The 50,813-nt window shown below is 55.6% G+C and overlaps 1 protein-coding gene across 2 annotated transcripts; it reads right to left on the minus strand.

Annotated features, from left to right (window-relative positions):
* Nucleotides 1–270: 270 nt before the first annotated feature.
* Nucleotides 271–45,308, minus strand: TBC1D9B (TBC1 domain family member 9B). Of its 2 annotated transcripts, XM_069468596.1 has the most exons (22): nucleotides 45,135–45,308; nucleotides 42,023–42,133; nucleotides 37,372–37,490; nucleotides 33,725–33,953; nucleotides 32,578–32,836; nucleotides 30,897–31,104; nucleotides 22,425–22,637; nucleotides 16,289–16,450; nucleotides 15,749–15,899; nucleotides 15,054–15,268; nucleotides 13,446–13,563; nucleotides 12,188–12,473; nucleotides 10,552–10,681; nucleotides 10,328–10,426; nucleotides 9,464–9,532; nucleotides 8,259–8,499; nucleotides 7,785–7,850; nucleotides 6,283–6,354; nucleotides 5,993–6,043; nucleotides 4,487–4,549; nucleotides 3,839–3,945; nucleotides 271–2,758 (listed from the first exon to the last, which is right to left on the minus strand). In XM_069468596.1, exons 1-22 carry the CDS (start codon nucleotides 45,250–45,252, stop codon nucleotides 2,066–2,068), a joined length of 3,780 nt encoding a protein of 1,259 aa, XP_069324697.1. In that variant the 5' UTR covers nucleotides 45,253–45,308; the 3' UTR covers nucleotides 271–2,065. The 2 variants fall into 2 exon arrangements, with proteins under 2 accessions (XP_069324697.1, XP_069324698.1); XM_069468597.1 differs by lacking the exon at nucleotides 5,993–6,043.
* Nucleotides 45,309–50,813: the final 5,505 nt, after the last annotated feature.

The raw sequence follows: 50,813 nt of genomic DNA on the forward strand, positions 1-50,813 counted from the left end.
TGGTGTTCACAAGTTTATTCTTCTACATGGTATATAAAACATTTATCCAAATTCCAAATTATTTAAATCTAATTGAATACAATTAAGTTAAGACTTTACACTGCCAAATGTTTGGGATTCTTACATATTTAAGAATCACATTACAGGCCAAGAACAGTCTTTTTGGTATGAATCCTTTGAAATTACTTTACAGAAGTTTGTGTAAACATTTAATACCAGACAGGAAATTATATTGCCTGATTTGTGACTTTTTTTTTTTTTAAAGAAAAAAACCCTAGCTCCATTTCCTGGATGTTGTTTTGCTGCATTTATTGAGAATATAACAGTTCTGTTCTACGTAACTAACAGCACTTGTGAACAAGGTAAAATCATGGAAAGCATCATTTTTAAGATCAGCTGTAAAATCCATACAGACACACAGTAGACTAGCAGTTGCCTGGGACTAGGGGTGGGAGTGGGGATTGGCTACAAATGGGCCTGAGGGGTCTTTCTGGGGTGATGGAAATGTTCAAAAATTGCATTTGTGGAGACGGTTGTCCAACTCTATAAATTTACTAGAAATCACTGAATTGTAATTTAAAACAAGCAAATTTTATGGTATGTAAATTATACCTTAATAAAGCCACTAAATTAAAAAAAACAAAGCTAGCAGCCACAGACGCAGTAGCCCCCATCTGAGGTTTCACTCAGTACTGTTTTTCTGTGGCTTCAGTCACCTGTAGCAACCACCCTCAGGTAAATAAGCGAGTACAGTACAGTGAGATGCTGAGAGACCACATTCACATAGCTTTTATCACAGTATATTCTCATAATTCTTCTATTTTTATTGTTGTTACTCTCTTACTGTGCCTAATTCACACATTAAACTTTATCCTAGGTATTAATGTATAGGAAAACATAGTATATATAGGGCTCGGTACTATCCAAGGTCTCAGGCCCCCCCAAGGGGACTTGGAACATACCCCTGCAGAAAGGGGGGCTGCAGCATCTTTTAGTAGAAGCAAGAGCAGCCCTGGGTGTGGGCACTGTACACAGTGGCCAGCTTCAGCTCTTGCTGCAAAGTGAGGGGTCCTTGTGATTCAGCCCTATGCTGGCTCAGCCCACCGGTTGCCTGTGCTCCACAGTCTGCTTCCTGAACCCCGGGCCAGATGGCTTTCTGCAGCCCAGGCCCAAGGCCTCACTTCCTGTACCAGGACCCACAGCCTCCCACCCATGGAGATGGGCAGGGACCAAGGTACCCCCGACCGCAGCCCTGCCCAGCCTGCACCAGCACCTTCTGAGTCCCCATCCAACTCGACAGGCCTCACACTCCAGGGAGACTGAGTGCCCTGAACTTCCAGAGCACAGCCAGGGCCCTGCACGTGGCCCCAGGAGAAGCCGGGAAGCCTAAGCAATGGGCGAGGGCCACAGTAAGGCACCGTACACGGTGTGGGTTTCATTTCTTTCAGGGATTTATTAAGGCATTTGAGCACAGTGTCATTTTTAGCCAACTGAAATGAATCCAAGGAAATATATCAGGACCTGAGGGATGTGCTTTAAAGTTAATGGTAAGGATGATGAGCTGAGAGCACGTAATGTCATGCCTGTGCGCGGCACCCGCCCCGTGATGCTGTCTGCCTGTCCCTTAGTCGGGAGGCTCAGGCTGGAGGGCTCCCGGAGAGCACCCTGAAGCTTCCATCACTTTGGTGCCCAACAAGCACATGACCCTGGACCACGCAGCTGCAGGGGAGCGGCCCGTGGGTGGGGGACCAGCATGGGGCAGAGCAGCAGGAGGCAAGTCGGGCAGATCCGAGAGCCTCTAACACTGTGCAGGGGTGGCTGGGTGCCAGGTGGGCTCCCACTGGGTGGAGGGGGGTGGGGACACCAGCCTCTTCCTGGACCTCGGGAGCAGCAGGAGACGCAGGCCTGGGGAATCCATCTAAGGCACCTGTGCCTGCATCAGCCTTCTTTCCACTCATAACTCACTGCTCTGGGGAGAAGAGGACGGGCGTCTTGACAGAGAACAGAAAGGGAGGAAGGGCAGGAGGAGACGAGGCCTCGGGCTGGGGCTGTGCAGCTACAGAGGTCAGCCCGAAACTCCAGGCTGCTCGTGGTCACTGGAGGTGCTGAACTGTCGCTCCACCTTCTTTTGGTCCTTGATCTTGAGTCCAACATCCACCCTCTTCTCAAAGAAGTTCACCAGCACGGACTCTGTCAGGACAGAGGCCAGGATCTGCTCGAAGGAGATGCACCAGTCGGTGTCGACGGTGCCCCCGATGCGTGCTGTGGGGCTGCGGGCCTCCCCGCCCACCAGCACCGTGTCATCTGCGAGGTCCTCACACTGCAGGGAGCCCGTGCTGACCACCGAGTAGGAGGACATGGACATGTCGTCTTTGGTGTCATCGTCGGACAGCAGCTGGGAGGGCGAGCCCTGCCCCTCACCGCTGCCCCCCTCGACCACCACCTGGCTCTCCTGCGGCGCCTTCCCGAGGTGGGTGTCTCCACCAGCTTTGGCCCGGGGGTCCCCCACAGCTGGTGGCTGGGGCTCTTGGGCTGGGTCCTGATGGGACTCGGGTGCTGGTAGCTCATCCTCCATGACAGCATCATGGTCCCCACTGTGGGCACCGTCCCTGGGCTTCCTGACTGAGAATTTCTTCCCCACCTCACCAATGCGGAGGAGGAGGCTGGCCACTGTGGCGATGGCGTGGTACAAGTCCTGCTCCATGGGGTCTTCACTGAACATGTTGTAAAGGGTCTTGCACAGCTCGATAAATTGCTCCTTTTAAGGAAAAAAACAAAAAGAACAGGACATGTAAGAGTTGGGTCAGACTGCCCCGTATTGGCCAGATTGGCCATTCCAGGAGTACTGGGTGTGGTCTTGTGAGTCATCTCCACAAACCCGTCCCCATCATTTCCTCTTCACAGATTAGGACATAGGCTCAGAGAGGGAGAGTGACTTGGCTAACGCCACACAGCTCTTCACAAGGCCTTCTTTTCCAGCGCCTTTCTTTTAGCACGGGGAGGATATGGTTCTGACCTGGAGTCTCTCCCCTTAGTGGAGACAGACATATTTCTATCACGACTTTCTAAACCGTCACTACAAGGACTTCTTTGTCATGTCTTGGAATCACTTTTGGCTTTTTATATTTTTAATTAGAAGCAACTTCAACTCTGCCCTTTCAGGAGGCTCTTAGAGGGCGACTGCAAGGTGAGTACAGGCTGGGTCAGCTGAGGGCGGCTGGGCAGGGCAGGTTCTAGGTCCTTAAACCACGTACCCAGGCCCCTGTGGCTGACAGTCGGGTGAAGCCTGTCCCGCGGGGCTTGCGGGTGGGAGCGTGCTCAGACTGCAGGACCTCCCTCTGGGCACAGCCAGGGCAAGGTCTGGCCTCAAGAACTGCCTCGGTTGGATGTCTGCAGTCTGAACTGTGGGGCGCCATTTCCGGGCTGTGAGACCCTTGCCAAGACGCCAGGCTCCCGGCAGAGCCCAGGGTGAGCAGTGGGCCTGCGCGTGCTGGGCAGGGCCGGGGAGGGGCAGGGCGTGTGAACGCTTTCTTACCAGAGGTGGCATCTGAGTCCCTGGCTACTGGGGGCTAACTTCCCCCAGTGCCTCTCTGGTTCAGGGACACCGACCGAATCTGAGTGAGCTGTCACCATGGAAACACCACCTGTTCAATGCCTGGTGACCGCTTGTCTTTCTGGAATCACCACTGACTGCTGCCCAAGACTAATGGGCTGTGGAGGCAGGGAGGGAATTCCCACCCCCAGGAGATGGCAGGAGCGAGGGTGGTGTGATGCTGCACTGTCAGGTCTCGGTAAGAATTCTCCAGAAATGTCTGTCTTGAGGTCCAGCTGAGCCTACCTGGTTCATCTTGGGAAGATCCTTGATCGTCTCCTTCTGAGCCTCCTTCTCCTTGGCCCACATGCGAAGGTAGTGCCGGTAGTCCGGAGGGCTGGTTGCCTTCTCCTCTGTGAGTTAGGGGAAGAAGAGATTAATCTTCATCTATCAAATGAGAGGGAGAGGGCTGGGGGCTGGCGACAGGGAGCAGTGAGGTTGGATATTCTCTGGCATGGAGTTACCTGGGTCCTGTTACGAAACACCCTGGGGCGTGTGGGGAGGCAGTGAGGGAGAAAGCACTCCAGAACACCCACACGTCTCCTCTAAACCTGCCAAAGTAGCTGGACCTCAGCTGATGAAATGGCCCTAGACCTGTGTTTCCCACGACGGTGACAGAACCACGTGCAGGCTGGAGAGAGGCTGGCACGAGAGGGAGGTGCTGGCCGGGCAGCCAGAGGGGACAGGCCTGGAGCTGGTGGAGGGGGCGCCCGTGGCAGCTGGTGGGCTGCCCATCCACCTCGAGGGTCAATTCCTTTGTCAGGGCACTTGTTTGCCAGTTCCCTGGGAAGGGGGTCTCTCTGGCAGTGACTGGGGGGCAGACGCAACAAGCAAGGGCACCCGAACCCACGGACCCTGGGATCGCTCACACCACCAGCGGAGCATGGCCTGTACCTCCTCTTTTTTCTCGGACATCCTCATTTCCACTCCCTTCTCGCTCTTCCGGCAGCAGTGCTTCTGGACAACCAGAAAGATAAAGGAACAAGAACATTTTTCTGTTAGGACCGCAAACCATGGGGACCTTGAGAGGCCGGATCTGTGGTTCTGCAGAACCAGCCAGGGCCCAGGCTGGCCTCCTGCCTGGCCTGTCCCCCCTGCCCTCCAGCACCACAGCGAGAGAGGGCCTGCTCATTTCTTCACTTGGGGATATTAAAACAAAAAGCCACCAAACCCCCACTTCCTCTTTTTCAAAGGAACGTAAGTCTCACCATGCTGTTTTTTAAGAGAACAACGATGCATGTTACAGACAAGTTTGAGAATTCATACATTAGGTCCTAATTTCCAGTTCTACTGTGCCTGCCATGCAGCAGACGAGAGGTTCTGTGGACACAGATTGTGCGCTCTGTGCTGTTATTTCGTGGAAGAGCACACTCGCTGGGGCTGGCATGCACCACACTCCTGTGTGTAAACACGCAGCTGGGGAGTGGCCCACCAGCTCTCCCAGGACTGTTCCCTGAGACAGTGTGGCCGGCAAGGGACCTCGGGTGGAGATGGCAGCACCCGGCTCCGAGGGGGCCACACCCACGGCATGTGGGAGGCCACGAGGGGCCCACCTCCTTGGGCTCAGGCGGCTCCTGCTGGAACGGAGACCTGCTGCCTGGGGGCCGAGTGGGGTCTGAGGACAGGGGTCTGAGGACAGGGCTCTGCAGCACCAGGCGTCCCCAGGGCATGCGGGACAAGCCTAAAGCATCCTGGACTTGCCCAGGTGCCAAGTACAGCACAAGGTGCACCTGCTTCTGTATACTTGTATACTTGAAATCAGGGTCCTCAAGCTTCACGTTCAAATTCAAGGAAGCCTTTGGCACTGTCAACAGGGCTGCCACGGGCATCTTGACACACACTATTTTTTATTTTCCCTTCTGGGCTGGCTCCTTAGTGTGTGTTGTCCCCCACGTGAAGTTACAGGGTGAAGTTATGGCCAGTTGCCAAATCCCAGGGCTCAGAATGCCCATCACTGTGGACTGGATGCTCCCAACGGGCATGAAACACAGCACAGGGCTGAGTTCTAACGGGAGCTTAACCGACGCGGAACAGGATGCTTTCCTAGGAAGGCAATCCCTCCGCCTCCACTGGAGTGCCGTTTCTCACGGCTGCAAGGACAGCCTTTATATTTCTTTCCTATGAACGTGACAAAACACCTTTTGCGTGTGGCTGCAAAGGTGACAGCCTGCCTGCTCGATGCCCAGTGTGAACACCCAGAGCAAACACAGAAGGCTGCCCTCTGCCATCAGTGCAGGAGGGGTGGCTGGGTTCCGGGTCCTTCTCAGGACTTATCCCCACAGCATGAGGTCCTGGAGGGGTCCCTTGGACAAAGAGCTTCCAGGATCCCTGATCATGCAGGACAGTGACAGGGAGACAAAGCCCAGAGGCAAAGGTGGCCCCTGCCTTCCAGGGACTGACCTTGAGCCTCCCAGGGCAGGAAAAGATCCAGATCTGAGGCCAGAGGAGATGCTGGAGGGGACAGCAGAGGGCAGAGGGAGGAGGAGCCAAGGTCCAGGGAGACAGACACACAAGAGAAACAGGAGTGAGAACATCCATGGGGGACGGCTCGGCCCCCAGAACATGGCAGGGCCCAGGCCGCGTGGCCCCCCGGGGAGCACCCCGATGCAGCACGTCGGAGCCCAGGCCCCAAGGAGGCTGCAGTGGCTGCGGAGTCACAGCCAGGCCCTCAGGCGGCCCAGCCTGCTCACCTTCTGAGGAGCTGTCCTCCGTGAAATAGTGGGCCGCTTCCAGGGCCGACTCGGCTTCCTCCGGGCTCAGAGCTTTGCTCAGAGGAGAGAGGAGTGAGAGCAGGAGGAAACGAGGACTCTCCCTCCAAGCGGAGCCCCCCAGTCCGGGCTCAGGCCTGGCTCTCCCCACCAGGTACCCTACCGGTCCTAGCACCCCTGATTATAACTCTTGGTAGCAGTTTTGATGAAAATGATTAGTTCTGATTATTTGTTGCTTTCCTGACTTTTACAAATGTTTGAAAACGAAAAACACATCTTGGGCAAAAATTCCATCAGTGTAATCAGGAGCCCAGGGCATGGTGGCCACCCTCTCCCCTCCCATCCCAGTGACCCTCTGTCCGGTGGATGCTTTCAGGGTGCTCTGTGCGCGTCCTGGCGGCGGGGAGCCCCGCTGCGCATAAGCAACGTGCTGCTCTCACTCCCGACAGTGTGGCGGTCACTCTGCATGGGCACCCACTGGCCTGTCCGACTGTGGTGGTGACTACGCGGCGCCCAGGGCTGCAGGCCCACACGGGCCTGTGTGCGCAGCAACAGGGACCCCACAGTGAACGTGAGGGACGGCAGGGTGTGGGCCGCGCGTCCCGTGCCTGGACAGGGCAGGGCGGGCCAGGGCGGCCGAGAGTGCTGGGGCAGCCCTCACCTGTGGGACCCAGGCTCGGCAGGGTCTGTCCCGCCAAGGCCTCTCCGGTGGCAGTGCCAACTTCCCAGAGGTGTTTAAAGGGGAAGCCAGGCACAGGTGAAAACACCTGTGCCAAGAGCCTTTCCAACTCTGGGGGCGCAGAGGGATGCCTGGGAGCTTCACACACACAAGTCTGGGCCCCTGCACAGGCAATGAAGTGAGAATCTCTGGGGGTGAAGCCCGGCCTAGTATTCTAAAAACCACTCGGGCCAATGTGAGGGGAGCAGAGTGCCCTGAGCCCTGTGTCCTCTGGGATGCTCAGAGAACTCTCCCTGCAGCCGTCCTTGCTGTGCCAGGTGAGCGCTCCCACCCCGGCGGAAGCCCCTCGCCCCTGTGGGCTCTGGCCCGGCTTCTGTGAGCCCTCCCCTTGCCCACCCAGCCCCGCAGCAGATGTGCCCCCCACTGTGCCCCATCAGGCTTGGCGGGCTTGGAGGCCAGAGAGGAGTGGGCCTTCCTCATGGCCATGGGCCGGGGTTCCCCCAGGATGACCCCCTGAGAAACCTGACAGTCTGTTTCAAACTTGAGTCCTGTGCACGAACCCCTCATGGTTTATCTGCCCATTCGACGCGTGGAGTTCTGCTTCTAGAGACACCCGGGCACCCGTGGGACTCTCCTCCTCATCCCTTCCCAGGCCGTGGCCCAGCTCCCTCTTCCCCCCTCCTCCTCTGCCATGCTGAGCCCCCAATGCCACCTCGGGGCCCCACAGTCCCACGGAGGCCTGTGCCTGCGCCTTGGGGTGCCGCATCCTGAACCCTGGCCAGGCACAGGGCAGGGCGGTTCTCACCTGGGGGAAGGTGCAGCTTGTACAGCACCTTGAGCTTCTCTGTCAGGTCTCCGTGGTACATCCCACCTGTGGGAAAGGCCAGGGAGGGGGTGCGCTGGCAAGATGGCTCCAAAGCCCCTTCCAGGGGGTCCTAGTGGGGACCCTCTTCACAGCTCCAGCTGCCTGACTCCCTGCTGGAGAGGTGACTGGAGCCAACCCCAGGCCTCTGTTCTCCCTGGAGCCCAGCCACGGATGCCCAGCCCTTCCCCAGGGCTGGCCCACCCAGCCTCTCGCCGCCCTGTGCTGTGTGAGGGAGGGAGCAAGGGCCGGGCTCCCACTGGACCCCACCATGTCTCCAGCAGGTAAGGGCCAAGGGCTCAAGGCTGCCTCTGTTTGCTGCAGCAGGGACAGATGGGCTGGGGCTGGCATTTGGAAAGCTTCTTGGGAAAGGGTGAGGGCTGGGTTAGGCCCCTGGTAGGCCCCAGGGGCACTCACTCATTCCTGTCACGAATTCCTTGAAGTTGATCAGCAAGTCCTTGTTTTTGTCCAGAAGCCGGAACATGCGTCCCGCCAGCACAGGTGTATGGGAGCCGCACGCCCAGGGCGTCAGGCTGGCAAAGAGATCCTGGAACTGGCTCGCGTCGATCCGGTACTGCTCCAGGTAGGGCAGGCTGGGGTCCCGGCGGACGGCAGCCATGCCGCTGCTCCCCCAGTACTGGCTCGCCAGGTGTTTGGCCTGCAGGGACACAGTCTGGTGAGATGGCCTTGCTGCTAAGCCCTGGGGCTGCTGGGATCACTGGACTGGCCAGGACGTCCACCCTCCCCCTCCGTCCAAGCCTGCAGAGCCCTGGCGAGGCGAATAACTCACAGAACCTCTCATGCTGGCACCATCCGCCCCTTGGCAACAGGTGGGGGTGTTGCTGAGAGACAGTGCCCTCGGCAGCCCACAAGGGGCAGAGCTGGCTCAACTGTTGTGACCCTAAGACCATGGCGTGTGGCTGCCTTGGAAACTGGACCTGAGGCAGCTGGAGGAGGGTGGGGACTGGCAACGAGAACAGAAAGGCAGTGTGGGCTCCCCTGCTTCTGCCTCCTCTTCAGCACGTTTCCCTTCCCTTTGTTGACAGCACCCAAAATCTTCTTGGAGAACCCCTCCTGTCTCACCCTCAGGTGACCAGCCCCATCTCCAGGGGTGACTCCAACATGGGTCATGCACCCACCCCATCCTGTAGCCACAGCACCTAACTGGAGTCATTCCAGTGATCAACTCTAGCTAGGCCTTTTGCTAAAACCACTTGGAAAGGAAAATCCTTTCTAAGAATTCAGAAGACAAGACAGCCCTGGAGCTGCTGACAATAGTCCTGCCACTCTGCAGGAAGAGCAGTCCAGAGGACATCAGAGGTGGGGAAGCTTGACAGCCCATCTGAGCACCTGGATCCAGCCATGCCTGAAGCTGCTCACTCTAACACTTTTCAGTTACATGCCTTCCCTCTTCTGTGTAGGCTGACTTGAGTGGATTTTCTGACATTTAAAAGTGTCCCGCCTAAATTCCAAGAAGGATTCAATTCTACATGAGGTTTATGGTAACTATATCTGAGGATGCTTTTACATCTATTTCTCTTCTGGCAGGAAGGTGCTGTGCTGAGGATATCCTTAGGGGACTAGGATGGGGTACTGGTCCTGCCCTGGCTCTTGGCTGTCACCTTAAACACCATGTAGAGGTCCTCCAGCTCTTCAATTGAGAAGCCAATGTCCACTGGAATAGCTCGGACCTAGAAGGAAAGAAACAGGATGCACTAGTGTATTCTCAAGCTCCTGCTGTGGTGGAAATAAAATCTCTTGGAGAGGATCCTCTTGTATATGAGGGCAAAGGCAGGAACTGTCCTCTGGGTGTCACCAGCGGGCCCAGCACTCGAGGCCAGTCCATTCAGGAAAAAGGGCACTGCCTACACGCCCAGCCCTCGCCCCATCCGCTCACACTCCCCGAGCTCCTCCCGGGGTGGGCACTGGGGCAGCCTTTCTCCCCTGAACACCCAGTTGCAGGTCACAGGGTAGAGACAGTCACTGAGCTCCCGTCGTCTGGATCCCTGTCCAGGCCCTGGTACTGGCTCTTTGTAAGGGGTCCCAGGACTCGTGGGCCAATTCTCCTTTTACTTTAATTAGCTGGAATCAGTCAGATTCTGTTGCTTGTGACCCAGGTACCCTCACAGTGTCCTGCAGGCCTGAAGAAGGAAGCTGGGAATATGAAGACAAAGTAAGAAGTCCCTCCCTGCCTTTGGCGGCAGAGAGCACGAGCAGGTCTTGCAGCTTGGGGTGGCAGGGACGGCCTAGCTTTTCCAGACACGAAGAGGACAAAGGCTTGCAGCAGGGACACGGGGCGTGTGGAGGAGCAGGGGCAGAGAAACTTCCCCCTGACTCACCCATGAACACAAGAAAATGACCAGGATTTCTCCCCACATGCCCAAATTTGCACCCCACCCCTGGCCTCCAGTCCCGCACAGCATCCTCCCACGACACGCGCACCAAGGCAGGAGAGGGCCCCCGCCCTGCCCCTGCTGCCCACCTACCACGCTCCTCTTGGCTGTGTCCTCCAGGGACTGGATCACTTTCAGCCTCTGTTTAAACCGCATCTGTTCGATGTCGTCAGCCCTCAAGCTGCTGAATTTCTACAAGCCAGAGGTGGCTCCGTGAGATCAAGCTGAGCGCGAACAGAGGGCTGCCACCCGCCGCGGCCATCTGCACCCGCACGGCTGCACGGGAGGCCTGGCCAAACCAGCCTGGTGAGCGCTACCTCATAGGACACTTTCAGGAGCTCAAAGATGTCCACCTCTGCAGGAGGGTCATCCCTACTGGTCAGCAAGGCGTGGAGGTGTGGGATGGGCGGGGAGACACTCTGCTTGTTGACCACGTTATCCAGGTACCTGCAAAGATTAGAGGACAAAGCCTAGGTCTTGCCCCCTGAGGCCAGAGCTCTAAGGATACCAGGCTGTCTCCTGGAGGCCCCGTGGGCAGGAACCCCTCATAAGCCTGGACCTACCCAGTTGGAGGGACAAAATGCTCCCTCTTTCTGGCTTTCTGGTGGGTCATTAGGCACGTGGGGACTCCCTGCCATGGTGAGGAAAATCAGGGACCAAAGGGCTGAGTCCCAGGAGAGAGCTGGGAGGAGGCCGGCTATGGTGGTGTTGGCAGTGGCCCAAGGAACTGGCCTCTCCAGGGACACATCCCTGAGGACAGGGCTCTCCTCTGGCCAGCCAACCTAGCCTAGCCAGGGCTCCAGGCCTGACACTCAGATGGTAGGGCATGGCTGGCACCCCCATAGCCCCTGGCCCTGGGCAGACCCCAGCTCCTGAGGAGAGGCCCTACCTGTCTGCTGTAGGAGGTGGGCAAGCAGGCCAGCCACACACTGGCTGCTGGCTCGTGTCTTGACAGAAGTGTGGACCCAAAGTACCACAGCCCAGAGCAGGGAGGTAACAATCCTGCCAGGTCTGCAAGGTCCCAGTCGGCACCTGGGCTGGCTCAGCAGGCAAGGGCTCTGGGAGCTCTCTAGGCCAGGCCACTATGCTCTGTGGCAGGCAGGACCGCACAGAGCTCAGGGCATGGGCCAGAGTGATACTCGGAGGGGGCCTGGGTTTGAAGGCCAGGCTGGGGAACTCAGACAGCAACTTTGGCCAGAGGACCAGCTGTGCTGTAGGGAGTTCCCACGTCCCAGGGGAGGGACAGGGTCAGTTCTGATCAGAAAGAGTCCTGTGGGATGCTGGCTGGCAAGAGACTGACAAGGCCATGATGAACCAAGCACGGCCCAAGGAAGGGGTATTGTGGGCCTGGGCTGAGGCTGTGGGCTGGAGGGAAGGGGCTGGATCCCAGAAAGAATCTGTGAGGGGTGGGATGGGGGATGGGGAAGGAGGGGGAGGAGGCCTGCATGACCCTGGGCCTCAGGCATGACGGGCTGGGCATCAGCTCGTTCAGCTGTCACAGCGAGCCCAGGGCAGGCCTGCTCCCGCCAGGGCACGGGGGCGGCGGGGGGGGGGGGGGGACAGCGATGCCACTGAGCTTGGGAAGGCAAGGGGCGCCTAGCCTCTGCTCGAGGCCGGGCCCCACCGTGCCAGCCATTTGCTGACCACTGACAGGAATCCTGGTCACTGGACCTTGGTTCTGGGCATCCCCGTGGGAAGCGTCCTGACCCGCATCTGAGCAGCAGCCCAGCCGGGGCGCCCCGCCTACCTCCCCGGCTCCGTCTCTGCAGTGCCCATCACTGCCCGGGCGCTGCTTTGTCTCCCACTAGAAAGGACGCTCGCTCCTGACCCCGGACAGCCCCAGGCCTGGCATGTGGTGGGCGTGGCGCCTGAATGCTGGCCGGGCAGCACCCAGGGCTGGTGGGGGTGGGCTCTGTGGTCGGCCCCTGGGAGGGGAGGTGCCTGGCACGTCACCTGCCCAGCACGGTCATAGCCTCGCCCTCGTCGCTGCAGCCCAGCAGCTGCTCCATGTTGGCATCCAGGATAGCCAGGGCCACCTGCAGGATCACCTTGATGCCCTCATAGAAGAAGCAGTCGACAATGACCACGGCGCTCTCGAAGGGCATGACGCTGAGGAAGAGGGTCAGGAACCACGACAGCGAGATGCTGGAGATCACCCCCAGGTCCTGCATCTTCTCTGAGAGCTGGGGCAGGAAGTCCCTCGTGAGCTCTTCGAAGATGCCCTGGTCCACCAGGGCTCCTGCAGAGGGGAGGGAGCATGGGGTGGGCCCACACTGTGGCCTCAGGCACTCCTCAAGGCGGGGCCAGGTCTGGGGCACTGGGAGCCCAGTGGTCCCTGCCACCGGGCCCTGCCAGCTCCGTACGGTGAGGGCTGAAGGGAGCACGGGTGCGGGGAGACTGCCAGGAAGGAGAGAGCCTGCACGTGCTCCCTCTACAGCGCCCAAACCATAGTGTGAAAGGGCTGTTCCTTCCACTCTACTTAAATTTTCTTTTGGGGAAATACTAATCTCTCCCTGAAGGTGTCAGAAGTAAGCAGTGGCCTCGGCGGCTTCTGTGTCTTGTTTTGATGCCTGTGAACAGGTGCAACTCTGAAGGACCCCAGGGGTGGTAACTCCAAGCACCAAACAGTAGGGAAAGGGAATCTTAGAATAACAGACTTAAATATATGTGTAATTAAATACATTTGTAACCCCACTTCCATTTCATTTCCATTTCCACGTAACACAGCCTTTACTGGATGTCAGTTTGTGACAGTTGAAGTTGGGCAAAAGGTACGTGGGGGATATACATTATGCTTTAGTTGTGATGTTTGAAATTTTTTATAATAAAAAAGTTCAGGAAAAGTGAGAAGGATGGGGATTTAGGCTCCAGGAGGACTTTTGAAAACCATCAGATGTGTAATAGCCTCTAACTCTCATGGCCAGTAACCCTAGGGAACCCACATGAAGTCTGGGCAGGAGTCTCAGCTGTGCAGGCAGATGGCTGGGGCGTCTGTGTCAGCTTGTCACTCTCTGGCTGTGCGACTGTTTCTCAGATTCCCACTCTGTAAGGCAGGGGCCATGCCTGTGTGCAGCCTCAGGACGGCCGTGAGGCCTGTAGGAGCTCACCTGTGGGAGGGCTCGGCACAGAGCCCGGCCCAGGAAGGGCTGCTACCCCATGGCAGCCACTGGGCAACTGGAGACCGGGCAAGGGAGCACCCCGGGACACTTACCCACCACCCTGGTGTTGTAGTAGTCAGGCAGCATGCGCTCACAGAGGGCCACCAGGAGCCAGAAGGCCTCCTCCTCGCTGCCATAGAGCAGGAGCACCGAGGTCACGATGTTCATGGCCTGCGGGCACAGAGACAGCCGGGGGAGGCTCACCCTGCTGGCCCCCAGATAAAACTGTCCCCTCCCCCACAAGTGTCCTGCACCAGCATCCTTCTCCAATCAAGTCTGCCCCTCAGGACAGCCTGGCATTTGGCAATGTGAAGCTGTCCCAGCCCAACTCTTGGATATTTGCCAGAAGGCAATTTGTAGGAAATCAATTTGACAGAGACGGTCATCCAACTCCTTTGAACTGGGTCAGAAGGCTCCAGGCAAACGGAGAAGACAGACAGGCGAACATCACACTTCCATGGAGTGGTGTCTGGCACTGGAGGCGCGACGCGGGGCCGAGTGGGCACGGGAGTGAGTGCACGGCCAGCGCCCGCAGAAGGAGACAGTGGGTGTCCGCCGGCTGCGGGGAGGCTGCGGCGGAACTGGGACCGCACAAGCCTTCGCTGTTAGTAAGACTTGCAGGGCAAACAGAAAGCCATTTGGCCTGGCCAGGGAAATGCCCACTAGATTTAAAATCAAAAGCTGCCAGAAATGCAATCGAAAGCACAGTGGATACCTCCTCACACCCATTACTTTAAAAACAAGAAACCAATATCAGAATGTAGTAAGTGTTGAAGAGGATATGGAGAAGCCAGAATGCTTGTGAATTGCTGGTGGGGATATAAAATAGTGTAGCTGCTGTGGAGAGTCCTCAAAAAATTAAAAATAGAACTATTATACAATCTAGCAATTCTACTTCTGGATATACAGCCCCCAAAATTGGACTCGGGTATCAAACAGATCCTTGTGCGCCCACTTCGTGGCAGCATCACTCACAGTAGCCACGGGGTGGAACAGCCCAAGTTCATCAGTGGATGAGTGGATAAACCAAATGTGGTCTGTTCATACCAGGGGATATTATTCATCCTATAAAGGAAGGAAATGCTGACACATGCTACAACAGGGATGAACCCTGAGGACATTGTGCTAAGTAAGATAAGCCAGACACAAAAGGACAAATATCGTGTGATTTCACCCCTAGGAGGTACTGAGAGTAGTCAAATTCACAGAGACAGAGAGTGAAACAGTGGTTGGGGGTGGGGGAATGTTTAACGGGTACAGAGTGTCAATTTTGCAACATGGTAAGAGCTCTGGAGATGGATGCTGACGCCGTTACACAACAATGTGAATGTATTAACGCCAGCTCAACTGTACACTTAAAAATGGTTTCGATGATAAATTTTACATTATGTGTATTTTACCACACACACAAAACAATCAAATGCTGCTAGGACCCAGACCAGAAGCACGCAGAAGACAACTTAATATACGGCATAGAGATGAGATGAACAATTAACACTGTTTTTAAATTACATCTTCTTCTGCAGTTGGGCTCCTTCCTGGGGGCATGGGCAGGGTCTCGGGTGTGTGAGGCCCCCACATGGGCCCAGGGCCTCAGGGGCCTGCTCCTGCGAGCCTCGGTGGGCAGATGCTGTCTCTGGGACCCTGCTAAGCCCCTTTACCTGGCAGTACCCGATGGTGGGGTTCCGGAAAGCATAGGCAGTCAGCACCCGCCGGAGCGCGGCGATCCCCAGCTCATTCTGGAAGGCGGGGTGCTCAGGCATGGAGCGGTGGAGGTCTCGCTCGATCTCCTCCGTGGCCAGGCTGTACTTGCCGGTGGACTTCTCCACCAGCTCGGCGTAGTAGCCGGGGTGAGTCACCATCTCATTCCAAGCCCCTGGGGAGACACAGGAAGTAGCTGTCTCTCTCTTCCCCTCAGTACTTTGGGGTAACAGCAGGGCAGGATGGAGACATCAGTGCCCCACAGAGGAGTGAGGGACTCTGGGGTCGACCGGGAGGTGTGACACAAGGTTTCCCCAGAGACTGCTCCTGGGGAGGGGCGCCCCACCCAAGAAGTCAGAGCGGCTGACCTGCCCTCCTTCTGAGATGCTCCGGAGGGGCAGGGGTGGTGGCGGTGGTGGTCAGGGCTGTCTGAGCCCGTCCCAAGGAAAGCAGGCCTCACGGGGGCCTGTCTGCCTCCCACTGCGGGTGGGAAGGTGCCACCCGGCCAGCAAAGCACCAGGCCCTGGCCTCGCCCCTCAGGATGCTGCCCGGCTTGGGCCCTGCACACAGCCCTGTGAAAGGGCTGCGGCCTCCTGCAGCCGTGGGGAGAGCCGTGGGGCCTGAGCCAAGGTGAGGGGCAGCGGACCCCACTCACCAGAGAAGAGGAGCCACAGCTCTCCCCGGAGGCTCTCGGGGATGCCCTTCAGGACCAGCTCCCGCGTCCTGGCCGTGCGGTACATGCACACGCCACGCCCATACTCAAAGAAGTGGATGTTCCACGACTCTTCTTTCATCTTCTCCTTGGCCTGAGGGAAAAGCAAACCAGGGAACTTCAGAGCTGAAGTGTGTCTCAGAGCTTGGGGGCCCAGGTGACAAAGCCCTCCTCCCCTTTCTTCTCTGAGCCACAGAGAGCCTGCTATGTAAAAAATCTAGAAGGTGGCAGCCAGCAAGCCCAGGCCTGCAAGATGCAGGCACAGCCAGGCGGGGCTGGACCACACCACCATGCTAGCGCCAGGGTCGGCCTCTTCCCTTCAGACCCCAGAGCCCACGGTGACCAGCACCAGCCGGCAGGGCAGGGGGCTCTCCCCAGGGCCCACCCGGTCCCTCTCTCACTGCTGAGTGCAGCCCCCGCAGGACACTGCCCGCCAGTGAGCCCCAGGAGCCCTGCGGCTGCAGCGCTGTGCACAAAGCTCACCCCTTTGGCCCCGAGGTCCTCCACGGGCGAGCTTCCCTGGAAGAGCTGGAGCAGGCCCTGGGAAGCAGTCGGCGCCGCCTGTGCACAGGAGCTCTGGTGGCTGCTGAGGGGAGAGGCCAGGCCGGTGGGCTGCTCTGACACCTCCTGAGGAGCTGAGGAAGACTAGAAAATAAAACAGGGAAGGGGAAGCCCTAACAATGGAGCTTCCTGGGGGCCTCTGCTGTGCACGTCCTCCCACAGCCGGACGGCGACGCCTGTGAAGAAGGGTTGCAGAGCTGGAAGGTGCCGGCTGGGCACGAGGCCGTGGCTGCAGCCCCGACCTCAGCCCCCTCTGGCGGGCTGGACACCTACCCACGTCCTCTTGTAAGCAAACCCACCACGCTGGTGAGTCGAGGGTCTCAGGGGAAAGTGGGTTCTGGGCTCATCCTGTCGGGCCCTTATCTCAGTGAGGTTGGTGCAAAGGCGAGGAAGAAACCCCATTTTTATCTGTGGGCACACCCCTCTCCACTCTCGGGTCCCACGCTTGGTGAGCTCCACTGAGGCCCGGGTGACAGCCCTATGACATCGGTCTGGGCTCAGGGACGGGTTCAGGTGACTGTGTCAGCCAGCTGCCACCAAGGAAATGCAGCGGGGCCTCTGCAAGGAGTGTTGGGGTGACGCAGGCAGGATGCAGGTGTGTGGCCACCATCCTAGTGCCCCATGGGCCCGAGGAGGACCCTGTCGTGGCTGCAAGCAAAGCCCAGTGGGGAGGCCCCAGCTGGACGACAGGCTCTGTGGCCAGTCGGCTCCCGCGCTGGGCTCTGGCCTGGGTGGGGCCCTCTGCTCCCCACACCCTCCTGTCGGGTCTGGGCCACCCAGGGCCAGAGGTCCTAGAACACTTCGCCTTCTCTGTGATCCCTAAGAGAACCCTGACCTTGACTGTGGTGATAGTTTCATAGGGGTAGACCTATTAAAACTTAGCAAACTGTACTCTTTAAACATGCACAGTATATTATACATCAATTTTATCTCAAGCTGTTTTTAGTGAAAGAGGAAAAAAGAGAAAAAGAACTCTGTTAGGTTCCTACCCACAGTCTACCCCTCTGCCCTTAGCTGGTGCTGTAGAAATGCACTGTGGGTCCACCTAAATTTCTGTAACAGACCTCCTGAGCCCAGCAGGAAGGCCCCAGAACAGGCCGGCCATGCCCTGGCCGCGGACGCTCTGCCTCCGCCTGAGCTTCCCCACAGGGATCAGGACACAGATGGGCTCGCAGGCCACAGAGCACCTCACAGAATCAAAAATCTCAGTGCCAGGAAAGGAGACAGACTCCAGGATGTGTCCTGCACGACAGACACATGCTCCCGGAGAGATGGCCAGCACAGCCCCGGCCAGCCGAGGCCAGGCCAGGTCACACCTTACGGTTCACACCTACACTCTCCCAGTTCAGTCCTGGTCCCTTCCCCCGGGTAACCATCTCACACGTTTGTCTAGCACAAATCTCCAAAACCACCTGTTGAGCCTAAGAATACTGAATTATAGAAATGCCCCCTGTATTTCTGGAGACAAGATTTGATTTCAGAAGTCAAATAAGGCTTTGCCTTAAGGAAAAGATGAATGTGTTAGTTCAAGAGCTGCCTCGTCTCAGGAGGGCGTCTTGCTGGTCAGTAGAAGCTGCATCTCAAGGAGACAGCTATAAACTGGGCCTTTGGTTCTCACCTGTTTTGAAAGACAAGGCAGGCCTCCCTTAGGACCAAAGGTTGCTGGTGCTGCTGACAGGTGGACCCCCGGAGATGAGAGCTAATCAGATAGATATGCTAATGCCCAAGCCGGGCCCAGATGGAACCATGCGGTTAAAGTAATTAACACAAAGCACAGCCCATGTTGACTTCTGGGATCATCTCTGTCTCCAAGAACACAATCACCAGAGCCAAGATGTCTCTGTTTGTTGCTAAAGTAATAGCCTTATCATAAAACTTAGAAGTTTACCCCAAGACGATTTTATAACTCATTGTTCCCCTAGTTAGAGTTAGTTAAAGGATCTGTAGTAGCCTTTTAGGAGACTTTGACCCTAAAGCAAACTGCCTGTTAGTATGCAAATCAACGGGAAGCCTGTATGTACCCTATATAATACTTGTGTGGAGTTTCAGTCGGGGAGATATTTTATGCGGGTAAAATACTTCCATCCGGATACCCTCCTTTATCTATTTTCATAAACTTTCACTTTATAAACTATATCTTTGGCTCTGTGTATTATTATTGCCATTACTTTATATTTTTATTTCTGTTTCCTACTATATTTTTCATCCTTTGCGATGACCTCTGCCTGAGAGACCTGATAGGAAGAAAAACCTCTTTGCAGGGAGCGTAGCTAACTCCCTGCAAACTGGCGTAGTCAACTTAGAGACCTGATCAGAACAAAGAGGAAAGGACCTCTTTGTGGGGAGCGTAGCTAACTCCCCGCACCACCGGCCACCCTCGCCTCCTACTGAGCCACACTTCCCATTTCCGTTTACGTGACTAGGCACAAGCATTGGCAACCTGAGCCCCCTGCCCCGCGGCCCTGCATGCCAGGCCATTAGCTGGCGAGGCTCCAACCCCAGCGTCACCTCCTTCCCTCTCCAGGATCCGCCCCCACGGGACAGTCTGCTGCTGCAGACCCTCCCCGCGCCGCAGGGACTGCTCACACGTGCTGCCTTTGACAAGACTCATCAAGGCATACGCCGTGGCGCGCGCACTTAGTGGGTCTATGTCATGCTTCAATTAAAAGCTAGCTCCCAAAAGTAACCCCCGCTGTTCTGACCTTTGTACGCAGTTTCTTCAGAGTTGCCTAACCTCACTGTATCCTCTCCCCTTGCAAGTGTTTTGTCCTGTCTGTCAGAAAGTTTATGCTGCGATAGTTACCTCTATGCTACCGTATCTTTATACAGTTCCCTTCGTGCCCTCTCTTTTTAAGATACTATGGGCAATATTGAAATTACTTGGTAATCCTCTTTTTTTCACCTCTCTTCCCTCTCCCTGCCGACATGTGACTTAAAGGATATACTTTCATTCTGAATTAGCAAAGCAACCAATGAGCTCAGTCTATATTCCACATTGCTTATCGCACGCTTTCACTGTACTATCCCCAGTGCCACACTGTGCCCTCCGTCCCCACTGTCTGGCCTTATTTCTACAGTAAATACATTCAATGCTCCCACCAGTCCTTATGCCAAAGCTTATTCACTCATTTCTAGGGCGCCTGCAGTTTGTTCTCCAGCAGGTTCTCCAGAAGCTGGTGCAGTCGCTGAATTCCTCTGCACATCTTTGCAGGCCATGGGCTCTACGGACGAAGGGCAGTTTGTCTGGGTATAAAAGCCTTGGGTCGCAGCTTCTTGTACTGCATATCTTAAAAATGTTACTGTATTTTTATAAAATGTTACTACTGTCTCAAAAAGTCTGATGCTTCTCTGATATTTCCTTCATATATAACTTGGTCTTTTGGTTGCCCCAAAGAACTTTTAATTGGATGGATGGATGGGTGGGTGGGTGGATCGATTGATTTACACACACACACACACACACACACACTTATGTACACACAAAGTCTCTGTCTGCTGCCCAGGCTGGAGTGCAGTGGTGTCATCATAGCTCACTGCAACCTCCAACTCCTGGGCTCAAGTGATCCTCCAGCCTCAGCCTCTCAAAGTGCTAGGATTCCAGGCATGAACCACCGCGCTCGGCTTATTCATTTATTTATTTTTGAGACATGGTCTTGCTCTGTTGCTCCAGCTAGAGTACAGTGGCATCATCATGGTTCACTGAAACCTCCAACTCCTGGCCTCAAGTGATCCTCCTGTCTCAATCTTCTGAAGTGCTAGGATTACAGGTGTGAGCCACCATGTCCCTTGCTTCTCTCAAGTTTCTGTTCCAATGCCACCTGATCAGAGAGGCTGCCCATGAACACAAGACAAAAAGGAGCCCTCCTTTCCCCTGGCACTCCTGAGCCCCTCATCGTGCTTTGTTTTTATCTACAGCCCTTGTCACCACCTGACATATACATTTATTTACTACTATCTCACTAGAATACAAGCTCTAAGGGGGTATGTGTTATGTCTGCTTTGTTCATTGCTTTATTCTTAGTGGGTAGATTAGCAGCTAACACCTAAGGGGAATGCGATAAAGACGTGTGGGATGAGCAAGTGGCCAGCGCCCAGGAAGGGTGCCAGATTGGTACTCGCCGTCAGGCCTGTTGTTCAAGTGTGGGGCCTCGTGAAGGCGGAGGTGTCTCGACCGCCCAGCTCATGGCCTCTTCACCCAGTCCAACTTCATCATTTCTTGAAATCCTAGATAACGCCCAGTCTCCTCTACACCCTGCTTCATGTAGCCGATCCACTCTGATTCTGCCCCCCATTTCCCGCCCCGTCTGTCTATGTAGTCGCCTATTCAGCTTCCAGGGCTGGACAACTTAAAGGCCTGCGGGGCCAGATCCTTGGGGCTCTAGGGCACTGAGGCCCTCGCAGTGCCAGCGCCGGTGGCCCTGGGGATGGGGCCCTGCAGGGCCAGGCTGCTGATCTTTCCAGAGAAGCCAGATCTGTGGACTTTTACAGGGATTCTTCTAATGGTTAAGTGTTTTACAAATTCAGATTGAACAACAGCAGCAGCAGCACACCCTTCTTATCATACCAGGAAGCAAGGAAACCACCAGATGACCAGGAATGTGTCCAGGGACTTCCCAGGAGCCAGCCCAGATGAGCCCCCTGCTCACACATGAAAAGAGAACGTGACTGTCATGGAGGGACACATGTCAAGTTGTTTAAATTGTATATTCATAGTTACACGAAAAGGTAAACACAAAGAACTCCTTGGTTATATTTGCAGGATACTAGAAAACCAACTCATCATTATTTTCACAACTGGTGAATAAAAGAAAGGAGAAAAAGATTTACTCTGCCTTTCCTATACATAAATCGTGCCTCTGGGTAACTGAATAGTCAACGAGGGTGGTTTCTCTTTGTGGGAGCATTCCAGCTACCAGACAGAAGGGTGACAGTGTGAGACTGCTGCCACCTTGCGATCCCCAGTGCATGGCTGGGTCTGGCAACGCTCTCAGTGACTGACAGTCGCACACAGAGAGGTGACGGGCTGCCATGGACCTCCTGCTGGAAGCACACAGCGCCTCAACACTGCCTACAGGTAGAACTGCCCAAATTCGATTGCGGTTCTGGATCTCACTGCTCAACCAAATGACAGGAAATAAGGGACAAAGGAACTGTTCTATGACTACAGGGGATGCAATCAGCAAAAGCCAGACTGTGAAAGACTGTACCACAAATGACCCAATTCCTTCAACAAAATACTTCAAGAGAAAAAATAAAGACGGGTAGAGCAGACACCTATAGATTAAAAGGGATTTAAGAGACATAGAAAACAACAGTAATGTATTTTTTGTGTACCTCCACTCAAATAATCAAACTATAAAAAGTACATCTGCACTCAAGGAAATGTGAATACAAATATCTGATGCTATTAAAGAATTACTGTTAAGTTTGTTGTTATAATAATTATATTACTGTTGTCTTTTTTTTTTTCCCCCGGAGACAGGGTCTTGCTCTGTTGCCCAGTCTGGAGTGCAGTGGTATGATTATGGCTCACTGCCAGCCTCCAACTCCTGAGCTTAAGCAACCCTCCTGCCTCAGCCTCCTGAGTTGCTGAGATTACAGGCATGAGCCACTGCACCCAGCCAGGTGAAGTCTTTAAAAGGGGTCTCTACCTGCAAGAACTTCAGACGGAAAGACTGCCAGGCGAAGGCCACGTGAACAAGCCCGAGGCAGACAGGCCTCCCCAGCGTCCCCGTTGCTCTCAGTGCAGCTGAAGTTCAGGGAGGATGGAGAAGGCTCCTCAGGGGAACTGGCCTGGGGGTAGGCTGGGCAAGAGAAGGACGCTGGGGTGCGGGTGGGGCTGCAGTGGTCACTGGGCAGTGGGGGATGTGGCTGGGACATCTGAGACCCCGGTGCGGGGTCAGGCTGTCCATCCGTAACACAGTGTGGTCCCTTTCCAGCTCCCACAAGTTGCCCTCCCAGACTGAGCCCCAGCGCTCACCATGGGGGCCAAGTGGTGGCCACCTCAGCTCTTCCCTGGCCCTGACCCCACGCTGCTGCTCCACGGGTCCTCTCTTACCTCTGGGCCTGGGTCCACAATGCTGACTTTCCTCCCCCCGAAGCTGCCGCCGGGCTGCTTGGACGGCGTTTTCTGGAGGAAGTCAGAGATCCTCTGAACCAAGAAATCGCGGTCTTTCAGGTTGGCAAAGAGGAAGGTCATTTTACTTTTGGTGCTAATGGACAGAGGGCTGGGCAGGACGCTGGAGCTGTCAGCTTTTTCAACAATGGTCACCTGGGAAGACAAAAGCACTCTCTTGGGCATTTGCATCTTAGGACCTGAAGCCGGGTGTGCTCTGTGGATGTGTGACGGCCATAGCAGGCCGGGGTGTCCCTCCTGGGCGCAGGGCAGTGGGCGGCCTGACTGGACTCACACTGACTCTGCCACTTACTGGGTGTGGCCTTGGGCAAGGTGCTTGCACGCCTAAGTCCTGTTTTTCCCGTGTTGAGGGGGGCGGGCAGGACCTTTCTGAGGGCGATGATAAAAATGGAAAGTGCCAGGCCCAGCTGCTGGTCCTGGCTGGCTGCTCAAGGGACGCCGGTCGCTTCTCTGCAGCGGCACGAGCACCCCTCACCTGCGTGGCTGTCCCAAGCACCTGTTCCCAGCAAACTCTTCCTGACAGTGTGGGTCCTGGAGCTCCGCTCCAATGCCCTCTGGGTGTGGCTCTTGGGCTTGCAGTGGGCGCAGAGCCTGAGGCCCGCAGGGAGACGGACAAGGGAGCTGAAGGCCAGGAGCGGGCAGCAGCGTGAGTGCTGGCAAGGGGTGAGCGGGGAGCTCGTGCTGAGGACACCTCTGGGGAGCCGGTGACTGAGCTGGTCCCTGGTCCAGCGGGCGAGGCACTGGGGAACCCATGGGGCAGCGGGCCTGGAAACCACCTCGAGATGTGAGGGAGACTGGCTTGAGAGAGGCAGAGAAGGCCAGAGAACTGGGTCCGAGTGAGCAGGGTTGGGGTGTGGCGTATGTGTGTGGGGGGCACCAGAGAGGGGACAGAGGCTCACCCGAGGCCTCACAGGTCACAGGAGGCAGGCGGGGCTTCTTCTGACCATCAGAAGATGCTGGAAGAATCTAAGCAGGGCACCAACATGCTCTGAGTGACATTTTAAATTTCACTGGCTGCAGTGGAAGGATGTGTCATAAAGGGGTTAGGTGTAGTCAGCACTCCTGGGGTACCCCCAAAAAACAACAGCGTCTTGGGTGGTGGTTGTGGAGAAGAAGCCCCAGGGGGAGTGGCGGGACGTGCTGTGGTTAGGAGGTGGGGATCAGGAGGCGGTGGGGGGCACTGTGGTTAGGATGTGGGGATCAAGAGGAGGCGGGGGGTGCTGTGGTTAGGAGGTGGGGATCAGGAGGAGGTGGGGGTGCTGTCGTTAGGATGTGGGGATCAGGAGGTGGGGGGTGCTGTGGTTAGGAGGTGCGGATGAGGAGGAGGCGGGGGTGCTGTCGTTAGGATGTGGGGATCAGGAGGAGGTGGGGGGTGCTGTGGTTAGGATGTGGGGATCAGGAGGTGGGGGTGCTGTGGTTAGGAGGTGCGGATCAGGAGGAGGTGGGGGGTGCTGTGGTTAGGAGGTGTGGATCAGGAGGTGGGGGGTGCTGTGGTTAGGAGGTGTGGATCAGGAGGAGGTGGGGGTGCTGTGGTTAGGATGTGGGGATCAGGAGGTGGGGGGTGCTGTGGTTAGGATGTGGGGATCAGGAGGAGGTGGGGGGTGCTGTGGTTAGGAGGTGTGGATCAGGAGGAGGCGGGGGTGCAGTGGTTGGGATGTGGGGATCAGGAGGAGGTGGGGGTGCTGTGGTTAGGAGGTGTGGAGCAGGAGGAGGTGGGGGGTGCTGTGGTTAGGAGGTGGGGATCAGGAGGTGGGGGGTGCTGTGGTTAGGAGGTGTGGATCAGGAGGTGGGGGGTGCTGTGGTTAGGAGGTGTGGATCAGGAGGAGGTGGGGGTGCTGTGGTTAGGAGGTGTGGATCAGGAGGAGGTGGGGGTGCTGTGGTTAGGATGTGGGGATCAGGAGGAGGCGGGGGTGCAGTGGTTGGGATGTGGGGATCAGGAGGAGGCGGGGGGTGCTGTGGTTGGGATGTGGGGATCAGGAGGAGGTGGGGGTGCTGTGGTTAGGAGGTGTGGATCAGGAGGAGGCGGGGGTGCTGTGGTTGGGATGTGGGGATCAGGAGGAGGTGGGGGGTGCTGTGGTTAGGAGGTGTGGATCAGGAGGAGGCGGGGGTGCTGTGGTTAGGAGGTGGGGATCAGGAGGTGGGGGGTGCTGTGGTTAGGAGGTGCGGATCAGGAGGAGGTGGGGGGTGCTGCGGTTAGGAGGTGTGGATCAGGAGGAGGCGGGGGTGCTGTGGTTGGGATGTGGGGATCAGGAGGAGGTGGGGGGTGCTGTGGTTAGGAGGTGTGGATCAGGAGGAGGCGGGGGTGCTGTGGTTAGGAGGTGGGGATCAGGAGGTGGGGGGTGCTGTGGTTAGGAGGTGTGGATCAGGAGGAGGTGGGGGTGCTGTGGTTAGGATGTGGGGATCAGGAGGAGGCAGGGGTGCTGTGGTTAGGAGGTGTGGATCAGGAGGTGGGGGGTGCTGTGGTTAGGATGTGGGGATCAGGAGGAGGCGGGAGGTGCTGTGGTTAGGAGGTGTGGATCAGGAGGCAGGGGTGCTGTGGTTAGGAGGTGGGGATCAGGAGGAGGCGGGGGTGCAGTGGTTGGGATGTGGGGATCAGGAGGAGGTGGGGGGTGCTGTGGTTAGGAGGTGTGGATCAGGAGGTGGGGGGTGCTGTGGTTAGGAGGTGTGGATCAGGAGGTGGGGGGTGCTGTGGTTAGGATGTGGGGATCATGAGGAGGTGGGAGGTGCTGTGGTTAGGAGGTGAGGATCAGGAGGAGGCAGGGGTGCTGTGGTTAGGAGGTGGGGATCAGGAGGAGGCGGGAGGTGCTGTGGTTAGGATGTGGGGATCAGGAGGTGGGGGGTGCAGTGGTTGGGATGTGGGGATCAGGAGGAGGTGGGGGTGCTGTGGTTAGGAGGTGTGGATCAGGAGGTGGGGGGTGCAGTGGTTGGGATGTGGGGATCAGGAGGAGGTGGGGGTGCTGTGGTTAGGAGGTGTGGATCAGGAGGTGGGGGGTGCAGTGGTTGGGATGTGGGGATCAGGAGGAGGTGGGGGTGCTGTGGTTAGGAGGTGTGGATCAGGAGGAGGTGGGGGTGCTGTGGTTAGGATGTGGGGATCAGGAGGACGCAGGGGTGCTGTGGTTAGGAGGTGTGGATCAGGAGGTGGGGGGTGCTGTGGTTAGGATGTGGGGATCAGGAGGCGGCGGGAGGTGCTGTGGTTAGGAGGTGTGGATCAGGAGGAGGCAGGGGTGCTGTGGTTAGGAGGTGTGGATCAGGAGGAGGTGGGGGGTGCTGTGGTTAGGAGGTGGGGATCAGGAGGAGGCGGGAGGTGCTGTGGTTAGGAGGTGTGGATCAGGAGGCGGTGGGGGGCACTGTGGTTAGGATGTGGGGATCAAGAGGAGGCGGGGGGTGCTGTGGTTAGGAGGTGGGGATCAGGAGGAGGTGGGGGTGCTGTCGTTAGGATGTGGGGATCAGGAGGTGGGGGGTGCTGTGGTTAGGAGGTGCGGATGAGGAGGAGGCGGGGGTGCTGTCGTTAGGATGTGGGGATCAGGAGGAGGTGGGGGGTGCTGTGGTTAGGATGTGGGGATCAGGAGGTGGGGGTGCTGTGGTTAGGAGGTGCGGATCAGGAGGAGGTGGGGGGTGCTGTGGTTAGGAGGTGTGGATCAGGAGGTGGGGGGTGCTGTGGTTAGGAGGTGCGGATCAGGAGGAGGTGGGGGGTGCTGTGGTTAGGATGTGGGGATCAGGAGGTGGGGGGTGCTGTGGTTAGGAGGTGTGGATCAGGAGGTGGGGGGTGCTGTGGTTAGGATGTGGGGATCAGGAGGAGGTGGGGGGTGCTGTGGTTGGGATGTGGGGATCAGGAGGAGGTGGGGGTGCTGTGGTTAGGAGGTGTGGATCAGGAGGAGGCGGGGGTGCAGTGGTTGGGATGTGGGGATCAGGAGGAGGTGGGGGGTGCTGTGGTTAGGAGGTGTGGATCAGGAGGAGGTGGGGGTGCTGTGGTTAGGAGGTGTGGATCAGGAGGAGGCAGGGGTGCTGTGGTTAGGATGTGGGGATCAGGAGGAGGCGGGGGTGCAGTGGTTGGGATGTGGGGATCAGGAGGAGGCGGGGGGTGCTGTGGTTGGGATGTGGGGATCAGGAGGAGGTGGGGGTGCTGTGGTTAGGAGGTGTGGATCAGGAGGAGGCGGGGGTGCTGTGGTTGGGATGTGGGGATCAGGAGGAGGTGGGGGGTGCTGTGGTTAGGAGGTGTGGATCAGGAGGAGGCGGGGGTGCAGTGGTTGGGATGTGGGGATCAGGAGGAGGTGGGGGGTGCTGTGGTTAGGAGGTGGGGATCAGGAGGAGGCGGGGGTGCAGTGGTTGGGATGTGGGGATCAGGAGGAGGTGGGGGTGCTGTGGTTAGGAGGTGTGGATCAGGAGGTGGGGGGTGCAGTGGTTGGGATGTGGGGATCAGGAGGAGGTGGGGGTGCTGTGGTTAGGAGGTGTGGATCAGGAGGAGGTGGGGGGTGCTGTGGTTGGGATGTGGGGATCAGGAGGAGGTGGGGGGTGCTGTGGTTAGGAGGTGTGGAGCAGGAGGAGGTGGGGGTGCTGTGGTTAGGAGGTGTGGATCAGGAGGTGGGGGGTGCTGTGGTTAGGAGGTGTGGATCAGGAGGAGGCAGGGGTGCTGTGGTTAGGATGTGGGGATCAGGAGGAGGCGGGGGTGCAGTGGTTGGGATGTGGGGATCAGGAGGAGGCGGGGGGTGCTGTGGTTGGGATGTGGGGATCAGGAGGAGGTGGGGGTGCTGTGGTTAGGAGGTGTGGATCAGGAGGAGGCGGGGGTGCTGTGGTTAGGAGGTGTGGATCAGGAGGAGGCGGGGGTGCTGTGGTTGGGATGTGGGGATCAGGAGGAGGTGGGGGGTGCTGTGGTTAGGAGGTGTGGATCAGGAGGAGGCGGGGGTGCTGTGGTTGGGATGTGGGGATCAGGAGGAGGTGGGGGGTACTGTGGTTAGGAGGTGTGGATCAGGAGGAGGCGGGGGTGCTGTGGTTAGGAGGTGGGGATCAGGAGGTGGGGGGTGCTGTGGTTAGGAGGTGTGGATCAGGAGGTGGGGGGTGCTGTGGTTAGGAGGTGTGGATCAGGAGGAGGCGGGGGTGCAGTGGTTGGGATGTGGGGATCAGGAGGAGGCGGGGGGTGCTGTGGTTGGGATGTGGGGATCAGGAGGAGGCGGGGGTGCTGTGGTTAGGAGGTGTGGACCAGGAGGTGGGGGGTGCTGTGGTTAGGAGGTGCGGATCAGGAGGAGGTGGGGGGTGCTGTGGTTAGGAGGTGTGGATCAGGAGGAGGTGGGGGTGCTGTGGTTAGGAGGTGCGGATCAGGAGGAGGTGGGGGGTGCTGTGGTTAGGAGGTGTGGATCAGGAGGAGGTGGGGGTGCTGTGGTTAGGAGGTGTGGATCAGGAGGTGGGGGGTGCTGTGGTTAGGATGTGGGGATCAGGAGGAGGCGGGAGGTGCTGTGGTTAGGAGGTGTGGATCAGGAGGAGGCAGGGGTGCTGTGGTTAGGAGGTGTGGATCAGGAGGTGGGGGGTGCTGTGGTTAGGATGTGGGGATCAGGAGGAGGCGGGAGGTGCTGTGGTTAGGAGGTGTGGATCAGGAGGCAGGGGTGCTGTGGTTAGGAGGTGGGGATCAGGAGGAGGCGGGGGGTGCAGTGGTTGGGATGTGGGGATCAGGAGGAGGTGGGGGGTGCAGTGGTTGGGATGTGGGGATCAGGAGGAGGTGGGGGTGCTGTGGTTAGGAGGTGTGGATCAGGAGGTGGGGGGTGCTGTGGTTAGGAGGTGTGGATCAGGAGGTGGGGGGTGCTGTGGTTAGGATGTGGGGATCAGGAGGAGGCGGGAGGTGCTGTGGTTAGGAGGTGTGGATCAGGAGGAGGCAGGGGTGCTGTGGTTAGGAGGTGGGGATCAGGAGGAGGCGGGGGTGCAGTGGTTGGGATGTGGGGATCAGGAGGAGGTGGGGGGTGCTGTGGTTAGGAGGTGTGGATCAGGAAGTGGGGGGTGCTGTGGTTAGGAGGTGTGGATCAGGAGGTGGGGGGTGCTGTGGTTAGGATGTGGGGATCATGAGGAGGTGGGAGGTGCTGTGGTTAGGAGGTGAGGATCAGGAGGAGGCAGGGGTGCTGTGGTTAGGAGGTGGGGATCAGGAGGAGGCGGGAGGTGCTGTGGTTGGGATGTGGGGATCAGGAGGTGGGGGGTGCAGTGGTTGGGATGTGGGGATCAGGAGGAGGTGGGGGTGCTGTGGTTAGGAGGTGTGGATCAGGAGGAGGTGGGGGTGCTGTGGTTAGGATGTGGGGATCAGGAGGTGGGGGGTGCTGTGGTTAGGAGGTGTGGATCAGGAGGTGGGGGGTGCAGTGGTTGGGATGTGGGGATCAGGAGGAGGTGGGGGTGCTGTGGTTAGGAGGTGTGGATCAGGAGGTGGGGGGTGCAGTGGTTGGGATGTGGGGATCAGGAGGAGGTGGGGGTGCTGTGGTTAGGAGGTGTGGATCAGGAGGTGGGGGGTGCAGTGGTTGGGATGTGGGGATCAGGAGGAGGTGGGGGTGCTGTGGTTAGGAGGTGTGGATCAGGAGGAGGTGGGGGTGCTGTGGTTAGGATGTGGGGATCAGGAGGAGGCAGGGGTGCTGTGGTTAGGAGGTGTGGATCAGGAGGTGGGGGGTGCTGTGGTTAGGATGTGGGGATCAGGAGGCGGCGGGAGGTGCTGTGGTTAGGAGGTGTGGATCAGGAGGCGGTGGGGGTGCTGTGGTTAGGAGGTGGGGATCAGGAGGAGGCGGGGGTGCAGTGGTTGGGATGTGGGGATCAGGAGGAGGTGGGGGTGCTGTGGTTAGGAGGTGCGGATCAGGAGGAGGCGGGGGGTGCTGTGGTTAGGATGTGGGGATCAGGAGGAGGCGGGGGTGCTGTGGTTAGGAGGTGTGGATCAGGAGGCGGTGGGGGTGCTGTGGTTAGGAGGTGGGGATCAGGAGGAGGCGGGGGTGCAGTGGTTGGGATGTGGGGATCAGGAGGAGGTGGGGGTGCTGTGGTTAGGAGGTGCGGATCAGGAGGCTGACCACCTCAGCAAAGGATGGGAGGTGTCCCTTCCTGGGGGCAGCATGGGAAGGGCACGGTTGGGATGGAAACTGCAGCATCCACTAGTCACACAATGGAGCTGGGAACGGGTGCAGGAGCCCGTGAGACCCGCTGGCCAGGACCCCGAGAGCAGGCGTGCTCAGGACAGTCAGTGCTGGCTGACGCACCGTCTTCCACGCTGGCCAGCTGCTGAGCTCTGTCACAAGAGCAGGGCTTGGCCCTCCAGTGTGAGCTGGTCCTGCTTCCCAGCTGGGCCAGAGCTCTCTGCCATCAGACGTGTCAAGGGCCTAGCAGGAAAAACGCATCTGGGGCCTCAGGTGTCAGGACGACCCCTCAGCGCAGCCCGAGGCCTGGGGGCTGAGTCAGTACAGCATCCAGGACGGACTTATGGGGCCCTGGTGCCAAGAGAATGCGAGTCAGGGCCACATCTGAGCCTCTCAACCTGGAGATTTTGGAGCTATGGCTCTTTTCAATCTTTTGTCTCTAACTTCCCTTGGGGAAACTGAGGCAGCATATTCTGCCACATCTATTTATAGCTACACCCGCAACTTGGGGGCTTTGTGCAAATGCCAGGGAGGTTTCACTGCACTAGGTTTTCAATATAATCAAAATACTGTGGTTTAAGTTTTAACTTAAGAACCTCACTGTGCTTCATGCAATTAAAAACAGCCATTCAGTATGATGTTGGTTGAGTAAATAAAATAAAAAAAAAAAAAAAACAGCCAGTGCTCTGCTGGGCCACGAGGAAAAGGAAGCCCTGGGACCTGTCAGTGCCTTCTGTCTGGGAGCACCCCTGGCTGTCCACACCCCTTCACGGCAGCTCAGGACAGAGGGCCTTGTTTCCACCAGGATCACTGTGGAGGCCCAGGAAACCCAAGAAGGAGCATCCCCAACAGGTAAGAGCTGACCCCCACAGCTCTGCTGGAGCCTGAGCCACAGCCAGGGCAGCCACATGGGAGGACTTGGTGAGGTGGCCTCTAAGTGACGTGGTGGGACTGGCTCAGGGACAGGGTCCTCTAAGCCCAGTCAAGGAGCAGGAATTTGCCAGAATTCAACTGCAAGGCCTGGAAGGCAGGACAAATGGACGTTCAGCCACAGGAGGCCCTGGGCTCTGACCAGAGGAGCATGAATCCTTCCTGAAGTTCCTCCCGTCCCAGCAGGAGCTCTCCCGGAACACCACTGCTGTCTTTGCGCTAGGTGAGGGACCCCTGAGGGGGCAAGCAGGGCACCCCCACCCCCGTTATGGCTCCAGCCTCCAGCACAGGGTAGGTGCTTGGGGAGGGGCTCATTCGACCACAGACCTTCCCCGTGTCCCGTCACTGAGTGCCACGGGGCCGCCCAGGCTCTCACCTCCCTCAGGGGTATGATGAGGTGGCACGCGTCCTCCACCTTGCTGGCAAAGCAGATGTAGTTGTTGGAGATGAACATCTGGCCAGGGATGTGCAGCTTGTTAAACGGCGTCCACAGGGTGCAGCCTGTGTGGCCATCCAGCCGCTCGTCCCTGGGCAGCCGGAATGTGGCCCGGTAGCACTCGTTCTTGGCTCGGGCATCCAGGTCTCTGGGGAAACAGGTGGGGGGATGGAAGGAAAGGGGACAAGAGCCAGGGCCAGCACGCTCTCAAGGGGGACTCAGGGCCTCCCCAGGCCTTGGTTTCCACACTAGATTCAGGAACTTTAGGGCTCTCCCGTGAGCAGGTCATGCCCAGGGATCTTAGGGTTCCATAAAAGACACATGTTCAATGACTAAGCTGGACGTGGGATGTTCCCATGACCAGCAGAGAGGTGACTAGCAAACAGCGTGCCCTGGCGGCGGCCCTAGGCAGCACAGGGCCTTTCCCTGGTGCTGCAGGGCGGCGGGTGCCCAGAACCCCTGGCCCTGCCGGCCCAGACAGAGCACGCTGCAGGCCCCGGGCTGCTTCTCTGCAGTGGGGGGCCCGGCACCACCCCGAAGCCTGGACAAGCCGCGCTCAATAGGTGGTGGTGCGAACACAATAGGAGGTGAGGAGCGAACACGAAAACATGGTGCCTGCCGCTCATGGAAAGGTGCGTGCGGATGTCTGATGGCTGCGAAAGTGGCCTTGCGCCGCCCTTAATCTTTCGGGGCCTCTGTCCCCATAAACCTCTCCCAGCCCACAAGGGAGCATCCCACCCACCTTGGGCTGCCGGCAGTCTGACCACCCACCCTGACCAACAGTGTCGGACACTGTCGATTTCCAGCCCTGCTTGTTCTCCTTCTGAAAGGTGACAAGCCACCCTGTCACTGGCATCAAAAGGGTGATGTCCTTGCACAATGTTCTGGTCCTGAAGGCACACGGCAGAGTCCTGGCCCAGACCACAGCCTGTGGGTGGGCACAAGCCAGGAAATGCCCGGGGAGGGGGCAGTGAGGTCTCTGAACAGTGTGAATTTGGCGGTGCCCCCCCTGGCTGAATGACACAGGAGCCCAGGGAACCTCCGAGACCTCGGCCAGCCTTGCAGGGTCCCCATGAAGCTACAACCTGGGAGCTCAAACAGAAGTGATCTGGAGGCGCTGGGCACCACGATCCATTCCTCTACCAATCCTGAGGGACAGGGCGGTGGTGACCTCAGACCTGCACCTGCCCTGTCTCAGGGCCCAGAGGCCTCTGAGGGCTCCTCGGCCAAGGGGTCTTGCGGAGAGCTGTCAGTCACAGTGGGGTGGAGGCCGTGCACCCCAGCCCAGACTGCCCTGAGCGTGCCTGGTCAGGTGGTTGCATCCCAGCTGCACTGTTCTCCAGCTAAGGGACCTCAGCAAGTTACTTCACCTCTCGTGCCTCAGCTTCCTTCCCAAGCACCTTCTCATCACAGGGCTGTGGGACATAAGGTGTAGAGTGTCCTCCACGTTGGTGGCATGCTTATCACTAATGTCCTTTGCCTCCCCACACAGTGCTGCAGTGATCTGTTAACTGGGCCTCCTTCCCAAGCGGAAAGCCGTGAGGCCTGAGTGTGGACGCCCTCTCTGGGTCTACACGCCGGCCGTGGGCTGGGGCCCTCCCACCTCCAGGGGGCAACACACCGCTTCAGAGCCGAGATGTTCCTGTGCGGTCGGATGGGCCTGGGCAGGGCCTTGTCCTCCAGGAAGCCCTCGCTGTCCAGCAGCTGCCGCATGGCCAGGTTAGCCAGCTGCTCCATGAGCTTGAAGGTCTCGCCGATGTTGAGGAACATGGAGAAGAAGAGCTCCTGGTCACGGGTGTCCACACGGATGCTCTCGGGGAAGAGAAGGGTGGCATTCTTCTCCAGTCGCGTGACATCCACCCACTGCACCACGAGGCTTACTGGGCACCCACAGGGACAGACACGCCACTGATTAGAACCAGGCAAGGTGGGGCTCCCAGCCCCTGTCTGCACCCAGGACCACCCCAAGGGAGCCGCTCTCCAAGGCAGCATTTCCTGCGTGCCCCTGGGGACCTGGCCCGGAGATGCTGGGACACGAGCTCCATGAGAAGGGCACGGGCCATCCGGATGCCCACTGCCTCCCAGACCAACCACACTTGGTGAACACCTGCCCCACACATGGCTGAAAATGAAAGGCATGAATGTGCACAGGGGACCTGGTTGGGACCGAGGCCCGAGGCCCGAGCAGCTCCACCAAGGGGAGCACACCAACGTGTGAACAGTCACAGCATGGGGTGACCAGCACAGAGGATGCCAGCCCCTGCTGCAGGGCAGGGGACTGATCACCAGCCTTGGCAGGTGAACGCCAAGGGCAGGAAGGGGCACGAGGAGGCTGTGTGCTGAGGGAGGCCAGTGGGGAGGCAGGCTTGCTGGGTTTGGGATCATGGTGCTGGCAGGCCGGGGCCCTTTCTGGGGTGAGGCTGTGACGGGAGCCGGCTCACGCTCCGAGGGAGGGACCTACGGCAGGCAATGGAGTGGCCCGTGCCCCAGGCACCACACGACCTAGAATCACTCAGGGCAGATGTGTGCCCTGAACACACCAGCTTAGAAGAGGGCAGGCCTGTAAAGAAGGTCACTGTGGGAAGAATCCCACCAGGGGATGGCGGACACAGTAAGGGCCCGCCAGGAGCAGGTATACGCAGGGCCACGCATAGCTAAGTAGCTTCTGGGTTCCAGGGAGACCCCTCTGGAGGCCATCAGGGGACAGGTGTCTGGGGGCCGAGAGGGACTGGAGGGGCTGAGGGTGACAGCAGCCTGGAGGTGCTCACCTTCCTTCCCCAGCAGGAAGGAGTAGAAGCACAGGTGGTTGACTGTCAGGTAGAGCCAGCCCTGCCGGGGCACTCGGCCCTTCCAGAAGCTGCAGGAGTAGTAGTTGACCAGCTTCTCACCCTCGGGCATCCCAAACTGCTTCCGCATCTTTAGCTCGGCCTCCTTGAACTTCCCGGGGTCCTCGTCTCCCTGGGGCTGCAGGTTCTTGTTCTCTTCCGCAATGATGCCCTGGAGGAAGGCAAGAGACCTGGCTTCCAGCGGGCGGCTGGGCAGGCCAAGGAGCAGGGCAGAGGGTCCCTTGGAGGGCTGACCCATGTCCTTTGTCCTGTCATTTCTCTTTAACGTGACTGTTCCTTTGTTAAAGTGCTGTATCAGCAACCCAAGTTCTAAGCAAACCTTTGAGTGACTCATCCCTGAGTGTCTCCCAGGAATATATGAGACGCATGTGTTAATACATTTCTGTCTTTCTCTTGTCAATCTGTCTTTTGTTAACGGAGCCCCAGCCAGGAACCTAAACAGGGAGAAGGAGAAAAGGTCTCTCTTCCTTACACCAGCACCGGTGGGCTGCAGTGTGAGCACCTCCTCTCTCAAGCCGCCTCTGGGCCCCCTGGAATGCTCCTGCAGGAACTGGCTCTCTGCCTGGGAAAGGGCTCTGGCACCTTCCTCATTGCTAAGCCCTGCCTTGGTTTTCTGCTGCCCCTGGTCCTACCGAGTCGGGAGGGTGGTGGAGAGCACAGGGCAGCCCTGGACAGCCATGGTAGGCCGGCCCTCTCTGCAGAAAGGTCTGAGCCCACAGCCACCACCACTGCCCTGCCTTCAGGCCACCTTCCCGGTCTCAGCACCCTGCTGCCACCTTGCCCCCTCCAGCTGCACCTGGGAGACCCCCACACAGGGAGCAGAGGGGCTGACAGTGGCTGCTCCACTCTCCCCTCTGCATTCTCCACTGGGGACTCCCCCGCCCAAAGCCCTCGGCCACTTTCCAGCCTCTACCCAAGAGTGACATCCCCACCACTAGGGACTGCCCAGCCTGGCTCACAGAGTTGGGATTTGCTATTTGTTGGTGGATAGAACCCACCTGTAAAAATCTCTGGGTAGAATTTTAATTATGGATTCAATTTCTTTAATAGTTTTAGGCATTTTTAGGTTTCCTATTTCTTCCTGAGCCTGAGCCAGTTTAAGTAAGTTATATTATGTGGTAGGCCAAACAACGGCCTGCAAAGATGTCCACATTCCAATTCCCAGAACCTGAGAGAATATGTCACCTTATTTAGCAAAAGGGGTTTTGCAGACGTGATTAGGGACTCTGCAGATGTGATGAAGGATTTCGAGACGGGAACATGATCCTGGATAATCTGGGTGAGCCCAGTGTAATCCCAAGGGTCCTTATGAGGAGGGAAGCGAGAGGGTCTGAGTCACGGAAGGGAGATGACGAGAGGGGAGACAGACAGAGGGAGAGCGGGAGAGGCTGCAGATGCTACTGCTGGTGTGAAGACGAAGGAAGGGGCCAAGAAGCCAGGAGTACAAGCGCCTCTGGAAGCTGGAGAAGGCCAGGCAAGGACTCTGCCCTAGAGCCTCCGGGAGGAGCGCAGCCCTGCCCACACCTTGCTCTGAGCCCAGTGAGACCCACTCCAGACCCCTGCCCTCCAGAACTGTAAGGTAATATTTTGTGTTCTTTTAAACCACTAAGTTTATAACTTATTACAGTAGCAATTGGAAACTAATACCTATTATTCTAGTAAAGTGCCCATTTTGTCTAAATTCTTAAATTTACAGGCATAAAGCTGTTTATGGTGTTCTCTCTCTCTGCGTAAAGCTCTGCTTCTCACGGGCGCTGCTCACGTTTCCCGCGGGCACCCGAGGTTCCCTGCTCTGTCCCGCGGCAGACCCCTTCTGGTCTGGACTCCTCGATCTTCGCTATTGCTCCCTTGTGTCCCATGGAATTAACGTCAGCCCCTGTGTTCTTCTGTCTACTTTCTTGGTTTCTCTGGAGTTATTTTTCTAACTTACTGAGTCTGACACTTGGCTCGTTCATTTTGTTCATTCTTCTTCTATAAGGTTTAAGGCTTTAAATTTCCTCTGTGTATCACTTTCACTGCATCCCACAAATTCTGACATGGAGTGGTACTTCAATTATTATTCTGTCCTAAATGTTTTCTAATTTCCATTTCCTCTTTGACCCATGAGTCACTCAGGACTTTTCTGTTGCTGATTAGTTCATCTGGGTCTGGCCTATATCCAGGAGGCATTCAGTAGTTGCTGTTACTACTACTGGTGCCCGGCTCGTTCGCCAGGAGAGGAAGGCTTGTCCCATCCTCCCTGCCTGTGCTTCTCCAGAGACAGAGGCAGCACAGGTCCTGCCTTGAGCCCCAAAGTGCACACGGCAAAGCTGAGAAACTTGGTACCATCTGCCTAGGTCTGTGAAGTGCCAGTATTATATGATGAATTCACAAGGGCCGACCCAAAGCCAATCTGTATCACGAAACACGGACCTAGTAAGAGCCCTCCCAGGAATCTAACTTAAGGCATTAATCTAACAGAAAGAAACACACAAACCTGTACATTCAGATAAATACTCATATAGTGTTAATTACCCTTCAAAGAGGAACCAACCTCAGTGTCATCATGTTGTAAGCTTTTACACATTGCTATAATTCTCATAATGATTATTTTGATTGCTATAAAAAATGCCATTAAGTATGCTATATACGACTTAACAAGTCCCCTGAATATAAAGCACTTAGCACAGTAAGCATACAGAAAGTACTCAATAAATGTGAGAAAGTATTATTTCTCTCATTTTGCAGGGGAGAGAACAGCTGCCTTTCCCCTTTTATCATGGGACTGGGAGACACTGTTTCCAGCTTTTTTGCTAATACAGTGTTGCTGGAAACATCTTGATACATGCGTCATTCTGCACATCTGAGTACATATGAATACCCTGGAGGGTAAACTCTAAGGAATGGAATTGCTGGGCAAAGGGTATGTGCCTTTTAAAACAATGGTTTTTTTCTTAAACAGGGTCTCGATTCGTTAACCAGACTGAAGTGCAGTGGCTATTCATAGGCACAATCACAGCTCACTGCAGCCTTAAGCTCCTGGGCTCAAGTGATCGCCCTGCCTCAGTCTCTCAAGTAGCTGGGACTACAGGTGCACGCCACCATGCCCAGCTAATTTTTAAATTTTCTGTAGAGATGAGATCTTGCTATGTTGCCCAGCCTGGTCTTGAGCTCTTGGGCTCAAGTGATCCTCCTGCCTTGGCCTCCCAAAGTGCTGCGATTATAGGCATAGGCCATCTCGGCTGGCTTAGCGTTAGTTTTATAATAAAAACATAGCTCAAAATATCCTATCATTTCCAGCTTCTTCCTCTGTTAGTCAAGGGACTGGCAAACAGAGTTGTAGGTCTGCATGTATGTTCCACGGCACTTTACAAGAAAGAGAAACTCTAAGCCAAGCTTCAGTCAGACTCCAGCAGCCAGCCAGGGTAGAAAGGAGCCTTCAGGGCAATGAGTTCAACTGTCCCTTTCAACTCCAAAAGAGTGGAGATAAAATCTACACTGTGCTGGCTGAAGATTAAATAAGGTAACACACGTGAACACTGCTAGCCAGAGAAGGGGGATGAAAACTGCTAGCTGAACGTGAACCTTACGTGTATCTTGCCCTTGATGAAGGTGGTGATATCTTCCTCATTGTCAAAGATGGATAGCGTCTGGAGCAAGTTATTTTCCAGCCATTCCCAGTGTTTTGTGATCTCTTTGCGGGAAGAACCTAGCAGATGTTTGATGAAGAAAAGAAAAGAAAAATCATAAAATCACCAGGCCTTAAACACAAAGAAGAAAGATTAAAATGCATGACCTAATTTGCTATATTCAAGTGACTGGAATCTTCAAGGTGCTTTCTCTTTTCCTTCTTAACCTTTATGTACACGTATATAACAAAAGTAATAAATGGTCCTGATAAAAAACAAAAAGTTGACAAATACAGGCAGAATGGCAGTCATATGGGGGATGAAGCCTCTGTCCCTGACACCAAGAGTGAGAGTCACCACTGGTTTCCTATGTAGGTGTCCTTGTAGAAATAGTCTATGCTTCGGCAAGCTTGAAGACTTCTCTTCTGGTTGAAAGAATTTACTGTGACCTTCGATATCTATGTGACTAGTTAGACACAGTCATACTGCGTGTGAGTGAGTCCAGCTCTTTCCTGAGCACTCAAGTGTCCACAGACGCCTGCTAGAGCTTCCTGCAGGACTCTAGGCCCCTGGCCAGCCGGGCTCACTCACCAGCTGCACAGGTGAGTGTCTGCCCCACCTAGGAGGGGGTCCCTGTCTTCTGCAGATCCAGTGAAAATGGAAAAGAGTACAGAGGGCAGCACAATGCCATTCCCAAAGGGTGGGAGAGCTGTTCACTCCCATCAAGGAATCAGGGAAGGGGTTCCCGGGCAAGAGTAAAGGGATGAGAAGAGGTTTCTGCCTAGCCTGGCTCCCCCTGCCCCTGTCGCCCCACTTTCTGGGGTTCTGCATGTGCTTGGCATGGGGTTTGCACTCAAGAACTGTTTTTTGAATGAATGCACATAGAATAAGAAGAGGAGTGAACACTCTGCGTTGTTCTCAGCTGTCCTGGGGTGGGACAGTCTACGGACCATGAGCCCCCAGGAGGCCTGTGAGTCATGGGACCCACCAGGCATGCAGGAAGCCCCAGCCAGGACACAAGTCTAGTGTGCCTGTGTACTAGACGTCTTTCCTCAGGTGCCAGCGCCCGGCCACCCATCCTTCCCTACCTGACAACACTCTCCTGCAGCTCAAGACTCAGCCCTGACCCTGCCTGGCCAGGCTGTGCTGGGCCACCTGCTCACTGCTCTGCCACGGCCCGGCCGGTCCTGGTTGGGGTTGATTTGTTTCTTTACGTGTCCTCAAGTGGCTCCCTAACCTGACAAGCAACTCCACAGGGAAGATTCTCCTCTGATGGGCCTGGGGAGGATGAAAGTGATTGAACCCAGAATTACACGACTTACAGTAAGTCACAACAGGCTATCAGAAGTACCCCTGGAAGCCCCTAAATCATCCACAAGTGAACTTTCATTTTTTTTTTTCATTTTTCTTTGCACTTCTATTATGGCCTCCCTCCCTGGTGCACAGAAGCCAAAGTCTAGTTAGTAGGAGGAGGGACTTGTTTCTGTCTGTCTTTTTGCCAAGAACACATAGTTGAATTTGGAAGTTAAATTTACAAGTGATGCAATTCTACTGTATCATTTTCTTTTATGTACACATTCCTGGCAAACTAAAACAGAAGAAATCTTCCCCACACTGCCTGTGTAGACCTGTCTGTATTTTAGTTATAAATATTTACATATGTGCATTTAAAAGAATTACAGTTAAAAGTAACTCAATCTTCATTTAATACTGAAGAAACTACGCCATCTCTATGCTAGGTACTGGGGAAAAAAGAACATAATAGCTAATTAGATTAAGTGCTATTTCTGTTTTCAGAATTTTCCATCAATTTCTCATTCTTAGAACGCCTTGGAGACAGGTGCTATCATTTTCATCTTACAGGATGAAGCTGATGCACAGAGAGGTGAAGTTAGTTAGCCAAGGCCACATAGCTGGGAGGTGACCAAACCAGAACCCTGAGCCAGGCTGCCTGGTTGCAGAGCCTGCCCTGGCCCTCGGGAGCTCCTAGTCTAATGGGAAAGACTTCAGCGTAGAGACATGTCGAGTCCAGAGGAGTAAGAAGGAAGGATGGGCACACAGGTCTGGGGAGTCTGGGAAGGTGTTCCTAGGAGGTGATGTCCGAGCAAGTTCTCACCAAATGGGAACCAAGGTTAGGACTTGGAGGGACACTGTGCATGGAGCCAGGAGGGGTATAGTCTAGTTGAGGGCCAGGGTGTGAACTGGGCAGAGGCCAGAAATGGAGGCAGCAGACTTTTGGAGTCCTCAGACACTAGGCTCGAGGGTCAGCATTCACTGGGCAGGTGCTGGCAGGGCCACGTCTGGTTTTGGTGAGCTGCTTCTGGGGCCCAGCTTGGCTGGCAGGAGCAGGGGAGGGCAGGTGTGTGGCCAGGGGCCATGGACTGGTGCTCTGCAGTGTGGTTGTGGTCAGGCCTCCCCCCAGCACCAGGCCTGCTGTGACCAAAGGGATTCCCACTCTATACCACAAGTTCTTCTCTCCCCAGGGAGAGGCAGCTATTGCTGTCATCCTTCCCTGCCCCCTGCCCCAGAACCAGAGAACACTGCCGAGACAGAGATGCTGATCTCCAGACACACACTGACCTCCTCAGCCTGTTCAGGGATGGCCCCACCCCACAGGAAGCCCCTCCTCCTGGGGCAAATCCTCGCTGCCCAGCACCCACTCAGGCTCTGGAACCAGGAGATCAGGGGTCCTACTGGGCTTCCACTTTTGGCCTTGGGCAAACTCCCTTTTCTGACCCCTATTAGGGCTACTGGATCCCACAGTGGGAGGAGGCACGCTGCCTGCCGCTAGGGCGTCAGGGCAGAGGTGGCTTCCTGGGGTCTGCCCGCCTGTGCCTTCACTCCCTTGGCCCCTCCCTTCCTGAGGCTGGGGTCCAGCTATGAGGTCTACAGACTTTTGAGTCTTGTCATCTTTTCCTAAGCCTCCAAGAAAGACATTATCCTGGAGGACAAGGACACTGTGGCTTCTAGTCCAGAGAAGTATTCAGCAAAGCAGCTGGGAGCAGGTGCTCTGGGTCTAAACTGCAACTCTGTGTGACTTCGAGCCAGTTACTGAACCCCTCTGGGCCAGAGTTTCCTCATCTTCAAAATAGAGAAGACCAAAGTACACACGCCTTCAGGAGTTGCCAGGAGGTGCAGATGGGCACCTGGCACATAGAAGTGCTACCCGAGCCTGTCATTTTATCAGAGCAACCTCAGCTCTGGAGCCTCTAAAAAGGGAATCTGGGGAAGAGTGGGTACATTTCCTCCAAGGAGGACAGAGAGGGGATTCTCATTATTCATGGTACTTATATTCTATAAGGTTCCCAGAACACTGAATTAGTGAATACTGAACCATTACCCCAGAGGAAACACAGGGTTAGGTTTCTGTGAGCCTTTGGTCACAACATTTTTGTCAGCTGATCAATACATAACTGTTCTACGTGTGTTTCTGTTTAAACACACCTTATTTTTTTTTTTTGCTGTTAATTCCAGATGGATAAAGACACCTTATTTAATATATATTATTCATTAGCACTGCACTCACACTCAAGAGCACTGTAACTCGTGCCTGACTGCAGCTTATCAAACATGTATTTTCTCTGTAAAGCACAACACAGCCTTCTTGCACTTAGGAACAACAGCGCTTCAGCACTATGTTGGGGGCCCCTTTAAACAGCAAAATCACCAAGAAAAAGCTCACAAATATGAAAACCATGGCACTAAATGGACCATGAGATTCCTTACAGCCTGAGAACTGACACAAGAAGGCAGAATGCAGCTCCTTCCACCTCAGCTGGGGACGCTGGCGTTGAGGGACTTAACTGTTCACCGCTCTGTGCATGCACACGTCCACAAATGTTCCCAAATGACCACAAAAGCACCGGGAGTACTGATTTGGGCGTTACAAATATATTTTAGTGAGTAGGTGAATTTGAAATGTGGAATCCTTTTTTTTTTTTTTTTTTGAGACAGTCTCACTCTGTTGCCCGGGCTAGAGTGCTGTGGCGTCAGCCTAGCTCTCAGCAGCCTCACACTCCTGGGCTCAAGTGATCCTTTTGCCTCAGCTTCCCGAGTAGCTGGGACTACAGGCATGTGCCACCATGCCCGGCTAATTTTTTCTATATATTTTTAGTTGTCCAGCTAATTTCTTCCTATTTTTTTAGTGGAGACGGGGTCTCGCTTGCTCAGGCTGGTCTCGAACTCCTGAGCTCGAGCGATCCTCCTGCTTCGGCCGCCTACAGTGCTAGGATTACAGGCGTGAGCCACCGCGCCCGGCCTGAAATGTGGAATCCTTAAACAATGAGGCCTGACTGTATCTGCCTTGAGAAAAGGAGGGCATGAGAACACGGGCACTGGTGAACCCTGAGCCTGAGCCCTCAGAGGCACATGCGGCTCCATGGGGCTGCCGTCGCCTGCCCTGTCCCTGTGACCAGCAAAGCAGCCGTCCTAAGCCATGGCTCCTCTGCTTCCCTCCTGTTGGCCTGGGCCGTGCTGTCTGAACTGGGGCAGCACCCACCAGGCCCTCAGCAGGCAACACTGCCCAGGAACACAGGCTACACGCCCGTCCTTTTTGGTGGTGGCCTCTCCGGGCAAGCCACGCCCAACCCCCCTCACTACTCAGGGCACCTACCACATGCCACGGTCCAGTAGACCTGTGAGTCCTGGGTCTGGTGCAGGATGCGGTAAGGGGCCACTCGAGCGCTGGAGTCCAGCACCACGTCCAGGGTACCCACGAGAAGACCTGGAGCAGGGCAGAGACAGGTAGAGGGTGAGGGGAGGGCGGTGCTAAGGGGCCCCTGGGGGCTGAGCCTGGCTGGAGGCAACAGGGATGGTGACCAGCCCAGGAAGGAAAACACCTCGAGTCACCCCCATGAGCACAGGCCTTCAGCCAGTGTCTGATGCCTATCATAAAAATCCCCTGCTACTTCTTCCCGAAGGCTGCTTCTACCCCGGGCTCAGAAACACTTGCAGGCAGGGCTGAGGCAGGCCGTACAGAGCCAAAGCTTAAAGGGTTTCTGGGAGGACTTCTTTAAGAACAATTTAAAATTAGTTTCGAAAACAAGTAGTTCTTTAGAATGAGAAAGTACAACAGTTACAAATTAAAACAAAAAAGGAACAGTACCACAAATATCACAAAATCCAGAAAAATAACACAACGTTTATTAACCACCAGACACATCTCCTAAAATATGTCTTCCCCTGATATTTTTGGCCGTGTTCTCTGATTTCTTCTTCACAGGACAATGATTCTGTGGCATCATTTTCCATATCAAGAACAGAAAAAGAATGTAGTCTTTCCTCTGCCAAGGGATCACAATTTTTTATTATTGAAAATTTAAGGTAGTTTCTTCGAGCCTCAAAAGTCATGACTCAAAGGACATAAATTTTCAGAATTGTCAAATTTGGGAAAATATTGATTTTTTTTTTTTTTTATTTCTGAATGGAAACATTTTAGAGCATTTCGAGTTTTTCTTCTCATCACGGATACCCTTTGGATTGACGACAAGTACCCAGTTGTGGTCTGCTATTTTTGTCAATGTCACTACTTCCCCAGAAATGAGCACAAAATATATCTTTTACCATTGTTTGATTCACTTCTCATTAATTGAATTATCAAAACATCTAAAAACCTGTTCATTCTTCTTCTTATTTTTTCTTCCTTTTAATGAAGTGCTGCTTTTGGTATGATCTGAAAATATGTTGTTCCCATTTCCCTGTTGACATCAGAACAATTTCTATTGATTTTATTACTCAATTTTAACACTTGTTTCACAGTCCATTATTTAATCTGATTTTTTCCTCCAGTCTTTAGTAAATAAAATGAATGATTATTAAAGAAGATACTCTTTACATATATCCAATTCAGAAGTTAGTAATATCTCGCTTGTTTTACTGAAATGTTCTAAAATACCTCTCTAAGTTGTAGAAAAAAGGGCATACGTAAGCTCTATCAATGTTTGGAATAAACTGTTTTTCATTATTCATGTTGGAGTTTCTCTTCTGGTCTTGGAAATTTCATCGTCGAGTCTGTGCACTGTTGGCATATCCATGTCACAAGCCCTGAAAGCTTTTTAATGAGCCAAGCATCTCCTCACACTCAGACTCTTAATGAAAAGTCCAGATTGGCATGTTTTTGAAAGCTGGCGTGAATAAAACCACATCACTGACTGTTCCTCTCCTAGGGGGACAGTGCCCAGGAGGCCATTATGTCTATGACGGCACAAGGAAGGCCATGGCAGAGGCCACAGCAGAACACACCTGCTGTGTGGAGGTTGAGGGGGCTGAGGGTTTTCAAGGAATGGTTCCCTGGGGGCACCCTGGGAGCTCAGTCTTGGGGGACAGAGATGAGTGAGGGGAAAGGAGAAGAGCCTGCGGGGGGCCTTCTCGGCTCAGGAGAGGGACGTGAACAGCGGCGCACCTGCAGCTACCCACCCGTGCACCGGGACGACCCACACGAACACGGCCAGCACAGCCCGGCGCTGGAAGCACACCAGCCAGACCTGATGCACCGGGACGCCAGTGTCAACAGGTGGTGCTGGACACCCAGTGCCTGCCTCTCCTCAGTGGGCTTCCAGTAGCTTCCAGGTCGACCACGGAACTCCCCAAAGGGGCTGCTGTCTAACTCCCACTGAACAAGCTCGGTCCGGAAGGCAGGTCTAGCATGGACTCACAAGGCCCACTGGGAAGGAGCCTGAAGTGTTGAAGAGAACAGAGTTTTCTTGGAAATGGTACAGTCTCTCCCACATTAAGAGGTGTGGCCCAGAGGACTGGTGGCAGAAGTCACCCGTGGGAAGCCTCTGTCTGCCTCTGGCAGGACAATACTAGTTGCTGACACTGAAAATCAGGACATTTCACGGAAAATTCTCTTGCTAAATTGGAAGACGTGAGCACACTGGGCCCACATTCCCGCAGGGAAACCACCAGTCCCCAGGAGCACACGCACGGGGTCCCCCCTCGGGCCGGCCCTGAGCCTGGGCCAGCCCTGCTCCTGCCTGTCCACACAGGCCGGAGCCCGGAGCCTGTGACCACACCTGTGGTGGCATCCAGTGGCCTTCCCTGGATCTCATGTGCCACACAACTCCAGGGGTGCCTGTCCAGCCTCATCCTGTCAGTGGTGGGACCCAGACGTGCAATGGGGCGCCCCGGCCAGCTCCCTAGTCCCGGGAACACACTGTGCTGGTGACAATGCTTGGGCTGGCAGCTCTGGGAACACCAGACGCAGGAAAGGCGGGGGAGGAGAGGCTGGAGGACCCGGGGCTGCGGCCGGCTCTGGGGACCTCTGAGCTTGCTAAAAGGGCAATTCTTTGGAGAGTTGGGCACGAAGAAGGGGCAAAGGGAAACGTGTGCTTGTGTCGCTTGGCCCGAGGGACGCTTGGGGAACTGAGGCGGTGGGAGAGCTCGCTAACTTCGTCTGTGAGCTCCCACTCCAGGGCCGCACGCGCGGGGCAGGGCGCCCGGAGCCCGCGGGCGCCGAATCCGGGCAGAGGCTGCCCTGGGTCGGCCCCCTGAGCCCGCCGAGCGCGCTCTGCCTCCCGCCCCCTCGGCTCGCGACCCCGCGCGTCCTCACGCCGCCCGCCCCGTCGTCACCGCCCCCTCCCCGTCCCCGGGGTCCCCTGGCCTTGCGCCTCCGGCCCCGCCGCGCGCCGACGAGCGTGTCCGTGGCGACGCCCCGAGGCCCGGCCTGTCCCCGCCGGCCCGCCCCGGCCCCGGCCCCGCAGGCCCGGCCGCCCCGCCCCTCTCACCCGTGAGGCCGCCGCCCTTGCCGTGGCCGCGGCGCCGCTGCAGCACGAAGAAGGGGTTCGCCCGCTCCGTCACCCACAGCGCGTTGGCCACCAGCACCTCCTCCGGGCTCAGCCACATCGCGGGGCCGCTCGCACCCGGCCGGGCCCGCGAGGCGGAAGCGCCGCCGCCGTCGCCGCGCCGGAGCCGAGCGGGTGGGGCGGGGCGAGCGGGCGGCGCCCCCTGGCGGCCCCGGCGCGCACTGCAGCCGGCCCCGCCCGCAGCCGGCCCGGGCCGGGCGTCCGCCTCGCTCCGCCTCGCTCTGCCGTCCGCCTCGCTCTGCCGTCCGCCTCGCTCCGCCTCGCTCTGCCGTCCGCCTCGCTCTGCCGTCCGCGCCCGGCCAGTCTGCACACCCGCGAGACGGTCGGGCAGAGCAGGGCCTCCGGCGTTTGCAAAAACCTGTTCAGAGTATGTGGAAGAATGACAGAAATGGGTGAACATGGCTGGCAGCTGGAGTGATCGGCAGTGTTCTGAGAGGTCAACCTTCTAGATGCAGGGCCACGCGCGGTGGCTCACGCCTGCAATCCTGGCACTGTGGGAGGCCGAGGCGGGAGGATCGCTGGAGGTCAGGAGTTGGAGGTTGCTGTGAGCGAGGCTGACGCCAGGGCACTCTAGCCCCGGCAACAGAGCGAGACTCTGTCTCAGGGAAAAAAAAAAAAAAAGTTGCAGGGCTGATTTTCCTTCAAAGTTAGGAAGCTTAAAGTGATCTTGTAATTGTCATTGTGCTCTCTAGAGAGAGCCCTCAAGAATGTGGAAGTGCTGTGCTTGCTCACACCCCAAGAGGAGGAAAAGGGCCATCTTGTTCCTTCACCCCATGGCTCTCAAACTTGCACGTGCGTAGGATCACTTAGAGGGCTGATTAAAACACAGACCAGAATATCTGATTTCTAACAAGTTACTCGGTGATGCTGACGCTGCTGACCTGGAGATCATCCTTGAGAACTATTTTTCATAAGAAGGGAAAGAACAAGCATTTATTGTGTACTTAGCGTGTGCTAAGCCTACTTCTTTTATTTTCTGAGATATAATTCACATTCCATAAAATTCATCCTTCTAAAGTGCAAAATTTAGTGGTTTTTAGTATATTCATAAAGTTGTACAGCTGTTACCACTAATTCCAGAACATTTTCATCACCTCAGAAAGAACCCCCTTAGCATTAGCTGTCACTCACCACTCCCCCTCCCCTCGGGCTCTGGCAACCACCCACGTATTTCGGTCTCTATAGATTTCGCCCATTCTGGACATTTCATACAAATGGGATTATACAATATGAAGCCCTTTGTGTCTGGCATCTTTCACTTACCATAAACGTGTTTAAGGTTCATCCGTGTTGTAGCATGTATCAGCACTTCACTCCTTTTTATGGCTGAACAATATTTTATGGTATGGATACAGCACACTTTGTTGATTCATTCTTCACTTGATGGACATTTGGATTGTTTCCCCTTTTTGGCTGTTACGAACAATGCTGCCATGAATATCTGTGTACAGATTTTCGTGTTTTTTATTCTCTTGGGCATATCCCTAGGAGTGATCTTGTTGGGTCATATGGTAAAGCTATGTTTAACTTTTTAAGCAACCATGAAACTTCTCCAAAGCAGCTGCACCACTTCACATTCCCACTGGCAATGTATGAGAGCTCCAATTTCTCCATATCTTGTCAACACTTGTTATTGTCAACACTTGTTTTTTTATGATAGCCATTTCTTAAGGGTATGAAGTGGTACCTCACTGTGGTTTGGATTTGTATTTCCCTAGTGACAAATGATGTTGAGCATCTTTTCATGTTCTTGTTGGTCATTTGCATATTTTCTTTGGAGAAATGTCTATTCATATTCTTTGCCAACTTTAAAATTGGGTTGTCTTTTTATTGTTGAGTTGTAAGAATTCTTTATATATTCAGATACTAGATATATGCCATTAAGCCTATTTCTTATTTAATTATTTACAGAGTCTCACTCTGTTTCCCAGGCTAGAGTGCAGTGGTGTTAGCCTAGCTCACTGCAACCTCAAACTCCTGGGCTCAAGCAATCCTCCTGCCTCAGCCTCCCGAGTAGCTGGGACTACAGGCGCGCACCATGGCTCCAGATAATTTTTCTATTTTTAGTAGAGATGGGATCTCGCTCTTGCTTAGGCTGGTCTCCAACTCCTGAGCTCAAGCGATCCACCCGCCTCGGCCTCCCAGAGTGCTAGGATTGCAGGCGTGAGCCACCGCGCCCGGCTCTTACATTATTTTAAATCTAATCCCCACATATCAACCCCATGAGGTAGGTATTTTATGATCCTTATTTCAAAGAAGATAAAACTGAAATCCAAACAGGTGAAATGATTTGCCAAGTTCACACTAGTACGTGGCAAAGGTGGGACCAAGCTCTTTTCTACACATATTGGACATTTGCTGTTTTCGCCCCCAGCATCCACTTCTCCTTTCCGCGCAGCACCCTGTTTTGCTGCGAGAACCATGCCTTCGAACGCTCAGCTCCTGCCTTTCAGGCGAGGAAGAATGCACTCCCGGCTGCAGGAGTGCAGCCCATGCTGGCTGAGGCAGTGGCTGGTCTGCTGATGACCAGGTGCCTCCAAACAAGCCAGTCAGGGCCAAGGAGATGCTTTCTGGTCTGCACTACCTCCCGGGGAAGTAGGACAGCATTATGCTAACGGGGGTGGGGGATATCCCCACCCCCAGCCTCACTAAGCCCAAGAATGGAGTTTACTTGGAAGCAAAGTTGGCAAACGTAACCTGGTGTCAATGTTTGAGGATGAAATCACATCATACCTGACACAGACACACCCTTGGGCATTTTAGCTTCTGGGAGCCGCTACATTCCCAGTAGTGGCTTTAGCTAGTTTTGGCTGGTTTTTCTGTCACTTGCAAATGAGAGAGTCCCCGTGTTACCACCAAAAGTACTCCATTTGGCCAAATCACCTTTTTCAATAGGTTTTTATTGAAATGGTTATATTAGCAAATTTCGCACATAATTTGGCATATAGGTATATACCATACAATTTCACGACTTAATTATACTTACACCAACCATGTGGACCCAGGAGTTGTGCTGTCCAGAACATTTCAAAGGGTTGATGAGATCTGATTGTCAAGAATCAGCTCATATTCTACTTGCAGGTGTTTTGTGTTCCAGACAAGGTAACTCCCCCTACGGTGAGCCCCAAAATTGAGATAAGAATCAATTTTGCTTTTTGAATACTTGATGTGTGTTCTTTCTGGCACAAACTGTCCAGGGGTGAATTAAAATTCAAGTGCATAGTTTCCCTGTCCTCCCTCAGGGTGGAAGATGAGTCATGTGCCACATTTCGGTATGTCCCAAGCTTCCCCTGCCCCAAGTTACCTGTGCGATAGTTAGAAAAATAGTTTCTATGCCATCTTCTAGGTGTTGTGCATAGTTAGCAGGAACCCAGAGTAAGAGGGGCTCTTTGAATGATCCAGATATGAAAGGGGTAACTTTAATATTTATATGAGTATAAAAGCTACTGAGGGTGAAGACAATCGTGACACATGCAGCTTAGGGTCTGGACCAACTCCTTCTCTTGCACAGGGACAGGATGCCTCTGTCACGGGCTGGTGTCCTCCACGCTCCAGACACCATTTCCTAGGCTGGAATCTTTTCCTGCTTTTGTAATCACACTGGTGAAGGCTTCTTAGAGCTATTGCCAGGCTGGAGCAGCTCCTGCTTCCTGTTCTCAGCTTAAGACACCCGATTCTGGCCCCAAGCACCAGCCAAGGGAGCCCCAGCTCCAGCTGTCAGCAAGCCAGCCCAGGCCACCCTGGCTAAGGGCCACCCTCCCTGCTTCTCTCCAGGACGGCAGGAGTCACTTATACTGGGCGTCTAGCAAGGTGCTGGGACCTGGGACAGGCACAGCCGCCGCTGCAGGGCCAGCTTCCTCACCTGAAGGAAAAGAACTGGCCTGGGTATGCCATGCTACCTAACCACCTCCCCCCTTTTAAAGCAAACATCTTGGTTCAGCACCTCCCAGTCATTAGGAAAGTCTTGTAGCGTCCATAGTGTAAATATACTTGGACTTAATTGTGGATGAACGATAATTCCAAAAGCAAATTAGAATTCCCTTTATATTGGGTTACATTTGTAAACAGTAGCTCAAAACAATCACCTGTAACTCTGGAAAGGTGCCAGGAGCTGTGAAGAGGTGGATGGAGAAGGTGAGGGTGAGGGGCTGCGGCCAGTCGGGCTGGCTGGGTGCCAACAGGCCCTCCCCGGAGGCCCGCCCAGCACAGGGGCCGAGCGACCGGTCAGAGGGGAGCCAGGAGGCTGCGCCAGGGGCCTGAGCGTGCACCGTGGCCGAGAGAAGTAATGACGTCCTCCACCCTTGGCTCTTCCGCAGGAGAATGCGTGGCTTACAAAGGCTTACCGCTGAGCCAGGCGCCACCGAGGGAGCTTCGGCCGCTGCCACAGCGATGCCTCCCCAGGGCTTGCTGCCTCGCTGCCCGGTGGGGTCTGTGCCTGCCGAAGCCTGTCTCTGTGGCACGTGCACGTGGGCACCAGCAGGAGGAGGGACGGGGCCCAGGCAGGGCACTGCATCCTTCTGCAAGTTTAAAACTCAAGTTGCATGAAGTTCAAAGGTTTTGTATATATATAATTTTTTTTTTTTTAAATATCTTCCTTCTTCCCCAAGTCAGAGTAAAGAAAACAGAAAACATGGCTTGAGCCGAGGGTGGAATGCAGCAGGGAAAACCCCAGGTGAGTCCTAGGTGATGGGCTGGATGGCCAAGTCTTGGGCATCAAAGTGTCACCCTTTCAGCAGCCCAGCCTAATGGCACCTTCCCCTCCAAGGTCACTGAAGCAGGTGGGTCACAGCTGTGGAGATGCAGGTGACTGCTTTTATCCCATGTATGCTGGAGACCCCCACCCCCAGCCTCTCTTCTTCAAAGCTCAGTTTGCTGGGACCTTCTAGAACACCCGTAAGAAAGAGGGTGAACTTCCCGACTCCACCGGCGCCCTGGATGAGCCCCATGGCTACTCGGGGCCTCCTGACACCCGACCTCAGCCCCCTCGAGCGGGTCTCAGGAGGCAGGTGTGACATGGGCACACAGAGCCCCAGCCAGTCAGGACATGGCCTCTGCCAGAGAAACTCTCCCGGGGCCCAGGCTTAGCTTGATGCTTTGCTTTCCCCGCGGCTTCGCAGGACAGTAAGGAAAGAACAGTTCCAGGCAGCAAACACGGGCACCTAATCCTCTGTCAACTTCTTTCTGTACTTTCTCTGATATTATGATACTTAGAACATGCAAGGGTTTCCCCAGTCCTTGTGCAAGGGTCTTCGCCGCATCCCAGGCTACCGTGTGAATACGTGCTCAACAGCAGCCTTTTCCCAGTGCGCCAAGAGGAGGATGTGTCAGAGCTTTGCAGTGATTTCCCAGCAAGTCCAAAATAAAAGACAAAACTCCACGCACCTCTTTTGTAACTGCCCTTAACAGGATCTGGCAAGGGAAGGCACTTGGGTTAAGCTGTGGATGTCCTAGCGGTCACCTCTGTGATGGGGACCCTTACTCTTGCCTGCCGCACCCCCTTAGCCTGGGAGCCAATGCCGAGTTTCATCACATTGAACTGTTGCTGGGCGACACACAGCACAGGAGGGGGAGTGAGAGCCAGTCGACTGCCTTTCTCGAAGA

This window comes from Eulemur rufifrons, chromosome 5 (assembly GCF_041146395.1).
Source record: "Eulemur rufifrons isolate Redbay chromosome 5, OSU_ERuf_1, whole genome shotgun sequence".
NCBI lineage: Eukaryota > Metazoa > Chordata > Mammalia > Primates > Lemuridae > Eulemur > Eulemur rufifrons.

Coding starts and splice junctions, on each gene's coding strand:
- TBC1D9B (XM_069468596.1), bottom strand. CDS start 45,252: ATGTGGCTGAGCCCGGAGGAGGTGCTGGTGGCCAACGCGCTGTGGGTG. Junction 8,500..9,463: donor ACCTCTACATGGTGTTTAAG/GTGACAGCCAAG, acceptor GTGTCCCTGCAG/GCCAAACACCTGGCGAGCCA. Junction 6,044..6,282: donor GGAGGACAGCTCCTCAGAAG/GTGAGCAGGCTG, acceptor TGTCCCCTCCAG/CATCTCCTCTGGCCTCAGAT.